Source organism: Agelaius tricolor, unplaced genomic scaffold (genome assembly GCF_023055355.1).
Source record: "Agelaius tricolor isolate 1412-34295 unplaced genomic scaffold, bAgeTri1.0.p SCAF_1, whole genome shotgun sequence".
In the NCBI taxonomy this organism is placed as follows: domain Eukaryota; kingdom Metazoa; phylum Chordata; class Aves; order Passeriformes; family Icteridae; genus Agelaius; species Agelaius tricolor.
Genome location: NW_027269261.1, coordinates 110,979,593 through 111,051,229, shown reverse-complemented (window position 1 = coordinate 111,051,229; position 71,637 = coordinate 110,979,593). Strand labels below are relative to the sequence as shown.

Below are 71,637 nucleotides of genomic sequence, written 5' to 3'. Positions count from 1 at the left end.
AGACATGGAATCCCCTGTAGCCATTTGCTTTCATTAGCAGTGAGTGTGTGTGCACAGCCAGAAAATCCAGGACCTGGGAGGAACACACTACAAATATTACAGCTTCAGCAAATGCCCAATAGAAGTGAGGTATCCTGGATGATTTGCATGACAATTATCATAAAGGCTTAGTGGAGCTTAAAATCAGATTTTGTGATTCTTTCTGACCTTGCTTGCATTGATGTCATACCAATGGTACATTTCTGATTTTGGTTTAGCTACTTCTGAACATGAATATATAAAGTTTAGGTGGATCTTTTTGAAGTGTCCTAATTATTCTTTTATTAAAAAGGATTAAGCACTTAGCTCAAGGTCTGTAAAGGGTCGATGGAGCCTGTGCTCCTCTGTACCTGGAGCTACATCTTAGAATCTTATCCAGTTCATTTATTGCAAACATGCAAAAGAGGCACCACAGAAAGCAGCAGGTACTCACTTGATGGAGTAACCCAAATGATGACATTTCAGCTCCCTGATGAGTCAGCTGGCAGCATCAGGACTGACAAAGAGCTCTCCAGGGACCATGTGCATGTTTTACTCTGTGGCTTTTCCGTTAACAGTGCATTCATGAAGACAGGAGCAGGAGTCTTCCATCCCAGCACACAAGCCAGCTGCAAAGCAATTTTGCCTCTTTCTCCCTTGGTCCCATAAAATTTGCATTCCTCCCTGCAGAACAGCCCGTGCCTCATGCTAGGAATGAAGGATAAGTCCCTATTTCCTTCATTTTCCTCCTTTGCCCCAAATCCCCTGGTGTAGAATAGATTTTGATGTGGAAGATGCCTTCTGGGCAAGGGAAATCATGTGTTCTTCAGGACCACAATGTTTTAGCTGAACTCACTCTGGCAGAGTTAGGAACAGCCTGTGCAAGCCTGGCTTGGACCCCTGACACCATGGAGCAGGCACAACAGCAGCTGACTCAGCAGGGACACACATCCCCAGGTACAAATCAGGGATAAATGAGTGGTGGGCAGGTGGGAGGAACTTCATAAACTTGGCCACAGCTGTGAGTGCAGGGTCAGGACAAAATCACATTTATCCTCTCAACTTCAACTTTTTGGGTTACTGATTAAAATTAAATATAAATGGGAGCTGGCACCCTCTCTCTTCTCCACTGGCAGTGTTTGCTACTTCCCATGGCAGGATGTTTAATATTTCAAGAGCCACAGGCACCTGTATGCTGAAAACAACACTGAAGTGCCTTTACCTCTAACTGAAACCCACTTCCCCCTATCTCTGAGTGACATTTTATGTATTTGCTTGCTTGGCTTCATCTAGCAGTGCCAAAACACAGGCAATAGGATTTAGGTGTTATCCAAGTGGTGGGAATGTGACCACCTGCTCCAAGATTTTGCCTAACAGTGGCAGCAAAAGGACAGATGATGGAGGACACTGTAGCAACATCAATAATGCTTAAAAACTTCAGGTGTACCCAAGCCTGAACAGGTTGAAGCCTTTGGCATCTTAATATTTAGATTAGCAATTTAAAGTAGTGAATCTCAAACACTGCACATATTTCTTCAGATTGGAGGTGTTCACCACAGGAAAAGTGAATTCACCTCACCCAGTTTTAACCATCAGAAAGTCAGACATTCATTTACATTGTTTCATCAGTTCCTGTTACAGCCAGTGGAGAGAGACACAAACCTCCAGAAATGGCTTAATCCATCCCACTATAAGTGAGATGAGCTGCTCTCTGGAGGATCCTGTCTGCTTCCATTGACTGCTGAGAGATGATCAGCAGCTTAGGCAACCAGCTTGGATTTGGAACTGGCCATCTAGACATGTGACATTCCATGAGACTCATCTCCCCCCCAGATATTCAGGATTCCTTTAAAAATCTCATCATGAGTGTTGTTGCAGTAACAAATATGCTTTTTTCATATTTATGCTTCCCAGAAGCAAGTTTTGATTGCATCTCTTCTTCTCCAGCAATGATTCACTGTCATTCTCCTCTTCCCCTGTTTAAACACACATATATGTGCATATATATGCATATACACACTATATAGCTTAATTAATTGTATTTCATGTGTAATGCAACATGCATGCATTTTATGGCATTTGATTACATATGAACAGGGAATTCTGACAAAGTCTCCAAGTTTCTGCACTGAATTCCAGGCATGGAATACTTTTTGTATTAACTATTCATGGAATCATGGAATGGTTTGAGTTGGAAGGGTCATTAAAGCTCATCCAGTTCCAAATCCCCTGCTATGGGCAGCGACACCTTCCACTTGTACAAGTTGCTCAGACCAGGGCAAGCTGCTGGAAATAAAAGCCTTAACGAATTATTATTAATTATATATGATTGAGAGGTGCTGTAGTTGGCTTCTTTTGGGATACCTAAGTCATGTAAAATTTTGAACCACTCTCATCTCTCCTTCCAAACTAAAGTCAGCTGAAGCTTTTAAAGTTCACACTTAAAATTACGTTCTTGTCTGTTCAGTCTTATAAATGTTCTAATCTATAGCTTGTGCTTCTGACCTATGGACAGTGGCTGTCAGGTGCACAGTTAAAATAATCAGCTTTTATCATCATTTGAAACCAGAAAGAAAAACAAACAAAACCAAAACAACAATAAAACCCAAAGACAGAAAAAAAAAAGGAGAAAGTACATACACACACTGTTTATAATATCAGATGGAGTTTTTGTTGTTTTTTTTTTTTGTTTTCAGGAAAATAAATTACCAGATAAATAGCTTACTTGGATACTAAACAGATTAGCCCTTCATGCCATTTAAAGGGAGAAAACTACTTTGTAACAGGAAAATTATTTTTATATCTCCTATCTCACCTGGTGCATTTCCCTTCCATTCTACTGATAATCCCAACATACTTTTTATTAAGAGCAATTCCAGACCCCATTATTGTTCCAAGTTCTGACATTCACATAGGAAATGAAAAACTGCCCTAACCTTCCTTCCTGCTCATAAAGTCCTGGAAGAGGTGGATAAGAGCACAGAATCTTTTGACTTAGGATGGAAGGGGTTTTTTTTTTTTCTGCATTTGCATAAATCCCCCAGGCAGGCAGGAAGAGACAATATTTCAAACCCAATCCCAAATATTTCATTTGGAGCGGTTATCTCATAATTACAGAGCTGCAGCCAATTAGCAAAAATAGAAACTTGTGGAATAATTCTGTGCTGTTAGAGATGGAGGAAGGGATGGAGCTTTTAGGCTTTAACATGTATTATATGCAGATCTACACTCCTGGACAAAACCTGGCAGTCCCACAGAGTGACCAATGATTCCTTTGCCTGGGGGGTACACACACCCTGGACACATTGATCCAAACACCTTTTCCTTGTGGAGAAGTTTTCTGCTGTGAGACAACCACTGCTGCCATGGTGATTTAATAAAACAATGAAATGTTTTGGGCAATCCGAGGCGCTGGCTTTATTTGCCCACCAAAAATGCACTGAGAATTTGGAGAGAATATAATTGTCTTTGGCAGGGAATTAGCATCCACATGCAGAACTTCCCTGGATAAATGCAGGGGGAAAAAACCCCTGTCTTTAACATCACCTGACCCTCAGAATCTGCAATAACAAGAACCCCCAGTGTCATTTGGGCCCAGAACACAGTGAGGTGAGGATGGAACTCTGGGTGTCTGCAACTCCTGCTGAGAAACTTCCTCTGAAAACCCCTCAGACTCCTCACTCCTGCACCAGCAGATTGGATTTGGTGATTCAAGGTTATTCCTGTCTCATGTCTTATTTTTGAAGGCTTCCAACCCACTAATTTGCTGCTCTGCCACATGCAACTTCTGTTTGTAGGACACAGACTGCTCAAGTGTTGTACAGGTGAGTGCTGCAGGCCACAGTGAGGAGGGGATGGGGGCAGAACTTTTCCATCTTCATGATATATTTATCATTTATGGATCAGATACGTCCTGAGGTTACTCTCCAAATAAACAATTGTTAGAAGTTGGACTTGGTAATCCTTGTGAGTCCCTTCCAACTCAGGATATTCTGATTCTAACCTCCGCAGCATTTTTTCCAAGTGAAAATTTGGGTATGTTTTTCCTCACCTTAAGATCAGACCCTGTCCCTGAGTATAACAGTCACAGGATTCCTTGTGATTTTTTTAATGGACTTTTGGCCAAACAAAAGTGTAAGGGATTATCTCATACAGTCTAAAATGTCCCCTCACCACTGTGTCTACAGTAGGTTATAGGCAGAGCTGCCACAAGCACAGGATGTTTCCTATTCTCTGTGCCATACAAACAGCTACACTGCAAACCTCTTGTCCAAACAACTTATAAGGTCTCTGGGGAAAACTTAGAGCCCCTTCCAGTGCCTAAAGGGGCTCCAAGAGAGCTGGAGAAGAACTGCAGACAAGGGATGGAGGGACAGGACAAGGGGGATGGCTTCCCATTGAGAGAGGGCAGGGTTAGATAAAATTCAGGGAGAAATTCTTTGCTGTGAGGGTGGAGAGGCCCTGGCACAGGGTGGCCAGAGAAGCTGTGGCTGCTCCATCCCTGGAAGTGTCCAAGGCCAGGTTGGACAGGGCTTGGAGCAGCCTGGGATAGTGGAAGGTGTCCTTGATCATGGCAGGGGGGAGGAATGAGATGAGCTTTAAAGTCTCTTCCAAATCAAACCATCCTATGATGCCATGGCTAATGTCTTGAAATGACTTTCCTAAATCACATACAGGCAAGTACATGGATCCCAGCTTTTCACAGAGATTCTATGTGAAAGGATCAGCAAATTTGCCCTTCTGTGTCAGCTCAAGGCCAGCTGAAAGGAACAATCCAAACTCTCAACTGTTTCTATATGAGAACTGTTTCTGATGTAGAAGTGCCATGTCACCACAGCTGGCAGTCAATCACTTCATGTCTCAGTCCCCTTGAAATAAGCTGGATCTCTGGATGTAGTTGGATCAGAGGCAGGGAAAGCCTGCAGTTTCTTGGATACTGCACAGTGTAGGACTAAGTAGGTTTATTCCTGAAATGGGTAAAGAGGCTGAAGATCGTGACCAGTACAAATATGTCAAAGCAGGGAGGATAAAGTGCTCCTGCCCATCAGCTTTCCTCAACTGCAGGAAGTCCACCGTGGATGTTTCCCCAGTGCTGTCTACACTGATGGTGTTTCTGCCTAGTAATAAATTGGCCCTGTGTGGTTATCATCAGAATTTTACTTGGATCCTTCCAAAATTTGCTTTTTTTCCCCATATATGTACTACAAGAAAAGTTATTTACACAAGGCTAATAAAATCACATCCTTGAAGGAGGTCACATTGGTTCTAGCCTATCTCAAAAGGAATATTCTGTGTTGCATCAAAAGGCCAAAAATGTGAATCAACTACTTTACAGTGGACAGCACTGAAAAAATTAAGGGCAGGCCCTTTTTCTATTATAATTTTCCTTCTGATTGACATAAAAGTTGAATTAGACTTCATAAGTACTTCCCTGAGTACTTTAATAGCCAACCCTGTGTCTTTATAATGCCTGTATTTATATGGCTTATTTATTTAACTACATCCTTTCCCCTTCATTTATGTTACAAATAAACAGAAATTGTTGAGCTGATGCCTAAAAAAAAAGTAAATATTTTCTACAGTAGCAACTAAAAAATAGGATTCTTCTCTGGCCCTGCATTTATTAAGGATAAATTGGGTCCAGTAATTTTTATTACACTCATTATAAAACAGACCACACACTAGTTTCTTTTACAAATGTTTAATCAGGGTTTTAAAATTATTAGCATGGCTCCTAGGACCTGTAGCACTTTGGGATGTACAGAGGGTATCTACTGAAGGGTCCCACCCTTTCCACTCCTGATTTGTTCCAAAAGCATACATTTACTGGTGTGATTGCAAAGACGTGGATATGGAAGCATTGTGTGCTGCAGCCTGACACCAGAAGGTGTGATATTGTCTATTTTTGCATCAAAGTCACCCAAATGAAGAATAATCTGCCCCATATGGATACTGATATGACTCGATTGTGCCATTTGGGCCAGATGCCAAGGAAGTGGGGTCTGATAGCTCCAAGCTGTCTGCTGTGGAGGATGGACTCATAACTCCTTATGTTACAAATATTTGAGTTTCCCACTGTTTGAGTCTTTTGTTTTTTGTTTTTTTTTCTGAAGTCCAGGAAGGCTCACCAGAATGGACAAAACCTGGAATATTTTCCTTCTTTCTTGTAAAGCTTTTCTGATGTTGCTCCCACATCTTCAAGCAAAATGACAGTTGGCTAAACGCCACCCTGCTTAAAAAAAAAAAATAGAATGTGAAAGCAAATAAAAATGAAGTGGATAAAAGAAAAAAGAGAGTAGAACAATGAAAATTGGGAAAATTAAGATCTGGAATAACACAATTAACAAAGTGAGAAGATTCAGAAGTTACTAGAACAGCCTGTAGTTTTTTCACATTTAATTTTAAGTTAGTAGAAAGAAAGAGGAATCAAGACAGAAAGGCCAAGTAATCCTTACAGCTGACCTTACTGGTGCTTTTCCTCAAATCCAGGCCACACTTCAACTCTTCCCTGTGCACTGCATCATGTCATTCTGCTAGCTGGCAGAGCAATGAGTGAGTTGACGTTTAAATGCAAGCCAAAATGGTGTTGCTCTACACAAATGCTAGATGTTGTTGCTACCACGTGAAAACTGCTGCTCCATGGATCTCACAAGGTGAAAAGGGAGCCTGGTGTGCCTCTGGCTGGGGACACAGCCAGGCCAGGCTGAAGTCACACACAGACTGTTGTGTAGGTGCTTCAGGACCCTGCCAAAACAAGGTCTATAAATGCAATATATGGTTTCAAACCATGGATCGTGGCCAGCCCATGGAAAACTTGCTCACGTTTCAGCCTGCAGGTTAACCAGGGAGACTTGAGAGGAGGAGGGACCCCTGTCCCCATTTCTGGTGGGGCTGCCAGAAGCTCCTGCTGCACTTTACACCCCCAGAGACCACGGGGAAAGGAAAAAACACCTCACAAGTTTTCAGCTGGTGAGTGCATCAGGAAAGCCTCTCCCTCTCTCGCTGCCACCATTCACTCCCAGAGTTGCATTCTCTAAAAACCTTTCACGTGGCCTGAGAAAGGCCTGGCCAGTTCCTCTCTTTTCCCCATAATAAGAAAGAGCACAAGAAACTTTGCAGTTTATGGACACAATAATCTCATTAAAGCTTCACCATGGCTTCCAGAAGTTTTAATAAACCAGCTGGCTAATCACAATAATCTCCCTCCCCCCCTCCACTTTATGGAAAGATCCTGCGGTCAGGAAATATAAAACTCTCAACACATTGACCACAGCAAGGATTACAGCCTCATGCAGTGACACTTTTCCAACTGGAGATCTTGTGTGCTGCACAAACCTCAAACAACCTCATAAACAAGTTCGAAGCAGACCTAAATCCAGGCTTGCCAAGGAGAACATCAAGAGTGATTCTGTTAATGAGGTCTGGCTGGAGCTGAAACACCTCTCCTAAGTGTGTTATTTTTAATCAAGTCATTTCCAACAGGAACCTTTATGGGAGTGTGCACTGATTCATTCCTTAAAATTCACACTTGAAGGCCCCAGTCTTGGGCCACTGATGTCACCAAAGGCTGTGGCAGTGGTGGGTGGGTGTTGAAGCAGACACTGAGTGACTCAACACCCACAACTTGGACCTGAATCCACGTCCTCAGACTCTCATACCTCAAAGAAGGCTGGGAACATAATCCACAGGCTTTGCTCTGCAGCAGAGAAGAGCATTAATCACAAATCAGAGAATTATCAAAGGGATGGAGCGCTCTTATGAAGACAGGCTGGGAGAGCTGGGGTTGTTCAGCCTGGAGAAGACTTTGGGATGACCTCATTGCAGCCTTCCAGTGCTTGAACAGGGCTTATAAGAGAGGGAGAGAGACTCTTCACACAGACAGATAGTGACAGGACAAGGGGGAATGGGTTTAAAACCATTATCTCTCCTAAAAGATGAGAGATGGTGTCACTTCCAGTCCATAACCACTTCTATTCAAAGTGTACCTGAACTAAGAGTTCTTTTTTCCCAGAAAAAAAGGAGATTTAGGGTTAGTGTCCTGCTCCACTTGAAAGATTTCAGGCCCCTGTCTCCCTATAAAGCCCCTTAAACCACCAGGCTACTTTAGGAAAAAAGAATCTCACCCCCTCATGCTGCAATTAAGTGACTGTGAAACCAGGAGAGAGGAAACAGGGGAGAGTCTGATTTCCCTTTGGACAGGACTGTGTCCCCCTAGACCTGTTTTTGTATTACAAACAGGGGCAAGTGTTGAATGTGGAGACCACTTCCAAAGACTCTCTGCTGCTGGTAGACCTTGTGGACATTGTGGACATTGTGTGCTCCTCCTGTGGCAGCAGAGCAGTGCCAAGCTCCTGCAATTGTGTCAGAACAAAGTGTGACTCTAAAGATGCCGGGAAACTTGAGCTCATGTCTTACCTATTAGGCCTCAAAAGCTGAATTCTCCTAGGCCAAACAATTTAAATCCCCTTGCACAGAAAAGCACAGCACAACGAAGGAGAAAATTCTGCAGTAGTGACAAGACTGCTAGGGAAGTGCAATTTTTTGTCTGAAGACCTCAAAATTCTTCTCAGCATAAATTAAGCAACAAAAATCACCTTTTTGCTACTTATCTCTGCCTAATTTAGCAACTTATCAGATACAGCCTCTTAGTTCACTGAGGGCATCACTAAGCAGAAAAGGCAGTTCATAATATCCATAATATCTTCTTTGACTCCTCTGGGTGTCTGCAGAGTCCACTGAGAAACAGAGATGTAGAAATTATGCTCTTCAAGCCAATCTAGGTACTCAGGTCAAGGTGACACAAGGCACCCACTGGAAGTTCTTTCTATCCATGTAGAGGCCACCTTTGCAATATTTACAGGTGTCTCCTTGCAGTCAAGTACAATCAAGAGAGATTAATTTCAGTGTTTAGCTGAAGGACTTAGCCTTAGAATATGGCTCTCTATCCCCATTTATGAACATTAAAAATGAGAGTTAAAGCAGGTGTTCAGGTGGAGCTGAGAAAATACAGCATTTTTTCCTCATTCCCATGCCATGTCTCTCACTCAGCCACATTGTTTCTCTAAAGGTTTTCTACTCCTGGAAATTTACTATTTCTGGGTAATGGTTCCCAAGTAGTTGCTTAATTAAAGCCCCCATGTAGCCCATTTTATTCCAGAATTCTGGAATAGCTATTCTGGTAAATTCTGAAGTGTCAAGAAGCCCTAAGGCATGAGAAGAGAAGTGTGTGCCTGTCTCAATGAGAAGCTGTTAAAAGGAAGGTGAAAATAATAGGAAACTTTCATATATTGGTAAAAGCCAAAGAGTGTGTTGCTGGTAACATCACTTTAAATCATTCTGGCACACAAACAACTGGAGCTGCACAACTAGTTTGGAGGGGAAAAGAAGGATTGAATTAATGCACCTTTTTTTTGATTCACACATGGTCTTCAAGGTTGCAGTTTAGTCATTATCTGAATTAACACTCCAAATAATTTCTTGGAGGCATCTCAGTCTCAGGTCTATGAGCTGTTGATTGTATGTGTTTGATACATGAAAATCAAGCTGTGCTAATTAGTTTTGATTTTACATATAGTTTATGATGTGTTAGATCTTTGCCTTGATTGGATTAATGCAGGTCTTAGAAACACATGTTACACACAAAAAAAAAAAATGTATTTTCAAGTACTTCTGACACAAATATCCTCTAACAGTTGTTGGAAATTCCTTGTTTGTGCAAATTTTCCTTGCAGGTTAAACTGTACATTAAAAATATATATGGGGAAAGAAAGGGGAAAAAAATACATGCAGTATTTTATTTGAGCAAGAAGCCAATGTTTTGCAGACTAGCCCAGCACTGCTCACTACTGGGTTCATTAATTGCATCCACTAGTTTTGTGGCCCGTGTTGCTGGCACTGAGAGTCCTCTGCTCACACACCAGCCCCATCACACACACACACACACTGACCTTCATCTTCAATCATGCCCTCCTGCCTGCACTAACATGTACTCACTCAGACACTTTCACATTGGCTTACGTGCCCAACTCCTGGCACTCACATCCAGTTATGTCCAGAGTGTTACACCCACACTTAATTACAATCACACCCTCACACTCCCCATCCAGTTACACCACCAGGGCTGCCCATCTCCCCCCCACGGTCAATTATCATCAGATGTGATTAAACCTGCAACTCTGCACCTCTAATCCTCCACTGGTGTTCACATCCACTTATGCTCAACAGCCCTGCCTGGGATGCACGTCTGCTCGTCACATCCATGCACGCATGGAAACACTGGGTTTCTTCTTTCATTCTGACAGTGGAGGTTTTTTTTTTTTTGGTTTTGTTTTTTTTTTTTTTTTTTTAGTTTTCCTTTTAGTGGCACAAAGAACACCCACTTCCTACTGAGGAACAGAAAGACTTGCTGTTCTGTAGACTGTTGCACTCACCTTGAATCCTTATTTTATACTCCTGAAGAATGTATGAGGTGGTGGTTTTTATTTTAGTTTCTGGCAGGACTTTAAATCAAGGCACCATTATGCAAAATGCTGTGTACTTGAAACAAAAGGCAGTACCAGCACTGTAAATTTAAGCTGCAGCTTTCATCTGAGGAGAGTTATGGAGTTTCTTATAGAGGAATATAGTCACCTCCTCAATCCCCTGTTGCATCCAGGGAATGTTACGAAAGCAAATTCCTGATGTTCCCTGACACAGGGACTGGAACCCAAGCAGCCTGCAGGCACCTGAGGTGGTCCATAAAAATAATCCCCTCTGCATGGTTGCATGGCCTTCCTGAGCAGCTGGTGATGAGCAGGTGAAATCCTTCTTCTCCTAAATTCAGCAAAAGGGTTTTTCAGTGATCACAGACCCCGAGGTGTCCCGGGCCAGGTTGGATGGGGATCCCAGTAACATGATCTGGTGGAATATTCCCTGCCCATGGCAGGGGAGTTGGAGCAACATAACCTTCAAGGATGCTTCCAACCCAAACCATTCCATGATTCCTGCCTCTATGACCTCTCTCTTAAGCCTATCACGTCTTCATGAAGACAAGACCCATCTCAGAGGTGTGTGAAGCCCACACAAATGTTAACAAGAAATCTGGGAGGAAATGGGACTGGTTTCACCAGGTGCATTCAATTCCAGGAACACTAACCACAGCCATTGATAAAGATCAGTAAGAAAAGAGGACAGAAGAAAATGTTTTGTTCAGACACTTTAGAGGCATAAAGAGAGGAGGCTTATGGGTACCAACCCATGTGCACTCACATGCACAGACATCACATTATTTTTTCAGTATTTAAAACCCACAGTCAGTCTGAACCAGACTTAAGAGGAAGCTCTGAGAATCTGAGGTTATTTCTAAAGCAGGTTTTGATTTAGGAAGATAAGGAAAATCTCTGACTAAGAAGCCAAATTTCCAAATGTATGTTTCTGACAGAGACTTGGACTGGAGTTTTTATTAATCAGGACAAGATACCAACAAAATTCACTCCTAGAAGTAGTGGCAGGTGGTGGGAGAAAGGAAAAAGAAGAACAAGAAAAGAAAAATAACATAACCAAAACCATCCAAACGTAAAAAACCCTGCAGAACGAGACAGAGTCTGTGGATAAGTGCCTGCCACCACAATAGGATACACATGGACTGCTCAAAAATGCCTTTGCAGGAAGCCAGGCCACAAATAAAACAAGACATGTGGTGTGGGGTTGAATTGGCCACTTTTTATTAAATAAACAATTGATCCACATCAAGTAACTCTAAATAATTTAGGAGGTCTTTGTTGATCCTGACCAGAACTAACATTTGCAGATAACCTGCACTTGGCATTATGATTATCATCCCCTGCACATCTACCACCCATCAGAAATCCCAATTCTGTGTGTCCCAGAGGTGCAGGAGAGCAGAGGAGAGAGAAGGGAGGGAGACACACAAAAACAAGGAGCAATCTCTTTTCATCATCAAAACCTCTTCAGGACTGTCCAAGCCTGAAGAGATGCAAACCACAGAGGGGAGACACACCTGTGTCAGGGTCACAGGGATGGCACCCCTGTGCTACACCCACCACTGTGTGCTCTGCCCAGCATTCCATGCAGGGACTAAAATACCACGGCTGCTCCTGACATCATTCTTGGCAAAGCCAACAGAAGGAGGTCAGAAAAATATGAAGGGTGAAATGCATCCTGCCATGTCCTCGTGGAAAGGTTAAAAGCCAGATTTTTGCCACAACCTAATAACTTTAAAGATAGAACAGAAATTGTAATACAACGTGGAACAGTTAGAAATTATTTCACCACAGCATTGTCATAATCCACAAAGATCACAATAAAAGGACAGAAAGAGTATTTTGACCAAACGACCAAACACCTTGCAAAGTTCTTGAGCTTTAGGAGGGTGAGATTCAGGTTTGGCTGCTGTGAATACTCCAGGTTCACTCCTGAGGTTATTGTGGCTTCAGATAAGCTGTCTTGCTGCAATGTTCTTGTATGACTTTTATAAGTCACAGGTATTTTAATCAACATTTTTCCAAGCTGCTGTTGGCTGCTTGCTTCTCATTCTTTGTCAGGACCCCATCTTTTGACCACCATTATTTTAAAGCCATGCTAAGTGCCACCACTCCATAGTCACCACTCTCACACATCCTACAGAAATGGAAGCATTTTGGAAAATACAGTCCTGTTGTAACTGAGATAACACCTATGATCTTCTGCCATACTTAAGGCAAGGTTAAGGTCAAGTGGAAAAGATCTGGGTTCCAAAGAATGAAAAGCTTTATGGTGACAGTAAGGATTACAATTCAATCATTTGCTGGGAACATGAAAAAAAAATTAATTGTCACTCTCTAGGAGGTACATTCTGCTTTTGGCTGATGATCCATCACTGCCTATTTTGATTTTTCATCAAAATATGAAAAATGCTTTCAGAGTAGTATTTTTCTGGAGGCTTGATCCTCAAAGACTAGACCCAGCCCTGAGGGTCCATCAGGATCTCAGCAGAGTTTCTGTGACACCACTAGCATCCCAATGCTCAGTTAACTTTCACTTGAGAGGGTTTTTGCGGATTTACACCCAAAATTATCCATGTCTGATGTTTGTAGTGGGCTCATTTCCTATGGAGTAAAGGAAGGGAGAAAAATCATGCAGCACAACATATGCCATTATTAAAACAAAAACTATTATCAGGATAGTGCAGAGAGACCAACTTTGCAATAAAAAAGATCCCAATCCATATTTTGGGTTCCCACCTCTCAAACAGCTTGTGGGAAAATAGTAACAGCGACAACAATAAACACAGGAGCAACAAAAATGTGGAATCCCAATGCCTGTGCCCACAGTGAGAATAAAAAATGCAAAGCCTGGGCCACCTCGCCTTTAATTTCCTAACTGCTGTTTTGTAAGGCTGTGTCATGCTTCTCAGTTCAAACACGCTTTGGCTCTTTATTATTCATGGGCCTTTTTCTCAGTCAGTGGTGTTGAATAATAAAACAGCCCAGGATCAAATGGGCCAATTCTCCACGCCTGACACCAACTGCTACTGTTCGCTGGGCTCTGCCAAGCGTTGCCTCTGATAATGAGTGGGATTTGGTTAAACAGTAAATTAATGAATAATGAAATATCCAGGTTGATCAGTTAGAGAGCACGCTTGCTTTGCCCCCGGCCAAGTGCTCGGGGCAGAAATTACTCTCAAACGGCACTTGCCTGTGTGCTGGGCTGGATAACTATTTTACAGCCTATTGCTTGACAGGATGTTGGGAAGGGGGCGAGGGGAAGGGGGGAAGTCAGGGAAGCAGAGCGGGCAGAGCAATCTCCTTATCACCCCGCATGGAGAGGAGAAGGGGCCGCTTGGGGGTTGTGCAGACCCCCCTAGAAAGGGGAAAGGGTTGCAGGATTGAAGGAGGTGGTGATGAGGGGATAAGGATCCCTCTTAGGTCTTCCTCCCACTTCTCCTGGCTTTTTTACTATTATATCTGAAGTGGCATCATCATCATCATCATCATCATCATTATTTTTTTATTATTATTATTATTTCCTAGTCAGAATTACCGATATCACTGGGGTTAGCCCAAATTTCTCCCCTTCCCCATCGCTGTTAATTCTCGCTTTCCAACAGCCCTATCCGAGAATGTTTCAGAGCAGGGCCATCCCTCCCGGCAGGGCTTGGAGCCCAGGCTGCAGAAAGAGACTCCCGCAGCCTGTGTCAGGTGTTTTGGGCAAATAAAAGAGCCCGTGAGAGGCTCTGTGTGCACGGGATGGGGCACAGAAACAGAGAGATGGAAAAAGCAAGTGCGGAAAGGAGGAAACAACCCTGAACCCTTCATTTTAATAACCCCGTACCCTTCATTTTCTGCATCGGAAGAAATAAGTAGCTGTGAAATATTTCTCGCAGGTCAGTAACACAAGCACACGTACGCACACAAACACACAGGCACGATTTTTACTGCTGGAGAAGGGGAAAAAGCCCTCCTTGACTCGCACACGTGGGACTGTACCCCAGCCTAGGGTGTTTATTTGGGGTGCTGGTATTGCTCCACATCAGCGAGAAAACCACTGGAATTATCACCTTTTATCCAGACGGGAAACTCTCTGTAAACAACTTGTCTTTCTTTCCTTTTTTTTTTTTTTTTTTTTTTGGTTATTCTTTCCAAACTTTCCAAACAAGCCCAAACTTTTAAGACAGCGCAAGGAAGGCGAGGAAAAACCATATATACACACTAAAATAAAAGAAGGGAGTAAAAAACCCATCTCTTTCCAGGTCGGGGCTCAGCTACTTTCGCTCATGTAATTCCTAAGTTAAAGTTTAGAGAAACCTGTGAAGCGTAAGGGGAAGGAGATCCCGGCTCTGCCTCGGCCATCGCCCCCGTCCTTCCCCGGCAGCTGCCGGGTGCGAGGAAAAGCCTCCAGGCTCCGGCTGCGATGGCAAAATCCCGGGAAATCGGGATTGGAGGGGTTTAACCACAGCCTCCTTCAGTGTCTCAGTCTCCATTCATCGGCGTGGTGTGAGTGCAGGGATGAACAGGCGGCTCCGGGGCAGGTTAGAGCCCGTGTTTACTTCATTTCTCACATTCACCCTCTCATCTTAATATCAAAATCCAGAACTTTTCGTTTTCGAGTATTTCCCTGCGTTCCTTCCTGCTCTCCAATTTAAAAAGCATTTTTTGCTTCGGACTATTTCCGTGAAAACCGTTTACCCAAAAAAATGTTTTCATGCCCCGTTTGCAGTTCTTCCACCACCACCCCCCGCCCTCTTCCCATCATTGTCAGTTATTATACTGTGATTTTCTATTCAGAGCTGGAATCAGGTTCCTTTTTTCCCAGCAAAAAACAGGTTCCACTCTGCACTGGAATAAAGCAGAGTTTAGGGGTGTCCGGGGCAAATCTCACCCCTATCGTTGGTCACAGATTTTTTGAGAAAACAGCAGCTTTCGGTTAAGTTGCTGGGAGTTTCACAGGAGAAAAAAAACCTGCCAAGTGATGCTTTGTGCACGAAGATAAACTATTGTCAGTGATGATTTCATGAGGCAAAAAATCTTCCCTGGTACTTTGACGGATTTCTACATGGAAAATAAATGCCCACACGCATTTCACTCACATTCGTGTTTTAAACCAGTAAAACTATCGACGTAATTGCAATTTTAGAGAATGCTGTTAGTAAATCTCGACGTGCACTGATTTATCACCTGGAAGGAGCCAGAGGTTTTTGTTTTAAAGGAAGTGTTCCTCTGGACCTGAGGAAAGCATCCTCCTCTCAAGCTGTCAGGAGATGGATGAGGTTTCGCTGTGTACTTAACAGGACTCATAATGACCCCCACAGCACTTCCCCACGCTGGGGAACCGTGGAGGTCCAGTGCTTGCCTTTGTATTAAAAAACACTTTGCAAATGTTAGATTTGGGTGGTTTGGGGATTATTTTGGTTGGGGAATTTTTTCATACGTTTGCCCCATTCGGGGCCAGAGGGAGTACAAAGATTCTGAAAATTCGGTTGAGAAATACATGCGCAAACACACACACACACTTTAAAAAAAAATAATAATAATGTTGTTTGGAGGAGGCTCCAAGTAATTGCGGTCATTTCGTAGTTGCGTGAGGTTCTGGGTTTTTTTTTTTCTTCTTCATATAAAGCAGAGAGTCTAGAGACACTCTTAACTCGTCAACCCGCAGAGGTTTATCCCTCCCTGCCCCGGGAAGCGTTCGTAGGCAGAGCGGGGATTTTGCTGGAAGGGTAATCGGGGCAGCCCTTCCTCCGCTGGGACACGGGGATGTGCGGAGAGCAGCAGAGCCCAGCCCCAAGGCAGAGCTCCGGGAGGGACCGGCCCCTGGCCCTGGCCGGACTCTCCCGCAAGGGTTAAATTCCGAAGGCAAAGACGAGGCGCATTTTTGTTTTTCCCTTAACTCCTAAAAGCCAGTAGCGGAACCGAGTCTGGAGCTACGCGAAGCTGTGGCACAAAATACAGCACAAAGTCCTGGTGCAGCTGTGCACAGACGCAGATACACATCCAGCTACGGGGGGAAAATATGTGTGGGTGCCTGTTTACGGGGCAGACAGAGAAAACGAAGGAATTCGGTGGATATATTGGTCCTGGGGATTATTTAAGATATTTGACTAGTTCCATCATAGGGACACCAGATGTTATTTATGAGGTCTCGTATAAATGTGGGCCATACCATGCAGGTAGGGAGGGAAAAAGTCAGCATAAAAAAGCCAAAGGAAGGAAAGAAAGGAGTTCACCCCAAAGGGATGGAAGACAAAACTGATGTTTATAACGATATAAATCACGCTGAAGTTTTGTAATGGAAACTAGAACTACCTGGAGTTTAAAGGAAGAGAACGGGGCAAGGCAGGAGAGACGGAGGAAGGGAAGATCCCTGCTGGCCATGGCTGGGAAAGCAGATGGGAACCCAGAGAGCCCTAGGGAGGGGAGGTGGGCTACGGCTGGGCTTGCTGGGGTCACTGCGGCTACTCCTGGGTCTGTCTTTAGCTGGGGAAGATGCCAGGAGGAAGACTAAGACATAGGTAGATAGATGGGAAGAGAGAATGAGGGAGAGAGAGAAAGAGAGAACGAGAGAAAGAGAGAGAGAGAGAGAGAGAGAAAGAGAGAGAGAAAGAGAGAAAGAGAGAAAGAGAGAAAGAAAGAGAGAGAGAGAAAGAAAGAAAGAAAGAAAGAAAGAAAGAAAGAAAGAAAGAAAGAAAGAAAGAAAGAAAGAAAGAAAGAAAGAAAGAAAGAAAGAAAGAAAGAAAGAAAGAAAGAAATCTGATCTTGTCTTGTTGAAGATTTCTGGGAAAATGTAGTGAAGAGGAGATCAGCAGGAGTATTCCCGCTTTCCTGACCCCACTTTTCCAGAGCCCAGTGTCCCAGTGTCCGAGCTGGCTGCGCGGCCCGGGAGGAGGCAGGACACAGCGCTGCCTCCCGATCAGCGAGCTGCACTTTGTTATAAACAGACACATAGCTGTGCTTTGAATTTGCAACCTCGATACAGTGGCCGGGAGCCTGGGAAACTCGGGGTGAGCCCTTCCTCGTTTCGTCGGGTCCCGATTTAAAGGGAGCCCTCGGTTTGCACAAGCGGGGGCTTCTGCTGAGCCACAGGAGAGCTTTTCCCGGTGCATTTGTTTTTGTTTTGGTTTGGGGTTTTGGTTTAGATTTTTTTTGTTGTTGTTTTTTTTTCTGTTTTCTTTTTTTTTTTTTAATAAACAAACCCCTTTTTACATAACTGTTGCACAGTTCCTGAACAACAGAGAAACTTCCTGATCTCCCCCCCCTCCACTCTCCCTCCAAACAACCTCCCCCCAGACCCAGCTGGGAACGGCGAGGGCTGTTTTTGGAAGGTTTCATGCAAAACATGTGCTCTACTAAAAATAATACCATCGGTGCGATAAAAACAAAAGCAAACAAAACAAACTAAAAAAGCGTGGCATGCAGCCTGGCTTTGGGGCATTCCCAGCCCACTGTCATCCTCACCCCCCACCTGCCCGCAGCTGGCTCGGAGGGACTGAGGAGGGGAGGTTTGGGGCGCTCCCCTCTCTGCCAAGTCCAGGTGAAAATTGGGAAAGGGAAAGCAGGGGGATTCCCTTTGCTCTTTGTCCCCCACCTCGTTTCCCCCCGTGCTCGGACCCCGGGCGCTGCTGTCCCCGTCCCCCCACCCACCCTCCTCCATCCCGGGCCCCACAAACTTGCTCCGGGCGTTTTTGCCATCACACCACGGAGAGAAAGTAGGTCACGGCTGGGTCCAAGCCTGGCTGAAGCCGAGGCAGCCGAGCCTTGAAAGCTTTCCCACAGAACACACTTTGGGGTCGTCGTTTGCAATGTTGTTTGGTTTTGGTTTTGGTTTTTTTTTTATTGTGATGAAGATGATGATTTATTTTGGACACCGTGGGCGATCAGCTGAGCCGGCTCCTGTAGTCCAAGCTGGAAGGAGAGGGAGAAGGGAGGTAGTTTGGGAGATGGAGGTGGGGATGGATTTCATTCTCGCTATTCCCCCATCCCCTCCGAGAGAAATATTAAGTTGCAAAAACCGATCCACCGCCTGTCAGGGCTCCTGCACATTTCCGTCTGCCCTCTCCAACCACCGACCGCTCTCTCTAAAAACCAGCAGATAAACCCCAACCCAGACGAGCCTTCAGCCCGGGTATTTGACTGAAATAGTTCACCGCAGTAAAAGAGAGGCTTTAAACCGGTTTTCCACCCTCAGGGCTCCGTTCGAGCGCACGTGTGTGTTTGTTTTCAGGGTGACTGTGCAGAGGGTTAAATTGACAGTCCTTTCCAGGAAAAAAAAAAAAAAGAAAAAAAAGGTGTTTTTTTTCTTTTTGACCAGTCAAAAAAACAATTAATTTAAAAAAAAAAAATGAGGCCCTAATCTGCTCCCCCTCCTCCTTTTCCCAGCCGCAGGGAAAACCCAGAGTCACTCCGGAGTGGCTCCGGGTTCGCCCTGGGGATCCGGATCTCCCCTCAGCTCTGCGGCGATTACAAACCTAAATAAATCCGATTTGGGAGCGGTGGGGAAGGGAAGGGGGGAAGGGGGAGGAAGAAGTTTTCGTTTGAATATTTCCTTTTGCTAATTGCTGGTGCTGCAAATGTGGACCCAAAGGTAGAAAATAAACCCACATTGTGAATACAAACATCACTCCCGATCCCTCAATAGATAAATATGCACCTATTTACAGACATCCAGGTACGCATAAGCGAAATGTACAGTTACAATGACATAGCGGTGGGAGGGAAAAAAAAGTTTGCTGAGCTGCAGGCTTACATAAAATTTTCCTTTAACGGCTTATACTTTAGAAAGAAAAAGATTTACTCCGAATTCAGCTGGTTAAAGCAAAATGAAACAAAAGCTCACGTTAACATGACATGAGGTTTATTATAGGTCGGCTTAGAATGAAGAGGTAAGAGTGGGGAAAAAATATGGACACTTTTGAGTCAGACAGAAATAAAATACCAACATTTCTGAGAAGCAATATTTATTGTCTTTTTTTTTTTCTTTTCTTTTTTTTTATGTAGAGACATGTCCTGAATTTCCCCAAAGCCTAGATTGGGAAAATAAAGACTTCTTGGCATTATAAGTAAATCCGTCTGCAGAATCAAAGCAGCACCAACATTCAAAAAAACTGAAGAGGAAAATACAACAAAACACAACAATCTCTTTTTTTTTTATTCTTATTCTTATTATTTATGTAAATCAGGTCATCACTGGACAAGAAACCAATTTCTACCCATTACCATAACAGCTTGTCTATAAAGAACAGAAAAGATTCAGATAGGATACTATCTAGTCAAGCGGGATTTTTTTTTTGTTGGTTTTATTTTTTCTTTCTTTTTTGTTTGTTTTTTTTTTTATACTTTTCATTTTTAAATTCCCCCACCCATTCACAGAGGTATAGAGTCACAGATAAATAACCCAAAAACTACTTGCTCGCCATATTTACACATTCCCGTTAAATTAAGCATAAATAAATATATACAAACTCAATACTGAATGCCTCTCCGCATTTCTTCTCAGGAAGAGTCGATAAACTGATATTTCTCACTGCATGGTCAGATTTTTCAAGAAGAGGAGGTGAAAGGGATCGTTTGGGGCATAAAAGGAGAATTTTTTTATTCTTTTTATCTTTCATCTTTCCAGTTTCTCATTCGTTTTTTCATAGCTTTGCGTTTGTTTGGGTTTGGTTTTTTTTTTGCCTTTATTTCTTGCTGGCACACAGTGTTTCGTCTCTCTCGAAATGTTCAGGCGTTTGCCAGTGTGTTTGGGGATGTTTTCTTTTACTTTTTTTTCCCTTTGTATAAGAAAATATACTATTTGTAAAAAGCCTACGGTCTCTCTCACACAGGGAAGCCGGGGGGAGGGGGAGGTTGTCTGGGTCGATCTGGTAAATGCTTACGGCAGCTGAAACAAGCACCAAATTCTCCGAGAAATGTATTAAAACAGAGCCGGACAGGTCTGTGTGATAAACCGGTCAGAAAGAGAGGAGCAGGAGAAGGGAATAAGCCCTTAGGGCACAGCTAAAGGTCTTAAAACCATCCTTCCCCCGCTCCCTCCCAGCCCCAAATGCAAATTCGGGGATTTGGGGAGAGATTGGTCTGGGGTGCAAAGGGACTTTAAACAGCTTCTCACAGAGAATTTCTATTAGGTGGGACAAGACACAACCCGATTTTTAAAGAAACCATCGGGTTGTAAAAGGATTCCCATGAAACTGGCTTCTTGTTTCTATCACATCTTGTGTGAATAACAACCAGGAAAAAAAAAAAAAAAGTCAGGGAGCGTACGAAAGTAAAGACCTTTCCAAAGGCAAATAAAGAATTGGTATTAAAAAAAAAAAAAAAGAAGTGAGACTAAGAATGAAATAAAATTTACAGCAACCCACCTGTTTGGTTTGAAAACAAACTTTTCATGGTCTCTCCTCAAACTTTTCCCTTGAGTTACAAAGCAAAGCTGCCTTGTTAATCCTCCTGTTTATTGATTCATGATCCCGAGGAAACCAAATCTTTTAATAACTCAATTATCAGATAAACGTCTGAGGTGCCCCGCCAACAGAAGTAGTCAGGCTGGGAAAGTGGAGGGGAGCAGGAAAATACCTTCCAGAGGGAGGCTGGGTTTAATTTGGGGGGGACCTCTGTACTCAGCACTGATAGGAGCCACCAAGCAATGCACAATTCCCTCTGGGACCAGCACTGGGCTGGGGGCAAGGACAGAGGGATGTGCTCCTCTCCTGTTCCCTGCCTGATTGCATTAAGTCATAAACCTCATGAATTTTGTCTCCACACTTTGGGGAGCAAGTGAGGGGAGGGCATCCCACTGCAGTCAGTGGGAATTTGGATTTATCTTGCCTGAGCACTGCAATTTGTCTCCTCCAGGTAGAAAGCACAAGGGACAGACTGAAACTCTTCCCTCAACCTGCTCAAGGTTTAGGTCATGGTCCAGGTGACCAAGCCTGTGTCTAGGGAAGACTTCTGCAGCAGCAGGATCAGGCCCTCGCACATGCAAATCTTTCCTCAGGAAATTCCAAGAGCTCCCTCTCCCCATTAACCCACAGTGGTGGTGGGACACTGTCCTCTGCAGTTAAAAGGAGAATCCCCTACATTTCCCCAAGCACAAGGAAAGGCCATTCCCAACATGGCCCCAAAGACTTCAGCTGGAAGCTCTGGGGCAGCAGGGGGCAGGTTCCCATGGCCCTGCACATGCAGGGAAGACTGAGAGCTAATTTGGGGTCTCCCCACACCCAGAAGCCCCACTGGGCTGGGTGATGCTGAAGGGCTGAACCCACAAATCCTGTTTGCAGGGGGAAGGCAAAGGAACATCCAACACTTAGTGCTCTGCTCCTAGAAACAGGAGATTCCCATCAGGCAGAGAAGGGAGCTGTGCTTCCAGGTGGGGCCATTTGTTCCTCCCCAAATTCCCTCTTTCCCTTTCCCTTGCATCATTGCTGGGCCATGCCCTCCATTGGAGCCTGGATTGTCCTTCTCCAGAAGTCTGATGAACTTTGGGGTGGTTGGCAAGGGGTAAGATTTGGAGGACTGGGGATGTTGTTTTTCAGTCTGAGAGTCCCCAGCCTGCTGGTGGAGGACCCATGGTTTGACCACCACACCTCCTCTGGTGTCATCCACAGGGATGTGACAATCCCTGTCACAACCAAACCCACTGGCAGGGACATGCCAGGGTCTAAGACTGCCTCCAACTCATCCCAACAATCCATGGAGAAGGCTGCCTGCCTCAGTTCCCCTATTTTCTCACAGGAGAACCCCCAGTGCCCCAGAAGAACTAAAGCTAGATGAGCAGCTCAGGAGGGGCTGGATGATCCCTGGATTTCTATTGCCAAATCACAAGCAGAGAACAAGAGCTGAGACCTGGCTGCATGAAGATTTGAAAAGCAGAGCAAGCTGTAACCATGTCTCAGAGAGCCAAGGGCACTGAAGGGGACAAGAGGATCGTTTGCTCTTTTGTTTTGAGAACATTTCATCAAGGGATGCTGAGAGCATGGCAGAATTATTTCTCCCTCACTATCCACTTTGGAAGGTATCTCAAAATGAAAGGAAGGGTAAGGTTTCTCTCTCTCTCTTGTTTTGAGTTCAGGTGTGCCTGCATGGGATGGTGGGACTGTGTCCTGCAGCTTTCACAGGGATCCTAGGGGAAGGCCTGACCCCACTGGAATTTTGCCAGAGACTCCAGGAGATTTACCCACACCCAGTTCTGACATAAGTAAAAAGATGTGTTAGTGCACGAGCCCTACCCCACTGAGAAACACATGCAATTACCCGACATGGCAGAATGCAAACAGAGATTCATATCCTTACACTTCAGCGTTATTTTTACCAGAGAAGACAGAGAAATGTATGTTGAAAAAAGAAAACAAAGAGAGAGGAAAGAAATAAAACTTCCCCTTCACCCCCACCACCCCAAATCATATGCATAAGACATCCTGTCAGACACCAAACCACCAAGAAAAACATTGGAGTTAAGAAGCTTTTGCCCCCCTCACCACACCGACTTATTCCAAAGCAAGAGTCACAAGATATTTTTTTTTAAATAAAAAAAAGCTTTCTAAGAGAAACAGATTTCCTCAGACTGAGCTCAGAAATCAGGATATTCCCTGGCAAACCCTCCCCACTCCCATCACGAGGAGCCAGCTCACATGGCAACTCTTTCCTCCCTGGGTACAAAACCCTAGTGCCAAGCAAGTGCCGTAACATTCAACACAGCTCTTATTCTCTTTGCAACAGTACACCTCGATTTCAACTTATATTTTTATCTTGTTCAAATTATTCCCTTTGAGCTTCTTTAAAGAAGTGCACCTACAGAATTCAGTAACAACTGGCTTTGATTTGAAAAAAGCAAAAAAAGCAAAAAATAAAAAGTATCAGAATATCAGAATTGTGGATTTTTTTTCTCTGTACCTGATATATTGTGTAGGGATCTCTAGTCCTCTTTGAAGAAGCTCATAAGCCAAGCGGGCAAAGCTTTAGGAAACAGAAGAAAATAAAATAGTGCATACTCCTGAGAAAGAATTACATACTCATATCACTCATTTTTTGTTGTTGTTAACAGTTCTTTAAAAATGGGGGAAGAGCTCTCTCACACACACTAGTCAAGGAAATTAAGGACTGAAACATTGGCATAGTTTGGAATATAAAACTCCCTAGAGAAAAAGAGGAGATCTCAGAAAACTAAGAAATCAGATAGCGCTGACATTGTACTAGACCTTACTTCCAAAAATTTTGCAACCCATTATAGACAAGGCATTTTACCATCAAAGACAGAATTACTAAATTACAAAGGTATGTTTGCATGCATTGATATGCGTGGCTACGCACACATATTTTATATATATATATATATATGTATATATCCACATATATACATATATATCCACAAACATACACGGGATCCCCGCGCCCCTCTGGGGAGCCGGGTGTGCACATCCACAGATGCACACACAGAGGCACACACGCACCCACACACACCTGTAAACGCTGCCAATCTAAACAGAGAGTCTGTCTAGACCAGGAAAAAGACACACAAAACAGTTCTTAAAAAACAGAGCTGGCAGATTCAACCGAGCCACGGTGACCCCGAACGTCCCCTTCTGGTGGCACCTAAAGTTAAGTTCACGCTGCTGTGAAGGCAGCTGGTGTTGATGGCTTGGTGAGGGGTCTGGGAGCTCCCCTCCTTTCCTAGTCTAGACAGAACCAGGGTGGTGAGATGAGGTGGGAAGAGCTGAGGGGAATGAGGCCATGGGGTTGCTCAGAAAGGAACACTCTGGAAGATTGTTTTAGTCTAGGTGGAGACAGGACATTGTTCAAAACAAAAAAAGAATAAAATAAAAAAGAAAAATGATAGCAAGACAGACCATGCAGCTCAAGAAATCAAAGCACTGACACCAAAAATGTTTCTCCGATTTCTTCCAATAAGTTATTCATTTCTTTCTTTTATTATTATTATTAATTATTATTATATTCCCCTCCCCCCCAATCATTATTTAAAAAATGTGAAAGAACAGAAGTGGGGAAAAAAATCCTGGTGGTTGTCTTCACATGTTCCTGGCAAGAGACTCTGAACCACTGGTCTTGCGCCATTGTGCTCCTCTGATCTTAGATTATTGTCTTTCTTTTATTATTATTATTTTTATTTTATTATTATTATTATTTTGTCCTACCTAATAGAATTCTTCCAAAGCCCAATCCAGTATTTTTAAAGCTAAAATTAAGACGGTTTTGTTTTAAAAGATTATCTCTCTCTCTTCTCCTTTTATTTATTTAACTTTTTTTTTTTTTCTCTTTTCCTTTCTTTCATTCTAATTTTTTTTCCTCTCTCTCTCTCTCTCTCTTTCTCTCTCTCTCTCTCTCTCTCATTTTCTGTGTTTCTCTTCCTTGTCTCCAGTTTTACTACCTGGTCCTTCGCCAGATGTGTGCCTGTTAGCAGTGTTGTTGTTCAAGAACATCTTGTCCATGCCTTTGAGAGCTTCAGTCAGGTAGTTTTGGAGGGCCGTGAGGGCAGCGCAGATAGCGGGGGCCCCAAAGCCGTGGGTGATGAGGCTGAAGTGAGTCAAGCAGCTCTGAATGCCCGGTTCCAAAATGGGGGTGGGCCGGCTGTTCCCAATGGGCGTTCTGTCCTGGGCCAAGAGATCTGTAAATTCTTTACAAAGTTGCCTGCAGGGAAGAGAGAAAGGCAAAGAGAGAGAAGAGATGATGTTAGGCTCATCCAGCAATTCTCTGTGACAACCAGAGGGGTAGGATGAGGCTAAAATTGATCCCAAGGCATGGGATGGGACCTTTTTGCCACCATCCTTTCCCCCAGAGGTTCTCAGGGACCAGCCAGGGTGAGCCAGCAGCTCCCTGCTCAGAATGATGCTCTCCAGGGGATAGCACCAGTTCTGGAGATTCAAATGATTGTTCTGATTAAAGTGATGGTTCTGAAGCACTGTGAAAACCCAGCCCTGCCTGGTGCCTTCAGAAACAACCAGGATGAAAGGGAAATGTGCCCTGGATCTGCCGAGCACCCATCCTCCTGGAGGCTGACCCTGGCTTAAGGCACTCCCAGGAATACTCTTCTGAAGGAAAGCACAGCCATGCACTGAGAGCTACTGGGTGCCACAGGGGCCTGGTGCAGGGAAGGGCTAAAACAACCTCTGAGACTGCTCAGGCACCTTACTGAGAAAAATCAGGATTTTGGGATTCCATGCTGGCTTATTCATGGCCTGAGAAGCCAAGCAAGCACTTCCCATTTTATTCTGGGGGCATGGCACCCCAATTACCACATCAGAGTTGACACCTGGCTCTTGGTTGTTTGTCTGCACCTTTGAAAAATCTGATTTGATTTTTCTGATGAATTTTCACATAAACATTTTATTTTAAATTACTCTGGTCCAAAAGACCTTCAAGTCAACAGATGCCTGAGCAATGCAGAAACCCTGGAGGCTGGTGGGGTTCCCACAGGAATAGTTTCTTTAAGGATACCCAAAGGAATCAGTTTTTTTTTAAAGACAGGTGCCTACCCAGGGACTGGAGATAAAAAAGACCAGAATTAAAAGAAAAAAAAAAAAAAAAAAAAGAAGAAACCCTTAAAAAAGACATTCAGCTCTCATCCTCTGAAATTCTCTGAAATTCCCAGTGGGTTAAAGGTTTCAGAGGGTGAGGAAAGATAAAGGTCTACTTCTATGTGTATTATCCATTAAGAAAGTGCAAGAGAGGAAACTTTGAATTTGGAGAACAAACAGTAATGAGTCCAACATTTTACATCTTCAAAGAGCAAAGCAGGGTCTGCGAGCAATTAAAGTTCTGGGACATTAATATCTTCTGACCCTGCGGAAAAGGGCAATCAAATTCCAATCACGTCTAAGAAACATCTGGACAAATTTGAGCAAATGATTTTTCAACCCTCCATATATTTCTTTAAATTACACTGTCATCGGAGGCAAGCCACGTCCCAGAGCATGAAATAAATGAGAGCTGTTTGGGCTGGGATTTTCCTTTATTTTTTTTTTTTTGCCCCCTTTTCATTCCTGACAGACAAAGATGTGTGAACACTCAGCACCCACTGCCGAGAACCCAAGCAAACCATGAAGCACCCAGTGAGCAGCCTGGGAGGCACAGCCTGGTGTAAATCATCACATAGAGCACACCCACCGAGGAAGTCCCAAGGGACAGAAATGGGTTGGGGGGGCCAAATCGAGAATAATTAGCAGTGCATTTTGGTGGGCTTTTCTTTTTTTCCTTTTTTTTTTTTTTTTTTTTAATTAAATCGTATGGGAAAGGCATTGCAATTTGGTAGCAGACAGACAGGTGTGTGTGAGCAGCAGCAGGGACAGACAAACACGCTGTGGAAGCAAAATACAACTTTTTGTTACATTTTACATAAAAATTCTTTAACTGGGGATGGCTTGGAAGTGATGTTCAACAGCTGGGGGACCAACCCCTATAATCTCTATAGCGGCAGGGTCTGTTGCCAGGATCCCCACTGCAAAGGGGTGCAGAGGTCCTTTGGGCGATTTGAGCATCCTTCCTCCCCGCGGGGCTCTTGGAATTTAGAGCCTGGAAATTCCGTCCGCTTTCCAAACGGGCTCAGAGGAAGAGTTTGAGGCCAGGGAGAATTTTCCCCGAGAAGGGCAGAAGGACAAGAGTAAACTTGGCACTCACTTTGTAGCAAGCAGCATGTTTTTCCTGGAGTGGAGGTCGCTGGGGTCCGTGTGCTGTCTGTTCAGGTACTCAGAAACAGCTTTGGCTGGGAACTCCGTTTCACAGATGTACCCAAAATCCCGAGCTAAATGAACGGCCTCACCTGCAGGGAACGAGATGGGAATTTACCCCTCCGGGCAGCGCCGGCCCCGGGCTGGGCGGCTCCGACCCGCCGGGACACCGGGCGGAGCCCGCGGCTCCCCTGGGGACAGCAGCCCCTCTGAGCCGTGTTTGGAAACCTCTCATCCCCCCTTCCACCTCAGGGACAGGCTCCAGTGGTGTGTTTTCCCCCCACCAGCCCTATTTTGGGGACAGAAGTCGATGGGACAGATTTTGAGCTGATGGGGTTTGTCTTTGCACTCTTGTGTGGGTCTGTACCCATCAGCTGCTTGTGCAGAACGGAGGGAAGAGCTCACACACACACCCACCACACACACGCACACAAAACTTTAACTGGACCGAGGAAAAATGCAAGAGGAAGCTGGTCAAATCCTGAAAAACTAAGGACCCAAACTTCTCTAAAGAGCAGAGAAACATTCCTGTTTCAATACCTCAGATCGTTGTCCAAAATTTTACAGATGTGGATGTATTATTAATTAGTTAATGTTAATTCTTTGTGGAACGTTATAGACACAATTTATTCACACACAGGGCACTTGCATCATTATCACAGTTATCACCACATCTGTAAAATTATGGAGATAACTGCATTTAGCCCGATGGCAATTTAAAAATCTGCATTTTTAACTGACCATCATGCAACAAGAACTCTTGTCTGCCGGCTGGAAAGATAACAGCTAATGGCAACTTTTTCTGTGAACAAAATAATTATTATTCTAACTCTAATTCTAATTCACTTTCCCTGCCTGCCTGGTTTCAGGTTTCTTGCCTACAGAGGTTTGTGTCATCCAACTCCTACTGATGTACTTCATGCCACAAGAAGAAGACAGTAGCTGCAGAATGGAGGAAAAGAGGAGGGGGGAAAAAAACCCCTCAGACTCTAGAGGGATTCCACCAGATTATAGCTCAGCCCCTCTAGAATAAAGCGTTAAACCCTATAAAGCATCGCCCGAGGGACGAGGGGGAAGATTTCCAGCAAGCAGGTATGTCTAATAACTCCAGGACCGCGTTATTTTTAACCATCCGGAGCTGCTTTCCAACGTCATCTCCTGCTCTCCAATGGCTCTCGCTAATCATCAAACCGGTTAATGAAGGCCAGGGCACCCGGCAGAGCCTGGAGGGGGGGTTCCCGAGCCGGGCACGCTCCTCCCGGGCAGCCCCCGGGCACCGCGGGCCGGGAGCGACCGGAGCGCTCCTGTTCCTGGCCTTGCAGGAGCAGCTCTGCTAAACCTGGCTGCTGGCAGGAAGGAGGTGAAAAAATAAAGAGAAAAAAAAAAGGAAAAAGGAGATAAAACTCCATAATGTGCAGCTTCTTCCAAAAGGAGGGAACTCTCTGGAGGCAAACTGTTGATTTGTAAGGGAATCAGGGGAGAGGAGGGGAATGTACACCTTGCTGCACGCTTGACACAGATTTTAGCATCACTGCACGAAACCCCGCCGGCTTTTGAACCTCACACCAGCCTCGGGGAGGGGCTGGTGCTGCTGCGAGCAGAGGGCACGGTGTTCCACACACGCCGTGGGGGTCAAGCTGCGCTAACAGGGCGCTCAGGGGCACCCGAAATGCTTCACCCCTTCCATAGCTACACCCCGTAACCCACCCTGAGCCTTGCACTCTCGGGGGAGGAGGAACTCCCACCCCTCTTTTTGCGAGCCTTCCTCCAGCTCTGCAAGCGGCAAGGTCGTGTCGCTCACATAACTCAATCAAAAGAGTGGAAAAGTTAATATATAGCGCAAATATTTGTGCTCGCTTTATACGCAGAAGAGATAAGTGGATTATTTATACACCTCTCGGTGTGTGTGTGTGTGTGTAATGCAGATACATATAATTCATAATTGCATCCATACTATTCCTGTTAGGTTTCTTTTGGAGGAAGTCCAACTTCTCTTAGCATAAACTCGCGCATAACCCTTATTAGTCGCTCCAAGTTTTCCTTGTCGATACAGTAACAACAAATCAAAGAAACACGCTGGCCACTAAAATTACATTAGTCGAGTTGAAACTTCATTCTGCCCTTCCCTCTCTCCTTCCTGAGGAGTAGCTGGTCTCTTTGTTCAGCTCCAGCCACCTTAAGGGAAATCGAGCTCTGCTACTCTTAAATTCTCTGCTTTCTTACCAAAAAAGGGGGATAAAAGTAACTTTGCAGTATTTTTCCTCACTGAGCATCTTGTGGTGGCCATAAATCAGCTCAGGGAGAGCGAATTATCAGGAGGATGGAGATCTGGAGTCAGAGATCACAGAATGGAAATGAATAGGACGAGGAGTGGGGCTGCCCTGCAGAGTTACACATGCACACAAATGCACACGCACATATCCACACCTACACACACGGACACACTCCCTCACTCTTGCCACCAAGAGGAACCAGTGATCCTCCAGCCAGTGACTTCATTTTTGGGAATGGGATCCTTACCCGCGACGGTGTTCCTCCTAACCCACCCTGATTTTCATCTCTGCAAGGTTTTCCCACCTGATCCCAAAAGTTGGTGGTTTCATTGATTTTTTTTGTTTGTTTGTTTGTTTGCTTGTTTGTTTTGGTTTTATGGTTTGTTTGGTTTTGGGGTTTGTTTTGTGGGGTTTCTTTGTGAATGTCAGACAGGAGCTCAGAGCAGGGGTGTGAAGGGACTTGCGAGCCTCGGCTTACCTTCCACCAGGGAGGTGAGTAAAGTGACATTTGCGGCCTTACGCCTGCCGGCTGGTAAATTCAAACCGATCTTTTCTAGCCTTTCTCGCAAAGATCTCCCCCCGTTTTTCGATTTGGCTCTAGAATTGCAAAGAAATTAACATCGTGATTAACCCCGCAGTGTTCCTGGAAGAAACGTTTAGTCTGTGCAGACAGCGAAGCCTGGGAGGGTTTTCACTCGACGTGAAGGACTCTGGGGGTGTTGATTTCTGCTCGGGTTTGCTGGGATTTTCTTAATTTCACCCAAGGGGTAGAAGTGGGGATGAACACATTTTTCTCCCGATTTTATCCAGGGAAATCAAAGAACGCCAAACAGCAATAATTAATGGAAAGGTCCTGATCTAGAGAGCAGGTGGGTATGATGCCAACTTGTATTAAGATGTAGTAGAGGGATGGGCAGGAAGGTAGAGGAGGATTAAACCCTCTGTTATTCCAGGAAAGAGCCAGAATAAGACGAGGGGATTAAAGAAAAAATCTGAAAAGTTCGAAGGGAGTGTGTGTGCGCCTGTGGATAAATTGAAGAGGAGGGAGATATTTATTAAACTGTTTCCCTCCTGTGAGCGTGTTCTTGTGCGAGGAGGCGATGCTGAGAGGAAGAGCTCACCTGAGGCAGGGTGCGTTATAGAGAGGGAATGGATTGCCTGGGGGAAGATTGGAATATCTGTCGGAGGTTACTGATAAGGGCAATAAAAGGGCGAGTGAGAAATTCAGAGCTATTGTTCGAACGCCCATACATATGTAAACCCCCAGGGATGAAATCTTGCCACCTGCGAAGTTAGGGAGAGTTTTGGCACCTAGGAACAAAGTCTATCCCAACACTCTCCTAATTCTTACTTAAAATTTTCTTTAAGAATTAGAAGCCGCACTTAGAGAAAGGAAATCAGGAACTACAGAGAAGCCAGACTGGCTTCCCACTATTTTATATCGAAGTAAATAGGGCTGGATGGCAGAATTGCAAGAGAGCAGCTTTCTACGTCTCATCTGCTCTGAACCAAAACCTTGTTTAAAATTTAGATTCAAGATAGGAACTGAAGTCAGCAGCAGCCAATAATTATGGCTTGGGCCACGTCCAGAAATCTGCTGAAGTCCAATAATAATGCTTCTTTACCTTGGTAATTCTATTTTCTACAGAGCATCTCTCAGATGTTCTCCCTGCTCCATTTGTAGCTGTACAGAAGGAGCAGGCAGGTTTGCATCTGTAAGTAAAAATCTCTGCTGCTCTCCCTGGCAGCTGAACAATGATTACAGACATTCACATGGAACAGCAGCTATTTTAGGAGACCCCAATTCTCACGTGGGTATTTGGGTCTGACCAGATGTAGCAGAACTTTCTCCCTCATCTCCAGACACGGATCCAGAGCCTTTGACGCGATCACAGAATTTTTTGCGGGGGCAAGGGGTGAACCCCAAACATCGACTTTATTTTAAAGCACCTGAGAGCCAACGTATGCCAGTTGCTGCTATAGGAGTTTTCAAGATATTTCCTCCTCTAAGATCAGCAACTTTTAAACATGATCTGAAGTTTATTCATTGTCAATTTGCATGCATCTGTCTCTGTTTAACAGTTAGGATTTTTATTCCAGTCTGGTGTCTACCTCACACACAGATAATGAAATCTTGTACTCCCTCATCCTGAGTGTGTGAACTGGTTCCTCATATTGTAACCTCCTGGCTTCTCCCCTGTTGTGACTGGAGACAGAGCCTGAGCTCACCTTTCTTACAGACAAGCCGAGCTGACAATTCACAGTCCCTCAGGCACTGCCAAGAAGAAAAAGCCCTTTCTCCCTGCTAGCCTTTCCAGCTAATGGCCTCAGAGCTTAAATTCTTGCTGCTTCTACATGAAAGCCCAGTCTCCCACTCTTTATGAGGGAGTGGCAACCTCAAGGTTATTCCTTGCTCCTCACTTTCTTCAGTACCAGCATGGCCAACTATTTTCAGGTCTTCCTCAAAATCCACCAGGACATTAGTGGGTGATTTGCACAAATATTAAGCAGCAAAGGCCTCTAGACCAGGTGTGAGCTGCAGCAACTTTCTCTGTATGAAGCACAAAGTTTCTGACTTTCAGGGCTACCTGTTGGTGGCTTTTCTTTAGTCAGGTTCTTGCCTACCTTATAGTTTGCCTATCAGATCCCTGCCAATTTCTTGTGTGACACCACGCGTCATAATTGACATAATTGCCTGATCGTTACTGCCATACAGAGCAAACCTCGTGGGTTTATCTAGGAAATCCCTAGAAATACATCAGCTCCTGAAATACTTGCAGTTCAGCCTGAAACAAGCCCATCAGAGCATTTTATTTTGTCCACTTTCTAAGAGAGAAGTGTGAGGAGGAGAAAAGATAGAAGGTCTGTGCAAGGACAAGGAGAAAGTCCTTCTGTCTCAGTTCCTTCATTTGTGGCTAAACAAGGCCAAATCTTTCTCTACTCTCCATATATTCATCCCAATGTTTAAACACAGCATATTTTTGCCTTATCACCAGCATTACACGCGCAGGCTCTGACAGTAGGATCAATGCACATCTGAAATCATCTGTACAGTTGACCAAGGGTTTCTGGTGCATGCATGGAGGCCCAGACACATGCACACGTTTGCCCCAGCCTCTTACCTTCTAAGAACTCCTCCTAGGAGGGACGCGTTCAGACACTCTGGAGGGGAAAGGCGTCTCTGAACTTCTCCCACAGTTACTTTGTACTTTGAAGTTGAGCTAAGCAAAGACAAGCGGCCAGGTACAGAGCAAAACACCTCTCCGGTATTGACTGAGATTCCACCCAGGAAGCCATCTTTATTCATCATCAAAGAAGTAACAGATTTTGGAGGAACCGGAACTGGAGAAAGAAAAGGGGAGGGAGGGGAGAGAGAAACCATCAGGCCGCGAAGGAGCACAGGGTAACCACAGTCTCTCTGACATGCACAGAACAGCAAAATGAAAGGGAGTTTTGAATCTCTGGCTACCTCCAGCAACCTAAAGGGTGCTGCTCCCCCAACCTCTAGGAAAGTGCTCCATGGATGATGGATGGAGAGAAGGGTGGTACAGTACAGCCTCTATGCAGGGTTTGATCATTGGGAAATAAAATACATATTGGCAAGCACCTGGCAACTTTCGGGTTTGAGCCTGTGTCTCACCCAGAGCCCCCCGATGCCTTTTGTACAACGGACAGCGCCTTTCTGGAGGGGAAAAAAAGAGGAAAATTTACTTTTTTTTGGCTAATGTTTCCATTACTGCTAAGCTGAGCCAGGAATAAATTCACTACACAAAGGGAGTTGCTGTCTTAAATAAGTATCAAGGCTGGAGGATACAGCAATGAGAAGACAGCTCTGTTATTGCTTTGTGTTTTTATTAAGTCTAGTTTATGAAATAAAATGAGTCTTTTCCTTCAGAAAAATGAACACCAGGAAAAAAATATCTGGTCTAACCATGGTGCTCTCCACTCTGATCATATTGTGCTGTCCGTGAATTAGAAGGAACTCTCCTGCCCCTAAATAAAACTGATTTAGTTACTGCAACACGTATTTAAAGGTAGTTATAGGGAAAAGTAAAAGGAGAATGATAAAGTGAAACTAAACAAAATAAAACCATGTTGTTCCCTCCAAGATAAAAATAAGTTTTTCTTTTCTCTGAGAAACCAGTGAGGTTATTTTAAGAGTAACCAAGGGATTATAACGAACAAATTCCTATAATAGCAACCAGACACACTCAGAAATAAACAAAAAAAATTGGTTGAACTAAAACTGAGAGCAATTCCCCCGTGACATGAATTTTGTTTACAAATGAACTTAAATAACTCCCTCATAATTGTGTGTAACTGTTATGATTTACAGCAGGTGCTCTAATCAATCACCCAATCACTTTAATTTATAGGGAGCCTCGCTGCATTTTCCCAGTTGTTTCATTTCTGCAAGTAATTGATAACAAACCATACTTAAGGTATGTTTTATGCAGGAGTTAATAAGAGCTGACAGCTGCTACTGCAGCTTCCTCTCGGATCTGCGGCAACACGAGTTTCCTTATAGAAAATATAGGCTGAAATTGGGGCTTTCGCTGGTGGGAGAGCCCTGGCAGTCCAGCGGGCATGTTTCAGAGGAGAAGACTAATTGATTACACACCCTCTTCAAGCAGATACTGCTCCACAATCTCCCCTTTCCACTCAATCAATTGCAAAACCAATTCGGCAAATAATAAGGTTCTATTATGCACATATGCCAGCTATTTAGGTAGTTATAATACATGTCAGTTAAGTCATAAAAGCCCTGTTTATTTGCAACATATCTGGAGAATCAAACCATTAGGGTTGAGCGGATATTTAAGTCGTCTGGAGCTGCTAAACAATAAGATCGGGTATCCTAATATATTACCAAGTGCTAACTACTGGGCAATTGCCAATTTTATAACCTCAGTGCATGGAATAGACACAACCGTGTTTCACTGTTTTTATTGCAGATCATTTCCTACTGCCAGACCAGACCCCCACAATAAAAGCTCTATAACAGCTAAAAACCAAAAGGCATGTCGATTTTAGATATACATATTGCTTCGAATGCCTGGTATATAGTCTCCAGTATAAACAAATTATTTTGAGTGGCTTGACTTCAGGGAATCGGAAAGTGAAATGGATTCCTATTTCTCTATTATTTTTAGTTAGGCACTTTATGCAGCTCATAAAGGTGGTTTCAAATAGTTTGAGAATGGCTCAGAAATAGTTATAAAAGAGTTAGAGGCCCGCTCCCGCTTTCGTTGATATTATTAGGATTTTTTTGCCATTGATTCTATAGGAAAAGACTGGTTTGTATATCAGAGTCAGTACCAGCAGACCAAGAAATTGTATTTGTGTTTTCCCCCTCAATATACATAAATATACCTCTTGTTTCATGCACAATGATCTGTCTGAGTGAAGCGTCAGGTAGAAAAAATAGAAATTAAAAAAAAAAAAATGTTGGATAAAAGCAGTGCCACCAGACAGATTTTCATGACTGGCATTTTTTTTTCCTTGGGACAAGCACACGGGCTCTGTGGTTCGAGTACACCTTTACCGTGGCTATATTTAGTGACCAGTTTATCAGGTCACTGTCCAGTGAACTGAGAAATTAAACAAGAGGCAGCAATTCCACGAACATCTGATCTTAGTCCAAACTCACTAAAGAGAGAAGGACCCGTGCAATGCTTAAATGTACCTCACCCCGCTCGCTCTGGCCTTTTGGAGCACTCATTACATTAGTTAACCTTTGAATTATGGATTTTCACGTGCTCGGTGGTTTTTTCCCCCCCTTTGCAAATTGCTTTTGGGAAGCAGGCTGGCTCCCCTCCCTGCTATGCCGAGAGCTCCTCAGCTTCTTTTCCTAGCAGTGTTTCCCTGAAAAGGACGGGATGAACAAACCCATCAGCTGGAGCCTGATAGCTCTGAACCCATCTGAGAGGCTTGCCAGGCGGTGTAAGCATATCTATTGCAATTTCATAGCTTCAGAGAGATCTATTCTATCTGGGCTCTATATCTTCTGTAAATTACCTAATGCTGCCTCAAAAAAACGTGTTTGCCATGGAATGAATTATCTCTATCTATATCGTATCTATATGTTTATCATGGCTGGAGCTTTTCAGGCACAGCCCAGACATCAGCAGAGATAACAGAACGTGGAGCTTTTGTGGGTGAGGAGATCTCCGCGTCCGTGCGTGCGGCTGCATGTGTCACATCCCTGCGCCTATGTAAATAAACCCGAATGCACAGTGTATTTTTAGCCAATGTCAACTTCCCCAGTTGGTCAGGGACTGCCACAACTGCTGAAATGACACAGAAAATAACACACACGTATCCACGCAGCGTCCCCACCGCCCCTGCTTTCACTTTATCCCATTTAGTTCTTGTCATCCCCAGCAGAAACTGTTCGATTTTCTTTCACTCCCAAACTCTACTTGCTGCGTGTGTGTGAGCACTCACAAATACATAATTCCCCTTTTCAAAATCTCTGCTTTCTCCCTTCTTTTATCTTTCCTTATTTACCTCCTTTGTCTCTTTCCCCCCTCTCCTTTTCTATCCCTTTATCTCTTTTTCTTCCCTCTATTTTTTTTTTTATTTCTCTCCTCCTGTGGTTACTTCCAGCCTCTTTGTCATTTCTCCCCCTTCCATTTCTCTTCAGCTTATCAATAAACGGGGAGAGCAACAGTAGCCGCTTGATTTGTTAGTAATTATAAGCATACTGTTCCTGCAAACGGGATCTCTAGATGAGTGAGATCGCTTTAGAACGACAGCAGGAAATGGTGGGGAAATGGAGCATGGCGAAACTCAGCGTGAAGCTTTCAGTTCTTTACATGTTTACAATTTTCTGTGCATACATTAAGTTTTAGGCTTTTTCTTTCCTTTTTTTCTTTTTTTTTTTTTTTTTTTGGTGGTGGTTTTCTGTTGGGCTGCTCGCCACAAACGTGTGAAAATGCTCTCAAAGCGGAGATGGGGTGAAAAAAAGCTGTTTTGACGACAGTAAAACTAAAGAAATAATAGACTTATGTTCTGCAAACAGCTGTTCAATAAGGGTTTAAACTATGGCTACCATTGCAATAACCCAGCTGAATAATATCGTAGTCGAAGAGTCAGTTAAATTATCAATCAGAAGAAATATTTCTCGTGTTTCTTACCAAAAAACGTCGTGGGTAACCTAATTACTAATAAACTATCAAACTACTTTCAAAATTTTTAGTCTGCCTGGGCTTTAAATGAGTAAGAAGTTCTTTATCCCTGCTAACAACAGGACTTTGCTGTAAGTGGTGATTCGGTCTGACTCAGGAGCCAAGCCTAAAACGTCCGGGAGCAGCGCCTCAGATGCTGACAACTGAAGAGACCCGGATCTTATCTTAATTTTTAAGGAACAAACACAAAAAGTGCGCGTTCATCTCGCATTTCCTTCTGTCCCCCTCGTCCCCTGCTCTCCTCCAGCCCCTCTCCCCCACCGAAAGCTGGGGCTGAATTTCAAGGTGGAATGTATTCCCTCGAAACTGTTTTGCATTTAATTAAAGGGGATCCTCAGGTTCAGTGGGTAACCCGGGAATAAGCACGAAACCGAGCGGCATTGAAGCAGCATCTCTTGGGCCCCACATCTATCACCTGAAAACTGAGGCCAGAGTGGTTCTCAGTTAATCATTGATCAGCTGGTCCGAGGGGTGGGCAGGAAACTCGTGCTGGATTATTAACAGCTAAAAACAAAAGGTTAAGACACCTTCTTTCATGTGTTTCCTTAAAATGGGAGGAACAACGGAGCGTGATTGCAAGACCATGAACTAAGGTCTTCAAGTTAAAATGGCCTTTCATGCTAAATCAGATGAGAGTGTGCAGACGATCGTCAGAAACAGCTGAAAGTAAATAAATACATCAGAATAATTTTAAGGTCACTGACTGTGCCCCAGAGTCACAAAAAATTAACTTGGGACTCAGGCCTTGTAAGGTTTTGCAGGAAGACAACTTCTTTCACCATAGAGAGTGCCAAGGAAATTTCAGATGAGCGTTTGACAAGGGGACCCGATCTTTTATTCCTGACACATGGCAATACTTCTCTTCATTTCAGCAAAAATCGAGAGAAAGGCCTCAAAACGTGCAGCCGGTAAGCTCTGAAAGCTGACTTGAATCTGCTATTAATGTTCTTGGTGATTATTATCATCTTGATGATTTATCTGGTTCCCTCCCTCCCACTTCCACCACCCAAATCTTAATGGAAGTGGGAGTTAAAGATGATTTTTTAATGTCTCGTTGGATTTTTAGGCTGTTAATGTACCGCATCCTTCTCATTATTAGTTTATTGATTGTTCATTGACCAGCCCCCTTCAAATCGTATTAACCACCCTCTGCCAGTTTAGATTAGGGGAGTTTAAAAAGCACCTTTCATTATTTCAGCGCCACCACCACCACGGCGGAGTTCAGGCTTGGTAGCTTAATGCTCGCTCTAATGGGGCAGCTAAGAGACAAGGGGCCACGGTCCCTGCCTATTGCATTAATAGCTCAAAGGGGGCTAATACAGAAAATTAGCCTTAAACGAGCTCTGGAGATCTCCAAATGAAAGAGCCATTTATCACGCTGGCTACCTTCACTCCACTCGTTTGCTCTCTCTACTGGGAACAACTCATTTCCTCTTAACTAAATTACTTCAGAAATGTCAAGTAAGCTCGGATAGCAAACATAACAAGAGCCTGGGTATATGTAAGCTGTTGTGTGGGATCGATACGTGAGATAAATCAATAGCCGTGTATGAATCCCGATATAATTTCCTTAATATTTTGGCAAACCTTTTGCATAGAGACATAATTCTCTCTGCAGGCCTCAGAGGCCATAAAGGAACAGACACAGCCTGGGTGATATAATTAAGTTTAGGCTTCAAATCCCCATCATACTTTTCCCAGTACTTTGCAATGAAAGAATTTTAGGCCCTGAGCTAAGATTGGGTGGAGCAGACCCCCTGCAATCCTCTTCTACAGAATATGAGCCACAGGAGTGCTCCACTGCACAAAAATCTGTCAATACCTGTGTGTCTGTCCATCTATCCGTGCCATCTGCCCGCAAGAACGACTCGCAGAGTTTAAATAACTTGTTCTTGTTTCAAAGCACACCCTCACAGCTACAAACTGCAGGGAACAAAGCGAAATTGATACTGAATGCTGTGCTGCTCTTTCCCCCGTCCTGATTAAATATTGACTGCCACAAATGTGACCTGCTATTTATTACCCATTTCTCTTCCTCTGCACCCAGGAAACTCGCTGTGCAAAAAGCCAAAAATTAAAAAAAAAAAAAAAAAAAAAAAAAAGGAATGAAAGAATAATACAATATTCCTTTATGCTGGAAAGTTTCTTGGATCTCAGCCTTACTTCTAAGGAAGAAAATGCTGCTGCTGCAGTGACTTTTAAAGAGTTGCAAATGCATCTCGGGCTCTTTCTTAGTAACCTTATTTCCAAAGAGCATGTGTCTCCTGTTCATCATGTGTTAACTCAGAGTATCTCTTCTGGCTGCAAATAGGCACAAGTAATCCCACCTAGATGGGACTGGGTCTCTTCGGGCAGCAGCTGCTCCATCTGGGGCCGCTGCAATGCCCACACACACGAAGCGCACCTAAATATATGCCTAATGCATATAAAAACCTCTACCTAATACGTAATAATTGCAGGCATTGACATTCTAGTGCTACTCGCTGTCTAATTGCACCACCCAGCACGCACATGGAATCTCTGCGCTGTCCTCGTCAGCTGAAGGAGGGAGAGACACAGGCGGGCTGCGGGTTAAAGGGGAAAAAAAAAAAAAAAAAAAAAAAAGAAAAAAAAAAAAGAAAAGAAAAAAATAGAGTATTTTGGATTGTGTATTCTGCAAAAGACCGTCATGGAACAACCTTAGCAAGGAGTCTCTCGACCACAAATCAAGTGCCAATTAATCAAAGGCACCCAAGAGGGAGTGTATGAGGTGTCAAGTGGGGGTGGGGAAGAGGGAGGAGAGTGAGGAAAAAAAAAAAAAAGTTAAAAATACAACCAGAAACCGTCAGGTTACAGACCTTGAGTATAAACACCACGAAACATTCAAACTGAACCAAAAAAGCAGAAACATGCAACCCTTTTTTTTTTTTTCCTTTTAAAGTTAAGTAACTTTCTATTTCTTAATAAAAAACCACCAAACCCTTCGACCTTTCGACCAATAGTCATAAATGGTGCTGTCAAATGGTCTTCAAGTTTTCATTAGTCCTTACTCAAATAACCAGACCTTGATCTTGTGTGTGAGAGACGTACATGGGTATTTAAATTAAAAAAAAAATACAACAACAAAAAAAAACCCCAAACAACCAACAACAAAACAAACAATAAATACACGGAAAGACCTCATGCTGCCTTCAACACATTTTACATAAACACCCTCCCTGTTATTTTGCTTTACATCCTAGAAAATCGTCGCTGTTAAACTATTTGTGCGCATTTGACAAATAACAAGGTCCTGGAGATAAGTGCCGTTGATAGTAAGCATAAGGGACAGCGTTTTTAAACCTCATCTCTGCTACTTAAAATTGAATCTAGAAATAGAAACTCCTTAGATAATTAAAGATAGCTTTCCCTCCATTTGCAGCGTGTGGTCTGTTTAATGTCTATCAGCATAACACAACACTAATCGCCAAGCATCTTCGAGTGACTGTCAGAGAAATGTAAAAAAATTAAGCAGCTGCAATACGCCCAAAATGAGTTATTGTAATTACATTTAATTAGTTTAATTAGTTAATTATTTTGCTTACAGCTGTACAAGAGACTGCAAACATTTGTTAATATCACATTCGCTTTAACAGTATGGGGTGATTCTGCAGTTGCACTAAATCATGGGCGCATATGTAGAAAGATGTAAAAAATGGGCACGGGGAAGGGGGGAATCTTGGGGGAAGGGGGGAATCTCGTAGGGCTGAGTCTGCCTTTCCATGGGCATCTCTCTCTCTCTCCTCTCCGCGTTTGATTCGCCTGGGAAATGCATTTAAGCCCCAAAGGGAATCAACCCCTTCCCCCATTAAAAGCCAAGGGGTCCCCACCGAAGAGAATCGGGGGGAGAAGGGGAGGGAAGGGGGGCGGTGGAAACTGCGTTGGAGCACGGGGTGCCCCATTAGAGAGGATTCGTGTAATTAAACCCTTTGAAGGGCTGGGGAGGCGGGGATATATAAACTTTTCCTTTCTCATGTCTTATCCCTTCACTCTATCTGCTGATCCAATAATCTATTCATCTTGCTGCCATGGGTGCCTGCTTCCCGGAGAAATTCATTGCCCCAAAGTCAAAATATATCATGAAGATATCGCTACACAGTAAAAGTTTGTCTAGCTTGTTGGAATAATCCATACCTTTTTTAATGACAGACTGGTCCAATAAGTTCATACCGCTGTTATTGGCATCTTCAACTGACTGTGGATATAAAAACATCACTATTCAAATTGACTGGATATTAAAGAATCACGTACATAAATCATGTCATTCCAAACTGGAGTCCCTGTTATTTCCATTTATATTAATTCACTAGGGGAGGAGGGATTTTTTTATTGTTATTATTATTATTATTATTATTATTATTATTGTTGTTATTATTATTTCCCCCAATCGACAAGGAAATTAAATTCTTACAAATTATATAGTCTTCTAATAAAACAAAAGGAGGTGTGAAGCATATGGGGTGCAATACTGGTTTTGTTATCTTATAAAACATAGATATCACATAGACTTCTTTGCATTCCATAAAGCTTTACATTTCTTCCTTTGAAAATGTGGCAATTTGGCAACATCTGCAAGATCTATTGCATGACATAAATGAATACGATTAAGGACAACTTAAATGCTCCCTCCCCTTTCCTCCCCCTCCTCCTTTTTCTTTTTTGTTTTTTTTTGTTTTTTTTTTTGTCGTTTTTTGTTTGTTTGTTTGTTTAACCCTGCTACATCTTACTAATTCAAGGGCCATTTACTTTTTATATATCATAGTTTACATTATGGACTTTTAATTAAAGCCTGAGCCTTTCGGAGCGCTGTGCAACGCCCACATCGTACAGGGGACGAGCAGAAAGAGATTTACAGCTCCCGAGGTTGCTTCCATGTCCTGAATTAGTGGGGACGGGGAGGGAGGAGCAGGAATACACATTATCAAAAGTATGAACCATCAAATTGATTGCCTAGGAAAAAAAAGTCTCCGAATTTCAAAGCCTTGTTTCCCCATTTTCCCCCCTTTCTTTCCAGCCTGCCGAGGAGCACACCTGTTATTATGGCATTAACTTCTTTAGCAGGGAAGAGAACAAAGACGGGCACAGAGGACACAGCAAATGTGGGGTTTCATTTCTCAACACGAAAGTGGGATATACAAAACCTCCCCAAACAAACCAAAAATACTGCTGAGCCTGTGTTCAGCACAGTAAAACCATGTCTGAAAACGAAGTGGTGTCATGAGAACAATTTATAGCAGAATTCTGACAGGTTCCGTTTTAGGGTAAATTCTGAGGTAAAGGGGGACCTTTGGGTTTATTTGCTTTATTATTTTATTTTTCCCATTGCTATTACTAAAGAGTTTGGGTTTTTCAGTGTTATTGAATATTTGGGGAGTTGTCACGTTTTTCCTTGATAAGCAAAGCACCTTTCCAGCAAAGCAATGAATCACTTCACCATGACTTTAACTTTATCTTTGCTATGCCGAGAAGCTGAGCTTATTCGGATCCGGCCCTTATCTCCGTCTCTGTGCTCTGCGGAGACATTCCAGATGGAATGTGGTTTAGGAGAAAATTACATCTCCCCAAAATACGATGGAACAATATTTTCTATGAGAGCTTTCCCTTCATTTACCTTGAATCCACCCTCAAACGAGTGCACAAACAGAGCTGTGCCTTATGTGCTGTGTTTGGGCATGGCTGTGTCTGTCTTTCTCTCTCATAATCAATAGGCTACATACCTAAAGGGCACAAAATAAAATTACAAAGTCTTCCCTCCTTTCCCTGAGCAGCTCCCAACGAGGGATGATGAGCAAATCCTGCAGCCTGCTGGAGCGCAGCTTGGCGCACCTCGATGGCACAGAAACCGAGGTAAACGTGAAACATCACCTTCCCTTTTTCTTTTTTCTTTTTTCTTCTTTTTTTCCCCCCTATCTTTCCTCCTAATCTCACCTTATCTCTAGAGTCGATGGTGGCGCGCACCCTTTATGCGTGTGCGTGCGCTCAGCTCGCTCCATCAGCAACGTGGGTTAGTTGTTGTAGTTAATGAGAAGACTCCTGTCTGATTTTCTATCTAATTACGCCCTCCTGCTGGGTTTTTGTACAGGATATTCGCTCAGCATGCTGGCAGTTAATAGTCACAGAGAGGATCGTAAAGATTTAATTAGGACTGCATGCGGAAACGTGGAAAAACAACTCAGACTTTTAATTACTAGACTTCTTTAGTTAAAAGTGATACCAGGGGTTACTTTATAAGAGACTTGGGTGTTTTGGTGCAACTTAACTTTCCGTGTCTCTAGCTAGTACGTAGCAGCAGCGTGAGTGAGGAGGAGGAGGAGGAGGAGCGGAGGTGTGTGTGCAGGGAGGGGAAAGGTGATGAGTTTCCAGATATACTTGGAAAATCTGGAGAGGAAGATTCCCCTCCCTTCCCTCCTCCAATAATCTGATAGCGTGAAGCTTCCTAAGTACTACCTATAACCACCTTATTCAACTTCTGCGGATACAGCTGAGTGAAAACCTTGAAAACTGAGCTCTATATTTTCCTTCAAAGAGTTTACAGAGCCTGAATTTCCCCCTCCATTTTTTCTCCATCGAATCCTTTATTACTGTAATCCTACTTTAACCCAGCCGGTGGGAAAAATATCTGTGAGTGCAAAGGTGGATTTTTTTTCAGAGTCCTTATTAGATGATGCAAATTTTTGTTCAATAAGGAGGTCTTGGCTTCTCTGTTCCCTGTCTGAAGGTTGTAAATCGCGGACTGAAAATTCCTCTCGAGAGGGGCAGCAATAGCAATACAGAGTGTCCTGTTTACAATAACAGAGCGCTATCGTGTTACAATCACTTAATTCTAGCCCTGGACAATGGCTCACACATGGACTGGATTTGGTGTTTATAAAATAACCACTGCTTCTTTCTGTCACGCACTCTCTTTCTCTGCCTCCTTCTCCTCAGCCCAGCCCATTCTCATGGCACATATTTGATCAGACATGCATAAGCTACAGCAAAGAGAAACATCTTTATCCAACTGTTCATCTAGATATCCGTTCAACTTTTTGGACAACTGAAGTAAGATAAAAACTCCAGTATTTGAAACCTTTCCTGAAAATTATATCCAGTGATGGTGGATAATGTGTATACATTGCCTGGATAAAAATTCCTGTTGCTAGAAAAGGTTCCCCGAATCTAGAATAAATCCATGTTAAATATCAAGATGGAAAACTGCCCAACTTCATCTGTCACTAGTGGTAGGACAAGAATAGAAAATGCTGAGTGGCAGCAGTGAGTTTTGGGCTGCTTTCCCTCCTGCCTGCGTTAACTTGCAGTTGGACACCTCTTCCTTCACGTGTTTCTCCTTGGGATACCCTCCTCTCCCTCTTCCCCTCCTCCCCCAGCCTGGGAACAAACTTTCAGAAATGAAGGGCCGGTTTCATTTCCTGCTGTCTCAGTACCCCATGCCCAAACCCCAGCCCTGCAGCCTCGCCTGTCCCATCGCATCCCCATCCCACTGCACCCACCCTGGCCCCGCCAGCCCCGGGCAGCAGCCGCGGGTGGCCCCGGTGCCCCCAGAGCATGGAGGGGAGGCACTTTCTGCCAGTGCAGTGCCCTTCCCGCAGAAGGGATGTTTTATTGGGAAACGGATGGGGAACTGCTTTATTTGAGCTCCTTCTTTCCTATTATTTCTTCTCTCCCTTCTCTTCTTTATGTCTTTCTTTCTTTCCCTTTCTTTTCCCCTCCTTTCCCTCTCTTCACTATCTTCTCTTCTTTTCCTCTCTCCTTTCGTCCTTTCTGCATTTTATCTTTTTCTTCTCATTTTATCTCTTTCCTTTCCTCCCCTCTCTGTTTTACTCTCCTTCTCACAAAAGCATAACAATTACCGGCTCTTCTTTGGGGAAAGTGTAAATATCCAGGCACAAACAGTCCCTAACGCCTATCGGCTGCAGAGAGAAAGGAGGAGAGCGATCTGCTTTCTGCATTCACAGAGGTAAAACTCGCCTTGACTTGCAAACCACTTTGTCTGAGCCAGGAATGCGAGACGAGACCTGCGCATCGCACCCGCGGCGGCCGGGGCTGCCCCCAGGTCTCAAAGCCACCTCGGAAACCCGCAGAAAGCAGCGACCCGACGGTCACTGAGCTCGGAGGCAGGAGCAGATCCAAACAGCAAAACCTTTCTTTTTCTAAAACATTTCACCCCAGAAAAGCTCGGGGATTTTCCCGTGCAGCCCTAAGACAAGTCTCAAGCCAAAGCAATGCATCCCCTCCGCTTCCCTGCCGCTCTTTCCTCTCATGTTCAGCAGCATCCCTTTTTCACGGCTATTTTTTATCTTCCCGGCTCCTCTTTTCCCTTTTCTTTTCCCCTTTCTGTAACTTTGAAGTCGTTATTTCATTCGGTGGTCCATACCTTCATCTATCTCAAGACTAAATGCATATACAGATTTGATATATGATAAAGAAATCTGGGGGAAAAAAATATAAAAACGCATGGAGGGGAACCCCAAAAATCCCGATTAGGAGAGCCTGAGGCAGGATTTGGACCCTGGAGGCTCCAGCCCCCGCCTCGGGGGTCCCCACGGGCTGGCCATGCCCTGCTCCAGCAAGGTGCAGACCGCCCCAGCAGCGAAGCTGTTAAGGGTCCTTCTGTTTTTAGGGAATAACACGTGATGATGAGTTTCGCGTGGGATGGAAGAAAGCTGGGAAATACTGTGCTTTGAGCCCGGCGAAACTCCTTTGTTATCCAAAAGCGGGAATGAAACTATTTAAAATCAGCGCTACCTTACCAAGCACACTTAACAAATAAGGGGGTGGGGGGACGGACAAGGGACTTGTTCCTGATCACCAGTTATTGCTTTTGATTTGGGTTTGGTTTATAATTTCCCTCTCTCCCGGATGAAAAATGTAGTAATTCGACAGTTTCATCAAAATCTCTGAACGGCAGGAAATTGGTTGGGGGGAGGAGGGGGAGGGTGGAGGGGAGTGGAAGATGAGATTGCATGGGAAATAACTGGAATTTGAAAAGCCAAGCTTGAACTCTGCCAGCTTTTGAAACACGTGGAATATTTCGAGCAGCATGTCTGCCTTCCCCCTGCACTTTGCTGCTTTGCCATGTAGGGGAGGGTTTATAAAGCAGAGCCTGTGCGTGACAGCGAGGAAATACATTCTCTTATTAAAAAAAAAAAAAAATAGAAAAATAAAGGAAGAGGGAGGGGGAGTACCACAGTTACAAAACCGGTGTGGAAAAAGAATGGCAACCCACAACAATATTGCTGGAAATCCCTCAGTGGCCATTCCCAGCCCAGGGGACGGGGGCTCCAGCTGCACTGCCCAGGAGAAAGAAACGCGGTGCCTTACCTGGACCTCCTCCATGCCTGGGTGTCCGATGCCGTGCAGAGAAAGGCTGTCCCCCATGCCGGAGTCAAGGCCATGGTGAGCTGAGTGCAGGAGGACATCTGGCCTCCGTACTGAGTGGTAGTCCCGCCTGGGGTCCAGTCCCGAGAGCTGGGGCAGGGCGGCCCGAGGCTGTGGCAGCAGTGACCCGGTTTCTGATCCCACCTCTTGCCTCTGCCTCTGTCCCCAGGGGTGCTGCTGGGGCTGATGCAGGGGGTTTAGGGAGTAGGGGTCATTGACATGGGAGTAAGGGTCCTGGCTTTGGTGGTAAGGAAGAGGCTGGTAGGGGGGTGGGAAATAAGGCGGCTGGAAATCCGAGGATGGGGTGTGAGAGAGCGGAGGAGCGCTGGAGTAGGGTCCCTGCGAGACGGATCCCAGCTGGGACAGCCTGGAACTGTGGCTGGGCACTCCATCATGCCGGTCCTACAAGCGGAACGACACACAAACGACAACGACAAAAAAAGAGGACTTTTTTTAGGAAAAAAAATACTCAACCAAAAAAAAAACTACCAAAAAACCGCCACGAAAAATCAAAAGGAGCACAAACTCACCCCGGAGTTAAATAAAATAAAATAGGATGCAAACAGCTGGAAAGTGGGATTCAGATGTGCCCCCTTCTCCCTCCACTTATTAGAAATGTTCCAATGTTTTGCACCCACGTCGTGCCTATTCCCAGGAACTATCAAGGAGGGGGAAGGGGAGGGGGTGTGAGGGAGAATTGCTAAATGTCATAATTAAAAATGTAGGACTAGTGCTCCAAATACATGTACGATCTGCAATTTCAGACCAGTAGTATAATTCCCAATCCACAGCCCCCTCAAATCAAACCAAAGCGGAAAAAAAGAAAACATTAAAAAATTAAGAGCACCAAACCACCCGTCTATCCAGACAACCCACCCCTTCTCCTGCCTAAAGTTTCCCAACATCTGTTTATTCCCTCTGCTCAAGTCCTGTAACTCAAAATCACCAACCCATTTTCACGTGGAAAAGCCCAAAAAGAAAGTTGCACTTCTCGGAAGACTCCGAGGTGAGAAGTTGAGTGAAAATGGGCTTGGGAAAAAGAAAAAAAAAAAAAAAAGGAAAAGAAAAAAATTAAAAAGAAAGGCAAAATAAAAATTACAGGGAATCTTTGCTGGAAGACAGTCTACCCCTTAAAAATAATTTTTTTAAAAAATCAAATAAAATAAAAATGAAACATCGGTATTGAACATCCAGACGCTATGATTTCTGCAGCAACTTCCAGTGTCTTTTGTTTCCTTTTCCAATATTATATTCCGGAGAATGGGGTGGGGGTTAATTGTAATGAAAAGTCTTTGGGGTGTGTGGGGGGGACAGGGGGTGGGGGGAGTGTGTAGAGGCTTCAGAGAAAAGGTGGGAGAGGAGTTTTGTCCAACTCCAACGCACTGAAGCTGCGAGGTTAAAGTAAACAAGAAAAATATCTATTCCACAAAGTGTAGTTCAAACCCCCACAAGCAATGGCACACATGGCTTAAAAAAAAAAAAAAAAAGAAAAACAACAAGGAAAAAAAGTTCTTTTTCCCCCTGCTCTCCCCCCCAGACTCCCCTAGCTCAAATCGGGAACACACAATGCAAAAAGGGAGAAGCAGCTGCAAGCCTCCTCCAATTATTGTGCTAAATTACCAAGCCAAAGGCGTTTAAAAAGACAGAGAGAGGGAGAGAGAGACACAACAGATCGAGAGAGAGAGAGAGAACATGCAATTCTAGTACAACATGGATCCAAACTCACCATGGCGGAATAGGTGTGGACTAACATCTGGAAATAAAAAAAGTCTTGTAATAGCTAAAAATAAAATAATGGTGATAATACTAACAATTGGAGGGAAAAAATATCAAGGAGATCTGCAAAGGGACGTGTTGGACACAGGAGAACAGCTTGAGATATTTCGAAGTCTATCCATCAAAAAAAAAAGGTTAAAAAAAAAAAAGAAAAAAAAAAAAAAAGACCAGTGCCCCCAAAACCGAGCCTGGAAACCTCTATCTACATATATGATTTACCCCTCCCTCTCGGGGTTTTTTTCCTCCTTTTTTTTTTTTTTTGTTTTTGGTTTTTGTTGGTTTTGGTTTTTTGTTGGTTTTTTTTTTTTTTTTTGCCTTTGAGCTCCCAAATACAATCCTCTTCAACCCAAGGCTAGGCTCAGACTGCTCCGCTACCCCTTCCTCCCTTTCCTTCTCTACACCGCCTCATAATAATTGATATTCATGACTATTAATATTACACGACTACTTTAAAGGGAGAATGCAGGACCAAATGGAGCGTGAAGCTGGCAGCCAGCTCGAGAGCTCCCCTACTATTGTAAATGACGTTCATTCAGTGGAGAATTACTAGATGTAATCAGACGAAGGGGGCTGGCAGAGGCAGAGTTTGGGGAGAGGGAGAGGGGGGAAAAAGTTTAGCGAGGAAGAGGCAGAACTTCAATTAACTCGAGTGGAGGAAGATGCGGAAAGTGGAGACTGCTGAGCTGGAGCAAGGAAGCGAGATGAAGCAATGCTTGAGGCGGAGGAGAAGAAGAAGAAGAAGAAGAAGAAGAAGAAGAAGAAGAAGAGGAGGAGGAGGAGGAGGAGAAAAGTATATTTCTTTTTCGTTTTAATATATATTTAATTTTAAATTCCTAATACGAGGAATTGATTGCCTTTGGTGCTTTTGTTCTCGCAATTTGGTGTTGGGGTTTTTAAGCAAATAATGAAGAAAAAAGAGGCTTTTCTTTTTTTTTTTTTTTGTAATTTTTAAAGGAATGGAAGAAGAAATGTGCAGTCACTCTAACATACGTCTATTTACAGTGAAGATTAAGACTTTCTGGTGCGTGTTACAAATCATATTTATTCGCAATAGCCAAATAAATACTTGAATCTGCATTGTTGGGCTCCACTTTTTTTTTTTTTTTTTTGTCTGAATCATCTTTCTACTGCCTCATATGAAAAAAATAATATATATGTACACAGATCTCCCGATTTCCACCCAAATGTGAAATGCATGGAGTGAATTTTAAAGGATAGTAAATTTATAGTTTTGAGGCAAAGCCAGGGGCGATATAAAACCTTTTTGATGTTGCAGGAACCCGTTCAACTGGACTGTCTGCCATTTCTGTTAAAGTTCAACTTACGTTCCTTCCTAAATAGACTCGCACTTCCCAGAGCTGCCCCCCCTGCACGCACACGCACACACACGCACACACACACACACACACACACACACACTTTTGTTTTAAGAACAGATTCAGTTTAAGTGGCTGAGACGCCTCTACCATCGTCTTGTTAATTATACATCGGAAAGAAGAGAGAGAGAAATATTTTTAACATAAATCTAGAGGGGTTAAGGCCTTAAAAAAAAAAAAAAAAAGGACAACAATTTTTTTTTTCTTTTTTTGGCGAGGCTAGGCATTACAAAATGCCCTGGAGTGCATCCCTTAGTTAGGATCCACCCTGCCCGCGGCCAAATCCCACCCGACCGCTCCCCCAGCTCTTCTCTCCCACGGCAACGTACAAACGTGTGTGTGTGTCCGTAAATCCACAGCGCCTTAAGGCCCCCCCATCAAAAGCAGGGTGGGAAAAAAGCCCCATCCCACGGCAGCAGGGACGGGAGATGTTCTGTCGCCTGCTGCTGCGGGCAGAGACAATGGCCGGGCTGTGCCGGGAGACGGCGAGGGAAAAGCAGCGAGGGCTCAGCGGGCTGGGGACACGCGGGGACACGCACACACACACAGACACACAGACACACACACACACACGTGTGTGCTCATTCTCTGCTCCTTCTGCAAATGCTGGCTTTTGCCGATGGTAATTAGCCTGACAGCAGCTTTTAGGAGTGAGACATTTCTCCCCTCCCCGCTTCCCTCCATCCCGTCCTTTCTCCGGCCGGGACCAGCCGGAGCTGTACCTTCCCTCGGTCTCTTCCTGCGCTTTTCCCGGGAGTTTCCCCTCTGTAAGTGCCAAGGCTCTCCCGGAGGGGAGCTGCGGCGGGGCTGGGGACGGGGCGGCCCCGACGGCGCTTCCCGGGGGGCTCCGGCCGCTTCCCGACCCCAGCCCTGCCCGGCTCCTGCCCGACCGCTCCCCAGTATTCGTCCGCTGCCCGATCCCCGGCCCCTGCCCAGCAGCCAGCCCCTGGCTCGGAATCCCTTCCCTGCTTGGTACCCAGCCCCTGCCCGCTGCTTGCCGGTCCCCGGTGGCTGCCCGGTCCCTCCCCGGCTCCTGCCCGGTCCCTCCCCGGCTCCTGTCCGGTTCCAGCCCCTGCCCTGTCTCCGGTCCCTGCTCAGTGCCCAGTCCTTTCCCGGCCTCTGCTCAATCACCGGTTCCTGCTCCGTCCCTGATCCCTGCTCGATCCCCAGCCCCTTCCCAGACCCTGCCACGTCCCTGTCCAGCCCCTGGTCGATCCTCGCTCCCTGCTCAGCCCCCAGTCCATCCCGGCCCTTGTCCTGCCCCCGGTCCCTTCCCTGTCCCCGGTCCCCGGTCCCTGCCCGGCCGCCTCCCCTCGGAGCAGCTCCGGTGCTGGAGGTGGCGGATTGCGCCCTTCTGAAAAGCTCCCCCCATGATCGCCGTGAAAACGCCTCCCACTCAATTAAAAAATAAAAACAATGGAAAAAAAATTAGAATATTGTTTTTGTGGAGCGCCATCCTCGCTCATCTTTTCAGATTTTTCTTTTTTTCTTTTTTTCCCCTCGTTTCTGAGAAAATCCCGCACGCCAGTTTAACTTACAAGGAGCACACTCGCGGAGCCCGTTTAGGAAAGATCCGGCTCAGGAAACCGTGCAAAATTAAGAAAGGTTTCGCAGTGTTTGAGCTGTGATTTTTTTTTTTTTCCTCCCCCCTTGGTTTGCTTTTTAACCTCGAAAATAAGGTCTGGATAAAGCTCACAACTTTTCCAGTCCGCGGACTATGCGGAGCTGCCTCTGACTGTATCGGTTCGGGCGTGTGAACTCGCACACGCACAAGAATGTATGTGCCGCTTAATTAATGCCAGTATATGTACACATGCACATCTTATCTGTGGGTGCAGAGGTATTAAAAAGCCGTAAAAAACATATCCGATGGTGAAAACAGGAAAAAAACAATAGTAAAAAAAAAATCCATATTCGGGTTGATCTGAGCTTGGAAGTGCAAAATAAAAAATAAAAGAAAGAAATTCATCCAGTCCCTGAATACCGGATTGTGTTTCTTTTCTATTTTTTCTCTCGTTTAAAAATTTTCCTCAACATTTGTCCATATTTAATCGAATTATATATAATTGGAGGTCTAAACAATCAAACTCTTGCCTTTAAGTTGCCTCATTCCAATCCCCAGATCATTTCTTTGATGTTTTAAATCGCATCAAACAGCTTTTCCATGAAAAAAAAAAATAAAAAGTTTAGGACTTGGCATGCTGAATACAAATATGCAAATAAATAAGCATTTAAGCATTTACTCTCTGTTTCCCATCTCTACATTTGTGTGTGTTGCTGTATGTCTCTATTTCTGCCTGGATGTATATGTAGAGCTATATATGCATTTTATAGCCATGCCTGTATCTATATGCTAGATGTATATTTAAATATACATATACTCTCTTACTCATATGCATATTATATACTCACCTCATAGATATCTTCATACTTGACATTTTCAACCAGTTTCCAGAGCATGATGGCAGGCTGTTCTCTAGGAGGTGAGTGCATTCATGTGAAGAGCAGATGTCTGGATTCTCAGTACTTCTCTGTCTGTAATGATCCATCTATAATTGGAAATGGGGGACAGACACCAAATCCGACGTTCCTCTTCCATCGCAACTTATATCTGTTGTCTGAAACAATAGGCTGCAGAAGCCTACCTCAATGGGATAGTAAAAAACATTATCTGTTACACAGTTACATATAGCTACGGACATATATGTGACTAGATATAGACATATACACACATATAGAGACTTATATGCAGGCATATAAAATATATACGCACACAGAGCTGCACCATCACAGATTTACACATACAGGCACCCACACACACGTATATCTCTGAACAGGCAACTTTTCCCCATGTATAGACATATTAGTTGCCACATTTAGATATGTAAATTATATATATTCTTCCACATGTGGGCACATGGAGACTGCATGTTACATATGCACATGTGCACGCTAACCTGGTTAGTTTATATAGGAGTGTGTTTAAATGCATATATGTGAATCTAGCTATACATTTACACATATATATGTTGGTATAGAGGATTAAATACACGCATTATGCAGTGCATATATCTGCTATTTTAGTAGATGGTTGGATGGACGCATAGATAGATAGATAGATAGATAGATGAAATTAAATTATTATTTTTTCAATCCTCCCTATGATAAAATAAAGGATAAGTTGCCTCTGCACTAAGTGATTCATCATTTACAACGAGATATGATGCTTTTCCCCACATGCAATATGCTTTTATTTACATGTCCAGAAATTATCCTCTCATATGCAGTTAAACACCAAAACAGCGTCTCATCAAAGCACATTCAAGCAAATCTAAAAGGAGCAAATTTAGATCAATGATTTCCACTGGAAAGCCTTAGACTTCAGGCTTGGACTGTATATTTTATAACTTAGAAATACTCAATGTGGGGAAAAAATAAAGGGAAAAAAATAGGAGTTTTGCAAACCCTTCTGTGCACACATTTGAATAGTGTTTAGCACTTTCAGAAAACGATTAAAAATAGAGTTGGATTTGTGCATTTCCCAGGTAGCCCTCGGTTTGGAAGGGGATAGGAGGAGTTAGACCAGTTTTAACCTTTATTTTTTTTTTTCCCCCAGGCAAGCCTTCCTTCGCATTGTCCGATTTTTTTAACACGTTGAGCGGCAAAGAGCCGACACAGGCAGCAGAGCCCATCTCTGCCTTTGAAAGGAAACAATCGAGCTTTGCAGTGGGCTGGTGCACCAGGAGGGGAAAAAAGATGGGGAAAAAAATGAGGCACAGAGGCAGAGAGACAGAGAGAAAGAAGGTGTTTCTAAATTCAAGGTCCTGTCTCTGGAAATTTCAAGCTCTACCTATAAGGTTCCTACAAATCTTTGTTGTTCTGCACGGGATCCTATGGGAAAGTGCACAGTGTCCTTTGTACTTTCAAAGGTCCTACAGGTAAAGATGCTTTTATATATATATATATATATATATATAATCTCGGAAACGAGGAGAACTTTATCAGGAGACACATTTGCTGGTGTGTGGTTGGCTGGTGGGAAGGGTGGGCTTTGCTTTTTCTCTTCGCTTTGGCCTCAAATTAAGGCAGAAAGTATAAATTCATCCTTTTCCCCCTCAGTCTCTACACCACCCTGCCACCCCTCCCCATTTCGCAGTGTGCATCTTCTCCTAAAGCCTCAGCCCACAAAAGGCAAGAGGCAAATAGCAGCCAGATATTACAGCAGGAGCTGGACAAGGCTGTTGCTAGAAGTTATTAAAGCAGATACGAGGTTTTGTTCTCAGCACAGCCAGTGCTGCGCTGAGGAGGAGCAGAAAAAGAGCACATCTTTGAGTGGGTTGGACTGATCATTTCAACTGAGGCAATAGGGTAAAAAAATGCTGAAAAAGGAAAAAGGATGTGAGCTGTTTGCATGGGGATGTGCGGAGATACCCATGCAGCCAGCCTTACGCACCTATAGATCTGAATGACCCTCTTAGAAAAATGCCAAGCTCATAAAGGGACAGTTTGCCATCACTTTTGTGGAAGTCTTTGAGTCATGAAGGCTGGCACAGGGCAGAGTGAATGAGCTTCGTGACGGCTAATGCTCCACAATTCCGTGGCACCCTGAATTAAATACGTTCTGCGGGCTGGGGGAGGGGAGAGGAGGGGAGTGAAAAAAAGAAGACTCTAAAATAGACTTGACGTCCACTGTCTCCTTGCTAACATATTGGTATAGACAGTAAATTCTGACTTTTAAACCCCACTATTATTATATTCATCTGACATTTGCAAAGCATGACAAACAAACAGGCGTTCATTTGGAAAAGTAAGGTCCTTCACATTTCATTTTTGCGCTTGTTTTGCACCCCCACTCCCGCAGCTGCCCCCAGTTTAATTCAGCAATCCCACGCAGCAACACTTGCACCGATTTATCCCTCACACGTGCAATGAACCCTGCGTCCAAAAGGCGACGCATACCCCAAACTGACCACCACAGCCTATACTTTCAAAAGTAAAAATAAAAACCAAACAAAGGGGGGAAACCAGAAAACCAGTCATTTCCCGGCAGTTTGTGTCGCGCTTTTCCAAGGAAAACACCGGGGTTTTTATTCAGTGGTGAGCTGGGCGCCGCAGCCCCAGCCTGGCAGGTACGACGGCAAAGTAATATGTTATATATATATATATATATATAGATATAATTTTTTAAATTATTATTTTGTTTTTTGTTGGGCTATCTTTCTCGGTGGCCGTGCCCAGGGCGGAGGAAGCCCCGCTGCCCGCGCCGGTGCCCGCGGAGCTCGGAGCGCGTTGAGCGGGGCAGCGGCGCCCTCTGATGGGGACTCGCTCCCCGCAGCGGCACCGGCTCGGAACGGAGCTCAAAGATCGTCCCCATCCACCCCCCTGCTACACCTTCCACTGTCCCAGGCTGCTCTGAACCCTGTCCAGCCTGGCCTCGGGCATTCCCAGAGATCCAGGGGCAGCCACGGCTTCCCTGGGCACCCTGTGCCAGGGCCTCACCAGCCTCACAGGGAACAATTCCTCCCAATATCCATTCTGATTCTCCCCTCTTTCTTTTTAAAGCCATTCTCTCTTGTCCTGTCCCTCCAGTCCCTTGTCCTGAGTCCTTCTCCGGATCTCCTGGAGCTCCTTTAGGCACTGGAAGGGGCTCTAAGGTGTCCCTGGAGCCTTCTCTTCTCTCAGCCTGTCTGCTCCAATCCTCAGAGCATCTTTGTGTTCTACTCTGTACTTGATCCAAGAGGTCCAGGTCCATATTTGGGAATTTCAAACACCCAAATATTTCCTCTGCTAAAAATGATGCTGATATAATCTTTCCTCCTTAAGGATAAAGTTGCAGGTTCTTATTTACGCTGATTTTTGATTAGCAGGACATTCAGTGTTTCAACCTCTACCTTAAAATCAGAATAAATCTTCTATACCCCATGTTCAATACCATGAGTATTAGTAGAATAATAGTGAGTAATAGTAGAGTACAGTGAGGCTGAATATCCTACTTATCCCAATTAAATATCTGTTGATAGCCCTGGAAGGGAGAGAACCCACAATAACAGGATGTTTATTTTGTTGAGAACTCGAAAAAAAATTTAATTCAATAAATGATGCCACCTTTATCTCATGTGCTTTTTTCAGAATTATTGTTTGTTGTTTGGGTTTGGTTTTTTTAAAATTTTTCTTGCCCCAATCAAGGCCCTGTTTCAGAAATGAGCTTTAAATCATGCTCTGCCTTTTAAATCTGGCATGGATCTCTATAACTAATACTGTCTCCCTCAGTATCCAACTCCCAGCAAATCCGTATTGTTGGCTGGAGTTTAAAAGAAATCCGTTTATCCCAGCGCCCTCTGCTGCTCGCTGAGCTCATAGGAAGGCAAATTTCTGAGTTCTGGTAAAATCCAAGCTTTTTGAACATGTTTGGTACCTTTTCCTCCAAACCAGCTCTTTTTTCTCCTGATATTTTTCTTCTGTATGTTCTCACGTGTATTTAAGAAATCAGTACTTTTTATTAAAAAGCTTATTATTAATGATAAAGCTTTTAATTTGCATTGCAGGTGTCTTGAAATTTACTGCCACCTGCTAATAGATTTACAAAATCATTGCTTTGGTGAGCACTTTATACATTTTCTTTGTGATTAATACCAAGACTCTTCTCTTAAAAATCCAGCTTTCCATAATGTTTGCTATTAAATCTGTGTTTCCTACTACATCTCCAGACATAACCATCTCCAGAAAAACAGGGTTTTTCATGGAACCATACAATTGTAGGATGATAGAATAATTTTTGAAAGGGCATCTAGTCCAACCCCCTGCCTTGAGCAGGGACATCTTCAACTATGTCAGGTTGCTCCAAGCCCTGTCCACCCTGGCCTTGAACATTTCCAGAAATGAGGCATCCATCACCTCTCTGGACAACAGAGTTTCACCATCCTAATTGAAAAATTCCTTCATTTTATCTAGTCCGAATCTGTCTTTTTTCAGTTTAAACCCCTTGCTCTGTCATTACAGACCCTACTTATAATTCTGTTCCATTATTTTACATTTTCCCAAACCCACCAGTGCTTTCTTCAGGGAAGGACATCACCAAACGCAGCAGCAAGAAGGATACCTAGAGGAGCTTTTTTCAAGGCAGGAAAGCTCAGCCACATGTGTTGAACCCTTATGGACATGTCCAAACTGTTTTCCACATTTAACACCCCCAGGTCCCTCAGTAATTCCTCACAGGACAGGTTCTCTACATCCTTCACCAGCTTCATTTCCTTACTCTGGACCCATCCCAGCACCTTTTTTTAGTGAGGGGCCCAAAACTGAAGACACTGATTTTGCATAATTGTGATTAAAAATTAGCTCAAATGTCACTCACTTTTCTCTGGTACCCATTTAGTGAACAATTTTTGATGTCAGGAACACCAAATGGTGAACCCTCACATTGGTGGGTCAGGTCCAGTTTCTCCCAGACCAAACCTCACACAGCCTGTGGGCTCTTTGGAAAATGAAGCCCCTGCAAGAGTTTGTTGCATTACTATACTGAGGAGAACTCTTGCATCCAGGATTAATTTTGTTTGCAATCCATGTGTTTTATCCCTCTGCACTGTCTGGGGTTTTTTTCCCACAAGAAATCCAAGTACACGATACCAACAAGGACCCTGACCTTGAGGCAATGTGGGGTGGGATGCAGCTTTGGCATCCCCTCTTTAGAACCGTCCTGCAGACCCCAAACCCTCTGGAGCTGAAACAGCAATCAGATCTCCCAGGTTAAGAATGAAGAATGTTTCAGGACTGTTTTTCTCGTTCCAGTGTCCTTTAATCTTTATTTTGATCTGATGTGGGTACTTGTCTTGGTTTGGAAAGACAGGAGTCTGCTAAGGAAGGCAGGAGCCTCCTCTGAAACGGAGAATGTAAACCCTCCCCACCCCTCTGAATTGCTATAAATTTTAAATTAAGGGGGCTCTTGGGCAAAAATATGGGAGCAGGAAATAACAGTTCTTTAATAGGGAAAAGAAAAAAAAAAAAACCAAAGGATAAAATAAACAATGCAGTGCACTAGAACAACACTGACAGAGTCAGAACACAACCTGACACCCTGTTGGTCAGGGTGTTGGTGGCAGTCCCATTGGAAATGTGGCTGCAGCCCTCCGGAGTGTCAGGTGTGGTTCTTTGGAGCAAGGGGAATCTCTAGAGAAGGATGTATTCTTCCTCTGAAGATTCAGTGGAAGGTGAAGCAGCTGCTGTTCCTCTGGGGAATCCCGTGGAGAAAGTCATGCTGGTGTCTCAAAAATTTCTGGATTATATCCGGGTAGCAATGCTTGGCTCCTCCCTCTGGGCTCACATCTCCCAATGGGATGCTGTAGTTCTTATCAGTCATGCAGTGACATTCAATCATCTGTTATCAGCAGATGTCCCCTCCCCAGGGAGGTGTGATTGTGGTCACTCAAAGAGAGAGATAAAGCAAACTGCCCACTTGACAAAGGTAATCTGCCATAATGGTGGATGGTAATGGAAAACAACTTGCATTGCAATCTTTAACAGTAGTCAGCTCAGGCTGAGGGAACTTCAGAAGTGTTTGGCTCCCTAAGACAGGGAGTTCAAAACCTTGCTCAGGTTGTACCAGCTGAGCTTGGATTGCCCGTGTTATTGCCTTGTGTTTCCTTGTCTCAGGACCAAAACCTCTTTGAATACTGAGTGCCGACTTCCCAGCATTGCATGACTGACAGGAAAAGCAGGACTTAGGTGATAGAGCATTAAACTGGAGACTTTATGGATGATTTGTCCCTTGGAACACAAAGGGGAGGCTGGGAACTCTCAAGAGCTGCTCTCACTGCTGCATGGTCATCCTTTGTCTTTACATCCACCTTTTGAAAGTGAATTAATCCTTTCTAAACCTTCTTCCTCCTAGAAGCCAAACAAAACACACAGAAAAGTTGCTGAACTTGTTTTCTTGAAAATTTGAAATCAGTCATATCAGGTTTTCTTTCATTTTCCTCAGCTAGGATCTGGACCATCACTGAAATTAGCTTGAGTATCGAAATAAAACATATCCTTTTTATTTCTCTATTTTTCCCATTCTCAAACAATCCCCCTATACCTAAATAGAGCCACAAAATCAAGAATGGGCAAACTGCACCCATTAAAGGAAGTCCTTAGTTTTTAGTGAATATTTAATATGTCAGGAAGTTAGGAGATTCCATTTTTATTAGTTTAATTTAGGTCAGCTATATTTATGTGGCTAAAAAGTATTTGTATGTGATTTAGCAAAAACCCCCAATCTTTAAATTATATTCATGTGAGGAAATACACTTTTTCCATTTTAGGATGTAAGCAACAGAGCAAATGATATATTTAATTTTCATGTCAGGAGAGAGTTAATTAGTTTTAAAGGGAGAGAAGAAAAATTAAGACCTAGCCCATTATCTATTTCGAGAATATAACTTTTTTCCTCAAGTATCACTCCCAGCCCCCTTGCTTTTTAATTTCTCTACTCTCTTAACTTGTTTTCTTACAGTAGGCACTCAGAAAATATGACCACAGGCAATGCTTTAGGGAGAGAAAAAATTCTGGGTACATGAAAGAAGACATAGCAAAGTCAGCAAACTGCATCTATAGGGGAAATGCATTTCAGGCTCCTAAAATTGCTCATAATGTATCTGGAGTCACACCATTCCCTGGATTCTCCCTTCAGTTCATTCATACACAGTATAGTGGCTTTCAGGGACTTTAACCCAAGTATTAGAGGGGGTTTAGGTCCCTTCCCTTCCCTTCCCTTCCCTTCCCTTCCCTTCCCTTCCCTTCCCTTCCCTTCCCTTCCCTTCCCTTCCCTTCCCTTCCCAACATTTCTGATTACTCAATTTTCCTATTCCTCAGAACTTCACAGGATCCTGACATGGTTTTGGCTCATATCAGAAATTTCAGGCAGCTTCCAGGCACAGTTTGAGGGGCAGGAAAGACCAGACACTATTCCCAGGAGTCTGAATCAATATGATCACTTTGATTTAGAGTCCATTCAGTCACTTAAACTTTATTAATATGGATATAAACTACTCTGTGCTAGTTAAGTCATGGCAAATAATTCAGATAGAACCTGAAAATTAGGCACAAACTTGTTTGATTTAGGTTAACTGCATCCTCACCACTTTCCATGAAATATTCATTCTAGTTATAGAACATGATATTAATATTAATATAAAAATGCAATTTAGAGTTGTATTCCTAAGGTAATTGTATATCATTGCCTTCATATTATAAATGCAGAAGCACAATAAAAGTCAATGTTTCCTGCCTAACAGGCATAAGAATGAGCAAGTGTAAATGAATAATTTTTAACAGTTCTGAAATTAAACATTTTGTTCTCCGCTACCAAAATGAGAAATTTGAAAATTCAAATTTTACCTTTCTCCCACTCTGAGTTTTGAAATAAACATCTAATGATTTGATTTGGTTACCAGAAGAGTACAATGCGAAAAATATTAAAATCTGCACTTTGATAAACAGACTTGCTTATGGCATTTCAGAATACTTTCCTAAAAATATAATGACAATGCTCCTTTAAAAAATGGCTCTCACAACTGCTGTTTCATTTTGACAACATTAGTCTTTGTTATTAAGGTTCATCATGGCCAACTTTTTCACCAACAAGGTAATCACTATTTTTTTGGGGGGCCTACTTTTTTACAGGGGCTTTACCCTGAGCTTTCTCTTATGCTGGAATCACAAGAGCAGTGTCAGAGTTCCCTGAATGACCAACCTTGTTTCCGGCTTTGCTTTTTTTAATAAAATTCCTCTTCTAACTAGTTCTGACTATAAGTCAATGATGAATCTATAAAACTTCAGTGAAGACATAAACCAGAAATACTCTTAAAAGCATGTGGGGTATAAATGAAGGGACCTTAATCAGTGTAGTGGAGAAGGGAACTGGAATTTAGGAGGATGCTTCCCTCTCCCAGCCCTACTTGGATTGATCCTGAGAGCATGACCTTGTCCATACCAATTTCTTTACTGAAACTCCATTTTGACTTACCTTGTTTGTGGTTAATCATCATTTATAGAACGATAGAATCCCAGAATAGTTTGGGTTGGGAGAGACTTTAAAAACCATCTCATTCCAACCCCCTGCCATGGGCAGGAGCACCTTCCACCACTGCAGGTTGCTCCAAGCCCTGTCCAGCCTGGCCTTGAACACAATTAATCAAAACCAACCTGATCATATCCCAGAGGCAGGAACGTCAGGAAGATACCTGACAAAAACAAAAGGGATCAATGTTGCAGCACCAAGAACAACATCCAGCAAAAGTTCCCTATAATGTTGTTGGAACCCAGGACATTCCTCTGACTGCCCTGGAGGACTCAAGACCCTGGCAAGGGGCTCAGAGTCCTTGGCACGGAGTCACAAACACCTGTGCCTTCGATTTTAGCCCAGGGAAAAAAAATACCAACTTTGTGTGAAGATTTACGAGCCACAAGAGTTTGAGTAGAATAATAGTTAATTTGTCACAGGGTAAAAAAGTAGAATTTTGGGGATTTTAGAATGGGGGTTCAAGAGGCAAGATGGAGGAATCTGGGCGTGTCCTGTTCTTCTTGTTCTTCTTGTCCTCTGTCTTCTGCTGTGATGGTGACACTTCTGGATTGGTTTAGAATAGAGACACTGTCTAACATAGGTGATAGGTATTGGGAAATTATTGTAAATAAAGTACACGTAGTTTTTAGTATAAAAAGCTAACAATGCCCCAAGGGGGCAGTTTGTGCCACAAACTGACCTGCCAGACAGATCTCAGCAGGTCAGAAAAAGAATGTTATAGATAAGAGAAAATAAACAACCTTGAAAACCAGAACCAACGACTCTTGACTTCTTCTTCGGTCACGGGGCTGGAAAAAAAAAGACTTTCTAATACCTTGGGAGCCATTTCAACCACAGAAAACCCGAGATGATGTCAGCGTTCCTTATGCCATGTAGGATCTCTTGTGCAAATGAGGGGTGCTGCTGTTTGGTCAGCTTCTCTCATTCCCTAGGGGATTCCATTTGTGTGTCCTCTGAATATGGAATTAGTCTCAAGTAGAGCAGCAAATCTGTTTTGTGCAAGTCATGAAAATAGCCACGAGATAGACCAGGAACAGTGGGATGATCACAGCTTTGTGGACACAAAAGCTGCAATTGCTCAGTTAATGTAACTCATGCAGAACACGGGCCAGAAAATCTGCATGGAACAACTGTTGGATGAGCCACAGTGTTCCTGCAGAAGCACTAATAATAACACTGTCTTGGTTTTACTTTTTAAGGCCATGGACATAAATTCTTTGCCTAATTTAATAAATTATATCTTTCTTAATCACTACATCTGATAAAGATATAAATCTGTTTTCCATTCAGGGTTTTATTGAAACTGAATCCTTGAACAGTAAAATCTTTTGATAGGGTGTATCTGTTAACTCTTGCAGTTCCCTGCATCACCATGCGGTTAAGATGAATAAATTAAGCTTGTTTTGCCTTTCATTATATGATAGATTCTCTTATAGTTCACAGGATCACAGAATGGTTGAAGTTGGAAGGGATCTCTGGAGGACAGCTGGTTCATCCCCCCTGCTCAAGCAGGGCCACCCTGGTGCCCAGGACCATGTCTAGATGACTTCTAATAGCTCCAGGGAGGGAAGTCCACGACATTTCTGGGCAACCTGTTCCAGTGCTGGGCCGCCTTCACAATAAAAATGTGCTTCCTGCTACTTAGAGGAACCTCTGTGTATCAGTCGGTGCACTTGACCTCTGGTCCTTTCACTGGACACCACTGAGAGGAGCCTGGCTCTGCTCTCTTTGTATTCTCCCTTCAGGGATTTAAGGATGGATAAAATCCCCCTTGAGCCTTCTCTTCTCAAGACTAACCTGTTACAGCTTTCTCAGCCTTTCCCCATGAGAGATGCTCCAGAATCTGAATCACCTCAGAGTCCTTTGTTGGACTCTCTGAAGTCTGTCCATGTCCCTCTGGCACTGAGAAGCCTTGAACTGGACACCAGTGCTGGGTAGAGGGGACTGATCCCCTCCCAGCTGTTTCCAGCACCTCCAGTGCAGCCCAGGACATTCCTTTTCCACCTGGGTGTGAAGGACACATTGCTGCCTCACACCCAACTCAGTGTCAGCCAGGAGCCCAGGTGTCTTCTGTAAAGATTCAGACAATGCTTTGGTGACACCAGGGATACCACATCACTTTATTCAGCTGACCAACAGATTTATGAAAGGGATGTGTCAGAAATGAGCTTCGTATTCCATGGTCTGCTGCTTCTTACCTGTGACAGATGCAACAGCCTTTATGAATAACTTCATTGTATCCTTCTGTTTAGTCAGACAAAAGACACTTGACCTTCTGCCCTTAAGTTCAAGCTCATTCTTGGTGGATCACCCCCTACAACCAAAAATTCCCTTTCAGAGCTGCTGCTTTCCAGAGCAGACTCCACAATTTCATAGGGGAAAATATATGTATTTTCTTCTAAGACATATAAATTCCATTTTCATCTTTTAATAAGTTGATTACTGACATCCAGCTTGTTGAATAACAATCCAGTGCATTTTTCCCCTTAATCAGTTTTTCTGTGATCTCTGTCAAATTACAAACATTATCATCAATGATGTTATTTATTCTCATCAATGAGCATATAAACTATTGTCAGGGCAGGAACTGAAACCTGAAACTCTTTTAGGAATTTATATGTTTAATCATTATTCTATCTTTTTCATCAATTTCTGGATCAAATAGATAGATTTATATTCATTTATGGCATTTAGCATTTTGATGGATTATTATATTTCTAGTCAACATCCTTGTGGTTGCAAGTTAAATGTGCTCTAGAACTTGATCAAATTTGTCATCTCATTAAAAGGAAGAAAAACAAGTTTATTTGACAGCATTTATTTTCTGTAAACCAATATTGATTAGTGTTAATTACATTATCATCCTTTAATTTTTTTATTAATTGAGTCCTCAGTCAGATAATTCATTAGTGGGAACAGAACTGATGCCAGACTGTTAAGTATCTAATTATGTGAATTTTACTGTTCATATTTTGAAAATTTTAGCAACAAAATAGCTACTATGTTTCACCAAGTTACAAAAAAAGAAATATTTATTTTCCAGACAGCTGATCATTTCTTTGAAAGCTCCCCAAGTTGTCATATTGTAAGATATTGTGTAACCACAGATGAAATTATTGCTTTGGTTTTTATCCATACCATTTGTTTTCTTCTTTCAAAGCATTAGTTAATTGCTGTGAGAGGTTACAGGGCCTGCTGCTCTGGTTTGATTATTGCACTGGAATGGTCCCTGCTATTAAAATCCTCCCTCTCCCTTTTTTCTCATTCTTGAAATTTCACAAACCTGGAAATAGTGGCTTTCCATGATTTCAAATGGAGTATAGGAAAAAACCCCCATGTATTAGATGTAAGAAAACTAAAAATCACCTGAAAACAACCAAAACATTTCCACTCCTTGTGCCACCTTGCCCCCTCAACACGGGGATGAAATCAGAACAATTGCTTCTAATGATCTGACAGATTCTCTGCAGAGCAGAAACTGGAATGATAAAAGGGAATAAACTGGAATAAAGGGAAACATATCCTTGTGTGGATAACACACACCTCTAAATATATACAGAAAATACACATTGAAATCAGACCAGTATTTATATGTGGGCTTGTGTGCATTCCTCCCAGGAGCTGAAGGAGCAGGCTGGGTTCAGCTGTGTAGAGGACACACACTGTGATTGTAGGACAGGTTTTTGGTGGGACAGGAGATGTTTGGGAACAGCCACCTGGATGTCAGGGGCTAGAGAGAGTACAGCTGTGTTGTCACTGTTAGTTTTGAGAATGAGAATTTTGGGGAGTTATGAAGGAATAATAAATCAGCAGATAGCTTGAGCATTGCTCTGCCATCTTTACTGATCTCCCACACTCTCCCAGTGTTAGAAGAGCTCCTGGAAAAGTTTTGGCTTGGATTCACTGGCAGTCTCCCAAGTATGAGGAAAAAGGGATAGCACATGTCAGAGATCTTCCCTCTAGTGAAGTCTGGATGCAGCCACCTCTTTTGAAGGGGAGAAGCCATGCTGTATTGCTTTTGTGAGGAATACAAAAAGACTCATAGAATAAGTGGAAAAAATATTGCTAACAAACAGAGCTGTCTGAAATTAATCCTGGCCCTATTGAAGTCTATGGGGATTTTGTTATTGACTCAAGTAAAGGCTGAACAGGGTCATTAAGATAGCCCCAAGGTACTTGAGTATCAGAAATCAAGGATGTAGTGTGATATTGGAAAATAAAAGGAATTATCAGTCTTTAGGGCTATTCCGTAACTAGGTAAAAGGAGGAAACCAGGAGGTTCTCTTTGAACTGGTATTTAGAGGACATTGTTCCCCATGGTAAATAACAGACACTCTTTATCTAATCATCTTTAAATATTATTCAGTGGATCAGACTTTTGTTTGTCATCCCAAGAATTATTAGAGTGCTGCTAACATTAGAAGAAAGCTTTAGCATTTTGGGATATAAACAGACTGCCATTATTATTATTATTTTTGTTTTAAAATTTTTTTTTACGCAGATCATCTTCATTGACACACATTATTATCATTTGAATAATATAGCTGTTTATTTTGTCTACAAGGTGGGACTTCTACTTTGATCCAGGGGTCATTCAGCAGCTACAGTCAATGCAACCTTTCAGTTGGAGGCTGGGAATGTTCACCTCACTGAAGTTTCCTCTGATCCTGCCAAGACTCCCTGAAATAGCTCTCTCCCCACATGGTCCTTGTTGATAGTTGCTGTGGCACGTTTGTCTCATCTGAATTACATGCAGATATTTTAGGGAATGTTTTTAGTGCCCTTCCTGAGGGCAGGCTGTCTTTACTGCACCTTGCACAAAGTTCAAGATGGTCTGTGTGTCAGAAGTGACTGATAGGAACATTTTATGTAGTAAAATATAATCAGCTACTCAAAAGAAGCAGCTAAGAGGCAAGAAGCTGATTATGAAAGCGGAGGTTTCAGACTCCTGAGAAATTCTACCCAGAAGTTACTAACAGCAGTTGAGACTGAAAAGTCAAAATCCATCTTCTATCACAATTGAATGAGTAATGAATGAGATGCAGCTTAAGTTTTGGCAGGCAATTAACTAAAAAAAAAAAAAAAATGCACGGAGCTGAACTGTACTAATAAATAAAGACTGAAATATATTCACTGCCCCAAATACTGATTTTGTTGATTGAAATAGCTGGAATAGAACATAGATCATCCTGCTGCCTGTGTGTCTTGTAGAACACATCACGTGTCAGGGAACTTACCACATCCTTGGTTATGTGGTGGAAACACCTTTTCAGCAGTCTAAGGATCAATTCCCTGTCTGGTTTCCAGCTGAAGTTTAATTGTAGAGGTGTGGCCATGCTGTGACAGCTGGCCTCAGGACAAGAGACCAATCTGCTTAGAAACACTAATGAAAAAAAAAAAAGCCAAAACTGCAAAAGCCCCAATCAATTAATAAACCAAATTATTCAAATCTTTATCTGTCACTGCTTGGTTTTCGACTGGTGTAGTCTTTCTCTGACTCTGTTGATTTCCATGAGGAATATTCTTCCTATGCTCATTCTTGCTTGTCTATGCAGTGGCCATTTTTGAGGTGCTCTGATTCTTTTTTTTTTCCCTCAAGACAACAAACTTGAGTCAACTCAGCAGGTTAATAACAGTGCAGAATCTGGAGCAGAGGCTGTAACACCAGCAAACTGTGACTGGAAACACTGTCCAGTCTGGTGGATGAATTGAACCTGAAAAACTGGAGGACAGAATGGACAACAGATAAGGCTGCTGGAACTCTTTCTTCAATAGCACCAGTTTCAGTCCTGAGCTGAACTAGTGGTGATTAGAAGTTCATCTCATTTAGTTTTAGCTGAAGGTACATTTAGTGTGGGGTTTTCCCTTTCTACTTAAATTTAGGTGTTTAATCAAGCTAAGCTTCCTCTAGAGTCAGTGGAGTTGCTCTAACCAACCTGTCCAAATTTATGCCTGACTTCTGTCTAAAGTCTTCTGCATTATGTCTAAAATTAGAGATCTGGGCAAACCTGTGCTTTTGTTTAGGGGTTCAGTGAAAAGCAGATTAAATGGAGTTAAAAACGAATTGTATGGTAACAATGAAAAGTAGGCAAAGACCAGTGGTACCTCTCAATTAATTTTGCTGCAAAAGTAAAAGAGTGGGTCCACAAAAGCTTCTTCTGCTGCCACAGTGCACTTGGCTTGTTAACCAGGCATGAAAGTTTTTTTATTTTTTACTCAAAACAGTTGGTGTCACTGCAAGCATACTTCCCTGATGCAGTTTTCAAAAGTGGTCTTGCCACACAGGATCTCTGGTTTCTGTTTTAATTGATAGGAATAAAGGGGGAGAAACATAAATTTTAATGTGGTTCAAAAATAATAATTTTTAAGCTGTTTTCCTCATACACCTGTCCATAGCTCATTGTGGAAGATTTTTATCTGTTTGCTCATCTTTCCTTTTTATTTCCACATCATAGGCAATTTTCAAGGGAAAGTTTTCCCACTTATTTCTCAGATCCAAATTTGACAAATAAGGAGATAATATCTTGGCATACTTCCAGCAGTTTATATACAGAGCATCCAATTCCACTGAAGTGCTCTCTACTGGCCATTCCTAATTTTCTGTGTAGTTTTATTACTGGCTTCACACTGCATGTGTTAATTGGCAAAGAATCAGTGTTTTGATAACACCTTAATTTATCTGACCATAATGATGGCCCAGAGTGGTTCATTAATATTTGTGTTAAATGCATTAATTAATAAAAAAAAAAAAGCCCACATGTGAAAAATAGATAGCTCTGGGTGATAGCAGTAATGGGATCATCTTCCAGCCATCACCTGCCCAGTCTAAGACTTTGGATGGCAGAATTGCAGAATGGTTGGAAAAAAAATATTAACGATCATCATCCAACCATGTTCACCTCTAAACCATGTCCTCAAGTGACACTTCCACATGTTATTTTCCCCATGTCCCTGGGCAGCCTGTTCCAATGCTTTACAACACTTTCCATGATGAAAGTTCTCTACATATCTAATCTAAATCTCCTCTAGTGCAACTGGAAGCCGTTTCCTCTCTTCCTGTCACTTGTTACCTGGGAGAGGAGACTGACAGCCCCCTGACTACTGCCTTATTTCAGGTAGTTGCAAGGACCAGTAAGGTCTTCCCTCAGCTTCCTTTTCTCCAGTTAAGAGGGATATTAAGGTGGGTGCCTCTGAACTAAAATATTACTACTGTGCATGTAGACAGACAAATGCAATGTATGCTTTTTCTTGCGGGGAGATGATGCTCACCAGCATTTCCTTGAGGAAAGCAAAACCTTCACCAAGGTTTCCTTGAGAATCCAAAGTATACACAAGGGATTGACAGATACAGGTCAGATAAGACCCTGGTCCTTCTAAAGGAGCAGTGGGAATCAGACAGGGTAGACAGGGCCAGCCTCCAAATCTTGATATTTTGAGTTGCTCCAGGAGATGCATTTATATATCACTAATTCAAATATCTTTCCATTAAAAAACTCCACAACATAAACTCTGCCCAGAGCAAAATGCCCTTTCCATTAAGGCTTGAATTTCCCATTAATTTCTTATTCATGTTCTTTTATGGGAAGGTGAACCTGAACAGGAGTTAAGAGGTTAGATTTTGTTAGATTAGGCTTTTGGTCCCTGCCTAGAAACTAAACTGTACTTTCCAGCAAAATATAAATACCCAGCCTTTATAACAAGTGGGAGCTCTGCTGTTGAAATAAAGGATAATATTACCATACATACTTGAACAACTCTGCTAAGTCCTGGAGTTCAGGACACTCAGTATTTTACAGATTTGATCAATTTTTTGCCTGGTCACTTACTCAGAATGCAAATTTGCCCAAGCTCTCTGTATGCAGTTTGCATATAAAATCTGACAGAGATTAATTTTTTTTATATAACTTTTTTCCCTTTTCATCTTCTTGCATGGTGCACTATCTACAACTTAGAGGCTACTTTTGCACACTGACTTGTGCTTTGGCACTGCACCCCCACAAATCTCAGTGGAATTGTTTTCTTTTTGTTTTAATGGATTGAGTGGAAAAATTAACACACCAAAGTGAAGAGAGATAGGAAAGGCAGCCTCTCATGTGACTGTGTTTAAAATACTGGAGAATTTGTCACAGTTGCATTTCCTCTGATTTTGGAGAAGAGCACATACAGAATTGGTTAGAAGTATTCACTGCAACACCTGGGGAATTATATTTCCTAGAAGATTACAGGGGTAATATTAATTATTGAGAGTTCATTTGTTAGGGAACAGAGGTGATAGTTGGATAAAAATAAGTTTAAATATGTGGGAACTTCCTCCCAATGCATTTCCTTTTCTACCTGAAATTCTTTTGAAGTTTTTTCTCACTACAGCTTTGCCCTTGGTGAGTTGTCTAGGATTGCTCAATTCTGTAACAACACAAAATGAAGGATTGTCATCAGGTTCCCAAACAGTTTTGAATATGTATGTTTATAAAATTGCTATTAAAGCCACATCATTTTGCTTTTTTAAAAAAATTTTTAGTGAAAACTTTTAGATCCATTTTTTCTTGGAAATCTTGGCTAAACCTCTGAGCTAGAGTTGCTTTAAGTCATACCTGAAAGAGGATATGGTTTGCATCTAAAGCCTTTTTAATGACTGTTGTTTCTGCCTGGAAAAAGTCAAACCTTGTGCCACAATATTGGAATGAAAATCTCGAGTGGGAGCAGTGGCAGTTAGCCCAGACCCTTGGCTGAAGTAGCACTTGGAAATGAACTGCTGTAAATTTTCAGGGAGAAGATTAAATAATTAGTTTGAGGCTGTGGGGATGAGGATTTGATTGCCAGCATTGTTACAACCTTTCCCACAGTTATGGGAAAAGCACATCTGAGAGCCTCTAAATATTAAATATCAAGGGCTAGCAAGTTTTCCAGGGTGCATCCATTATGAGTAAAGACATGAGGACTCCTGCTACTTTTCCTAATCCACCCTGCCACTTATCTAATATAAATCATCCTAACCAGTTTGGACTACTGCTTTAGGATAATATGAATTGCCTTGTATTAGATCTTCCTCTTTACATAAAAACATTAAATCTGGGTAGCAGATTCTAGACCAGAAAACTATTTAACATAGTCACATTTAGGTGCAATAAATCCAAACTTTAATCTCTGTATAAACTGATTTCCTTGCTGTAATTTCAGAATAATATTTTTATTGTTTCTCTGCTTTGTATGTCTTACCCGTTGGATGAAAATTCTAGGTCTTGTAATGTCATAGATCTGGTTTCTGGTCAAGTTTGACAATCTTTTTTCAGAGATGGAAATTATTTTGAAGCACCAGACAGATCAGGGTTAAATCAACATAGATTTTATTGCCGTGAAATGTTTGATCAAATGTGGTCATTATCTTCATAGACTCATGTAAAACAGGTAGCTTGTATAGGAAATAGAAATATAAAAGATTATGTTTTTCACCACTGAATTATAAATTAAATTAAATGGAAGGAAAAAAACCAAACCAAAACTCCAAAGCAATAAAGAGGACATTGTTTGTTGGTGACCAAGTGCGCACTCACATTTAAATACAATCACAACAGCTGCTGTACAGAACAGAATTAATTGTACAAAATAAAGAAAAGTAAAGAATAGCAATAAAAAGATCAGATCTTTCCAAATGACCTTCACCTGGCAAAGGAAAATGACTTTATCTTCCTCCCTCATTCCCCACACAGCTGTATGTGAATTCTTGTTAAACCTGTAATGAGGGCAGAGGCAAAGGATACTTTTATAAATACAGTTCCTATATAATTTATTGATTCTTCCTTGTGTTGCAGGCTTGTGTCTTCTACAAATGCTGTTTCTTCTTGTCCTTAGAAATAAAGAATCAGAGCAGCAGAACTATTTCTCCAAAGGATAAATGAAAGTCAAATGACCTTGGAATTCACCAGCAGCCCTTTTGGATCCCTAAGATATCTAAGACCAAAATTTCTGGTTGGTATTAGGAAACAAACAAAAACCAAAAAAATAGCAGTTAGAGATTGTAAAGTTAAAAGTGGCTCTTAGGACAATAAACAGCCCTTCTTGAGCCTGGCTGCAAAACTGTGAGCTGCGCCTGTGCCACTGAGTCACGTCCAAAGGAGGAGATGAACTGGGGAAATATTTACACAGAGGTCCAGGATTTGGAAGGACTATACATTGTGCCTGCTTTTTAGCAGATTTTTCTGGTTTTAGGAAAAGTCAAAGAGAAACTTCAAAGAGCAGATTCCGTGTTGATTTGGAGAGCTGAAGTCTTTTCCCAACAAATGTTGGTGTTTATCTTAAAAAAGGAAGCAAATGAAAGGCCTAAATTCACCCCTTCTTCCAGTTCTCCAAGGCAACAGAATGACACTTAGGAAGAGTTAGGGTTAAAGATGGCAGCACAAAGGACAAAGTTCTTGACAGTCTTCAGTTGAAGGTGGCAGAGTCATCACTGCTCGCCTGTGATTCCCTCTCCTTAACAGGCCACGTGAGCTCTGTTCCACTTCTCATAATCTGACAAAACTCTACTACATTACCTGTCTGTCATGTAATGGTGCTGAATGAGGGCTGTGTGAACAGAGAACCAAACCTCAGGGCAGAGGTGAGAACTTTGCTCCTACTCTGCCAGACTCACCTGCTAAGCTTAGTCATCACAAGAGCTGTTTGCACTCACAGTGAGTAACACCTTGCTCTAGAAAAATAAGTTTGTAGTCAGTCAGTGTGTTTGCTCCATGAGTAATTTGCTAATAAATCCAAGAGTCAGAAGCTGCTCTTTGTGAGTCAATTGTGCCAGGACTTAGGATAAGGAGTAAATAAAATGTTTTGAGATTCATGGTGGGAAAGGTGTAACTCATACAGAGCTGAGCAATGGGCTGAAGCACAGAAGGATCCAACTACTAAAACAGCACTTGGGTTATGAATCAAATTTTGGGGTCCAACAATCATAATGACTCATTTTCCTGGCCATGAAACTTGGGAGACTTTTCTCTACTCCTTTGATGGTTTTGACATTGGATAAACACTTCCATAATCTCTTAAAGGAAGATATTTTTTTCCTTTTTCTGATCAGATAAATTTCCAAGTCAAAGAGGTACAAGTATACTTCAATCTGACACCAGAGAGCACCCACTACCTTCAAATAATGAACTTCCTTCAGGTTTATCTGGGTCATGAATGTGTTTTGAGATGGCAATGTTTTCACAGAGATAAGGACTAAGAAAATAATAAAACCCCCAGACCTACAACATGGGAACATGGACAGCACAGGAATGTAAGTGGGAACCTAGGCTGAGATTTTAACAGGAGCATCAGTGAATCCATTGCTTAAAACCTCACTGAAAGTTCCAGTGTTAAAAACTAAAGGTATTTTGACACCAAATCTTTCAGACAGCTAGTTCAGCAGAAAAGG

The 71,637-nt window shown here is 43.0% G+C and overlaps 2 protein-coding genes and 1 long non-coding RNA gene across 7 annotated transcripts in view; all 3 read right to left on the bottom strand.

Annotated features, from left to right (window-relative positions):
* Positions 1 to 19,784: 19,784 nt before the first annotated feature.
* On the bottom strand, positions 19,785 to 51,711 carry TFAP2B (transcription factor AP-2 beta). Of its 2 annotated transcripts, XM_071447436.1 has the most exons (8): positions 51,587 to 51,667; positions 47,749 to 47,775; positions 45,966 to 46,424; positions 40,779 to 40,839; positions 32,559 to 32,778; positions 29,915 to 30,033; positions 27,114 to 27,255; positions 19,785 to 25,127 (listed from the first exon to the last, which is right to left on the bottom strand). In XM_071447436.1, the coding sequence occupies exons 1-8, from the start codon at positions 51,665 to 51,667 to the stop codon at positions 24,827 to 24,829; spliced, it is 1,410 nt and encodes a 469-aa protein (XP_071303537.1). In that variant the 3' UTR covers positions 19,785 to 24,826. The 2 variants fall into 2 exon arrangements, with proteins under 2 accessions (XP_071303537.1, XP_071303528.1); XM_071447427.1 differs by lacking the exon at positions 47,749 to 47,775 and having other exon boundaries at positions 51,587 to 51,711.
* Positions 51,712 to 69,557: 17,846 nt separating this feature from the next.
* LOC139599797 (uncharacterized) overlaps positions 69,558 to 71,637 on the bottom strand; it is a 337,792-nt gene continuing 335,712 nt past the window's right edge. Inside the window, exon 2 of the long non-coding RNA XR_011682310.1 lies at positions 69,558 to 71,637. This exon is cut by the window's right edge and continues 2,899 nt beyond it. This is a non-coding gene — a long non-coding RNA (uncharacterized lncRNA).
* The window catches only part of TFAP2D (transcription factor AP-2 delta), a 54,316-nt gene continuing 52,236 nt past the window's right edge, over positions 69,558 to 71,637 (bottom strand). For all 4 annotated transcript variants that reach the window (XM_071447387.1, XM_071447377.1, XM_071447396.1 and 1 more), the window contains one exon: positions 69,558 to 71,637. This exon is cut by the window's right edge and continues 3,222 nt beyond it. The gene's annotated coding sequence lies outside the window, so the exon portion shown is untranslated.

Excerpts from the sequence above, each read along its gene's own strand:
- TFAP2B (XM_071447436.1), bottom strand. The coding sequence starts at position 51,667 with ATGCACTCACCTCCTAGAGAACAGCCTGCCATCATGCTCTGGAAACTG. Across the intron at positions 40,840-45,965 it reads CAGGCATGGAGGAGGTCCAG|TCAGTTGAAGATGCCAATAA; the intron begins GTAAGGCACCGC and ends TTATATCCACAG. Across the intron at positions 30,034-32,558 it reads CTAGGAGGAGTTCTTAGAAG|AGCCAAATCGAAAAACGGGG; the intron begins GTAAGAGGCTGG and ends TTGCAATTCTAG.